General features: G+C 36.0%; 6 protein-coding genes and 2 pseudogenes across 9 annotated transcripts in view; 3 read left to right on the top strand and 5 right to left on the bottom strand.

Moving 5' to 3' along the window:
- Window positions 1-13818: 13818 nt before the first annotated feature.
- LOC137723059 (ethylene-responsive transcription factor 1A-like) lies at window positions 13819-15017 on the top strand. The gene has a single exon (XM_068462215.2). The coding sequence runs from the start codon at window positions 13987-13989 to the stop codon at window positions 14824-14826; it is 840 nt and encodes a 279-aa protein (XP_068318316.2). The 5' UTR covers window positions 13819-13986; the 3' UTR covers window positions 14827-15017.
- A 6714-nt stretch (window positions 15018-21731) lies between these two features.
- Window positions 21732-29119, bottom strand: LOC137723672 (COP9 signalosome complex subunit 7). Of its 2 annotated transcripts, none has more exons than XM_068462871.2 (9): window positions 28715-29119; window positions 27835-27910; window positions 26389-26477; window positions 24667-24756; window positions 24450-24494; window positions 24277-24347; window positions 23327-23465; window positions 22220-22311; window positions 21732-22003 (listed from the first exon to the last, which is right to left on the bottom strand). In XM_068462871.2, exons 1-9 carry the CDS (start codon window positions 28871-28873, stop codon window positions 21982-21984), a joined length of 783 nt encoding a protein of 260 aa, XP_068318972.2. In that variant the 5' UTR covers window positions 28874-29119; the 3' UTR covers window positions 21732-21981. The 2 variants fall into 2 exon arrangements, with proteins under 2 accessions (XP_068318972.2, XP_068318973.2); XM_068462872.2 differs by having other exon boundaries at window positions 22220-22262; window positions 28715-29087.
- Window positions 29120-33416: 4297 nt separating this feature from the next.
- LOC137723292 (oleosin 18.5 kDa) lies at window positions 33417-33773 on the top strand. Its single transcript, XM_068462446.2, has one exon. It carries the CDS (start codon window positions 33417-33419, stop codon window positions 33771-33773), a length of 357 nt encoding a protein of 118 aa, XP_068318547.2.
- A 269-nt stretch (window positions 33774-34042) lies between these two features.
- Window positions 34043-37791, bottom strand: LOC137722780 (ubiquitin carboxyl-terminal hydrolase 3-like). Its single transcript, XM_068461867.2, has 9 exons — window positions 37610-37791; window positions 36833-36964; window positions 36649-36687; window positions 36149-36254; window positions 35330-35388; window positions 35147-35221; window positions 34987-35035; window positions 34814-34890; window positions 34043-34445 (listed from the first exon to the last, which is right to left on the bottom strand). The coding sequence occupies exons 1-9, from the start codon at window positions 37682-37684 to the stop codon at window positions 34347-34349; spliced, it is 711 nt and encodes a 236-aa protein (XP_068317968.2). The 5' UTR covers window positions 37685-37791; the 3' UTR covers window positions 34043-34346.
- A 2962-nt stretch (window positions 37792-40753) lies between these two features.
- On the bottom strand, window positions 40754-41542 carry LOC148697333 (uncharacterized; annotated as a pseudogene).
- A 770-nt stretch (window positions 41543-42312) lies between these two features.
- Window positions 42313-43711, top strand: LOC148697332 (uncharacterized; annotated as a pseudogene).
- A 2358-nt stretch (window positions 43712-46069) lies between these two features.
- LOC137722977 (putative enoyl-CoA hydratase 2, mitochondrial) lies at window positions 46070-49075 on the bottom strand. 2 transcript variants are annotated; one of them, XM_068462117.2, is made up of 8 exons: window positions 48699-49075; window positions 48418-48587; window positions 48146-48220; window positions 47564-47654; window positions 47396-47447; window positions 46927-47030; window positions 46769-46845; window positions 46070-46453 (listed from the first exon to the last, which is right to left on the bottom strand). In XM_068462117.2, exons 1-8 carry the CDS (start codon window positions 48883-48885, stop codon window positions 46277-46279), a joined length of 933 nt encoding a protein of 310 aa, XP_068318218.2. In that variant the 5' UTR covers window positions 48886-49075; the 3' UTR covers window positions 46070-46276. The 2 variants fall into 2 exon arrangements, with proteins under 2 accessions (XP_068318218.2, XP_088548513.1); XM_088692387.1 differs by having other exon boundaries at window positions 46927-47066; window positions 48699-49006.
- Window positions 49076-68139: 19064 nt separating this feature from the next.
- Window positions 68140-71899, bottom strand: part of LOC137723510 (polycomb group protein VERNALIZATION 2) — an 8615-nt gene continuing 4855 nt past the window's right edge. For both annotated transcript variants that reach the window (XM_068462708.2, XM_068462707.2), the window contains exons 10-15: window positions 71518-71776; window positions 71215-71263; window positions 69632-69715; window positions 69008-69087; window positions 68721-68810; window positions 68140-68499 (exon numbers count right to left, since the gene is read on the bottom strand). In XM_068462708.2, coding sequence (XP_068318809.2) covers window positions 68367-68499; window positions 68721-68810; window positions 69008-69087; window positions 69632-69715; window positions 71215-71263; window positions 71518-71776 — 695 coding nt within the window. In that variant the 3' untranslated portion in view covers window positions 68140-68366. The remainder of the gene's footprint in view (window positions 68500-68720; window positions 68811-69007; window positions 69088-69631; window positions 69716-71214; window positions 71264-71517; window positions 71777-71899) is intronic.

Raw genomic sequence — 71899 nt, 5'->3', positions numbered from 1 at the left:
ATAGTGCTCGTCGCTTCAAGCACGTGGGCACAAGCGGAATCGAATTTGGAGCTACAAAAGAGATTTTATAGAATTTGAAACGTAAGGGCATTATGGTAATTTTACTTTGTTTGGTGTGCCATTGGAGCCCACCCTTGTTTTGGGTTGTCTCCCGGCCCACTCTTTTTCCCTCTTTTCTTTCTTCTTTTTCTTTTTTTTTCCCCGTGGACTTCTCTCTCTAGAACTCTTTCCATTTTTCTCTCCCTTTTCATCTCTACACCCTTTTCTCCACTCCGATCATAGACGCACACACACAAACAAATAACGATGGTACTGCATCCACCAACACTAGCCTCACCATTCTGGCAAGCACCATGACCATCTGTGGACCCTCCCTCCTCCCTTTCTCACCTCTCTTCAATCTCACTCCCTCTCTCTCTTGACAGTCACTATGCATCATCTTCCCCGACGAAACACGGTGAGTTCTTGCCATCCTCGACGCAAGTAAGCTCCCAAAATCTTCTATATCATGTTTTAGGTTAGATTAAGATAGTTGGTAAGTGTTAATTGAGTGTTGGATACCCGAAACATCTTGGGAAAACTTTTCCAGATTTCTGGAAGTTGAAACCATGGCCATTTGGCCACTTTCAAACCCCTTTTCCCGCCAACTCTGGCCATGTCACGACCTCCAATGGGTATGTATCGATTCCCTACATTCTTAACTTCATTTAAGTTCTTATATCACTGAAATTGTTTGAGAATCAAGCTCAGAATGAGCTTTGAAAGTCGGCCTGAAACCTGCAAAATCCCCGACCTCGTGAGGAAGGCAAGTACACCTATAATCGGAGGCATGTGGCGCTGCAATGCTATGCGTGTGGAGCGCACGAGCCTCAACCGGAAGCACTGTGCTCTACCACAAACCATGACAGCGCCAGCGATTTTTTCAGTGACCCATCTCGGTAAGTGGTGACTAGGGCCACCACCCCATGATGGCATGTGCGACAGCGTGTTAGGGAACCGGAGGTCCCTTCTTAAGTTTTTTGACATGCCGAATTCAAATCCGCTGTTCGTTTTCCCAAATTCGATTGTTTTAGTAGAGTTTTATTGAATGGTCTCTATTTGTGTTTAGGTGAGTCGGTTAGAAATGACTCTATCCTCTCTAGTTTAAACGGCTCCCTGATAGCAGAATATTTATGGGTTGACCCTCTCTCAAATTGCATGATTTTTTATTTTTTTTGAATGCTAGGCTTGCATTCACGAAAACCTTGATTTCATGATTTTACATTTTATGCATTATTTATGATTTATCGAATTATGTTTTACGAAACATTATGAATTATTGAATTTACGCGTATGATATATTACAAATTTATGAATATAATTTATTATGGTTAAATAATTAGTGCTTTGAGCTTTTGGGCTCTGGTGATTTAATTTGAGTTTCTAAGATACGTTTTTGATGCTTGTCTAGTGGGTTATCATACAACACATACACAAAACACAAGTATGTATACGTCTATGGCCATAGGACACAATTAAGGATATTTATGATATACTCCTAGCTTCACTGGCTAAACCAATGTCAGACAGCTTCACTAGCCACGGCTATTGTCGGTGTGTTATGTTATGCACATGTTTCTTCTATGGCGTGACCCAGAGTTGTACAACTTCACCTTCAGATGATGGGACCTACCATATTTCTTCACTGGCATAACACAGTGTCATACAACTTCACCTTCGGGTGATGGTTATGCCTTCGAGCAACTGTCATACCCTTAATTGAGTACATCATTGATGTGATTTAAGGATTTGCCTTTGGGCGACCATATTACCATTACTGAGCGCTGGTTTACACATAGGTGTTTTACGAATGTTTTTCATGGCATGCTAGAGTTTTCAGAAAACCTACTATGTAGTACTATATGAGTTTTCAAAACAGGGAGTTAGTATGTTCAGAAAGAAAACGTTTTTCTTATTATTAGTATTATTATAAACTTTGGTCCACTCACCCTTTTGTTTTGCGCCCCCTTCAGGATTTAAAATCAAGGCACGCGATCCCCGCATCAAGGCACTCCCATATCAGTAGCTTCGAGCTCCTCTCTCGGTGTAGGACCCATTTTATTTGTAACCTCATTTATTTTAAAATATTCCTTTCGTACTCTTCTTGATTAGTTGTATGCTCTAAACACGTTCTTACTATTGCATACTTCATTATGTTCAAATTTACATATTTTATTTACGTTCATTCTTTCTTTATAACTTGCATGCATGTTTAAATGGCTTCGTCGCCCTTGGGTGTCAGCCAGCATGTGCCTATCCTGGTATTTGGAGATATTGGGGTCGGGGCATATTAGAAGTTATGTTCGAAACAATGTAAATTTACCTAATATAAATTCAAATTCTAAAAATTGACCTCGTGCAGCATGCATCACTGCTTGGTCCTACCTAGGAAAAAATATCAGCCTTAAAAGAGGCTTAATGATGAGTGATGACCATGCAAGTTGCTTAAACAAATATTTTTATGGGCTTTGAAACACACACTTTTATGTCGTCATCCATCAGACATCATTTCTTTTCTTTTCTTTTTTTTCAATATATTTTCTTTGTCTCCCTCTATCTCATGTCTCTCTCTCTCTCTCTCTCTCTCTCTCTCTCACACGCCATATCCCATCACTTTTCCCTCACATATTTCCCTCACGGTCCTATTTTCCCTCATTTAAGCCGATTCTCTCTCTTTTTACCCACTCAACCTTCTCTCATATTTCAAACTCTCTCCCGTAGCTCCCTCTTTAATCTCTCCCTTTTAGTGAACATCACCACCACCACCACTCCAAAGCTTCATCAACACCTCCCAAATTCTCCCAAAAATTATCTAGGACCATATGCAACTCCTTAGTGGTGCCACACTAGGACTAAACAAGGTTCTTGTTTCAGTGTTCAATGAACTTTGGCGAATTCAAACTTCTCGATACACGGTAAGCTCGGGATTTCTACCATTAAAATTTCTTTTGAGTTCCAGTGCGTTTTTCTACCATGCATGCAGGTTTTTATTTGTTTAAAGGACAAATATCCAACCCACCATGTTTTCCGACAAGTTGTAGGATTTTCCATGCCAAACATTGTTGATTTGGTCGAGTTTGAAGGTGTAAGACGACTTCCCACAATCTACTAGGCTAGGGATTTGAACTTGCATTCTCGAATCCCCCTGTTCAGAAGGTTCCAAGTCAGGCAGTAGCTTTTAGGCCATATTTTGAGCAGCTTCGACCAACTTTTGGCCTTAAAATGGGTAGAACCTTATTCCTCTCGTCCTAAGCTTCGTTTTGGTACAAATAGACTTTCCGTACACTTTATGTTTCTAATATTATTTGTAAGCATAAACTTGTGGCATGACATCCTTGCGTTTTATCTGCTCATTATTACATGTTTGTACGGTGTCTCTTAGTTATTGTACTACCATGGGCCAAAGACCAGCTTCACGTATAGTTCACATGCACCGTTCACATTTGCTTTGGATCCAGAGTTAAGTGATAGCTTATCCTTTTGTGTGATGTTTTGGACTCGTATGTGATGCGACTAGCGTAGCTCACGTGATGTGGTACCAGAATTTAAAACCTGTAGCCAACATGTTCCATTGTCTGAATATCTCTACAATGGACTTGTGTGCCAACATAAATTAATGAGAATTGGTTTCTTGTAATAACATTTTGAGATTTAATGTTGAGATACCTTGTTGGTGTACCCAACATCTTTTCACTCACTTCTGCTATAGGGTACCATATTACATACTAGTATTATAATATTTTTAGGAAACCATATACTTGTTTTACAGCGAATGGTTACACTTTTCGAAACGGTTTTACAAACTTCATTTTTAGGACCACACACCCTTGTCTTTCACCCTTCCAGGATTTTAATGGCAGAGGTTTCATGACAATGAGGTTTGTCGGTAAAAGCTGTTATGTAAGAGACTCATCCTTTCGGTATATATGTCTTTACTCTTCTTTTACTGCAATTTATCCATGCTCTAACATCACTTGTGTGACATGGTTCAATCTTGTTCATATGCACACTCTAAATTAGTTACTTTTAGGTTTTAATTTAATCACATTTTTCCACATCACTACGCTTTATGGCTATGTCCCCTTCTGGGTGTCGGCCAACACATCGCGATTCAAGTGTCTATATGGACAATCTGGGTTGAGGTGTGTCAATTTGGTATCAGAGCATAGGTTAGGCAGTATCGAAATCATCACACGCGTGATGTAAGCCTTCTCGGTTCTTGAATTCTAACGTCATAATTATGCCACCTCGTCAAACACAAAATATGCCAACTTTTCATGAGTTTTGGGCAACTTGGAATGATAATCGCTGACACTTTTCTATGACTTACCGACCCTCTAGAAGAATGTTTTGGCGACTGCCATTAGATTTTTAAGCGAAGAACCTCATTGCCATAGATAGACCTGAAATGGAGACGTTTTGCTGACCCTGAAGCAAGGTAGTTATATTGATAATTATGTACCACCTATAATTTACCGATGAATCCCAACTATTATGCAGCCATCGTTACCAACCCTTCTTTGTTAGGAAACTACAAGCGCTTTCATCCGTGGAAATCTTTATTTTTTGTGCCACCTCCCAAAATTTCCTCGAGGTTTTGCTTCACCTCGAAGTCTCTAAAATGTCTCAAGTAACTATGGTAAGGCTGATGTGGATACAGTTAATGGAAGAACATCTGGGGGACAATCACATTTAGTCCCCGAAAATGTCAATCTTTCAAACATATCCGTTATGATTTCGAATCTTCAAGAGGAAGATCGAATTTTGATAATTCTCATTCTTGAGCTTAAGGCAGTTTCACAAATACTAGTTTCCATAATTACATACCAAAGGCAATAGTTAGTGTTCCCAAAAGTGAAAAAATCACCTCACATGAGCAACCTTCCTAGAAATCTTACATACTCTTCCGACCATGCCCTAGTTAGTAGCCAACTTTAGTGACACACCAGAACAAGATTGTCCTGTTTCTAGGAGTTGTCATCCATTATTCAGGCAATATGTTCTTTATATTGAAAATATAATGCGGTATATGGATATCATACCATTGCCAGGACACCGGTTCATTGTTCCATAGAGACATACATTACTAGAATACCATAGAAACGTTAGATAATGACACAACCGACATACACACATATCCAGACATGTAGGGACAACAGAACAACGATCGTGGAAACTTAGAAGCAAACCATGCAGGAGACCAGCTGAAATTTGGTTGAGACCAGCTGAAGATCAGAAATGATGATGTTCCTAGGTTTGCATTTAGGACTTGACATGTTCATTATGAGTTCCTTGTGATGCTATACAGGTTGGCGAATGCTCCAATATCGTTCATGAACCTGACGAACCGCGTATTCTGCCCATATCCCGAGAGATTTGTGATAACCTTATTGAGAACTTCCTTATTTACTCTCAATAATGAAGTCAAACTTTCTAAACCCCGATGATTTGATCTAAGCAATTTCAAAGCGAGTCAGCATTACACTAAATTCCCTAAATACTAATTTTGTTTAAATTATGTGCCTTTTTTTTTTGTAATCATGATCTCAGCAGACGACATTCTTGTCAATCCCCAAAAATGTTGCAGCTGTAGAAAACTGGAAACCCCCACAAGGTTTTGCGAAATACTAGGTATCTTTGGTCTTGTCTTTTACCATTGGTATGTGCTAAGTTTCTCCACCTTAGCCTTATTCCTTACAAAGTTGACCAAGGAAGAAGTTAGGTTTTTTTTAGACGTGAATGTGATTAAGTTTCTGACAACTGAGGTGTTGTCTCTTTTCGACTATTGTTCTTACACTTCTCAATGACACCAATAATTTCAAAATCTGCAGTGATACTTCATTGAATGATTTGGCTATGTGCTAATGCAGCATGATAGGGTAACCACTTATGCCTTCTGACAACTAGGACCACATGAAGTGAACTATCTTACCTACGACTTATAGTTGACAATTGCTACCTTTACACTAAAAATTTGATGGCGGTTTCTTTATGGAGAAACATGCCAAAATCTTCATCGACTCCCTTAAAACTCTGAAATACATCTTTACTTGGAAGAAGCTTAATTGTGGATAGCGGCGATGGAAAAAAAATCAATCAACGTCTATGATCTCACCATTGTGTACTACCTCGGTTGTACAAACGTAGTTGCTAAAGATCTCAACAGAAAAGCACATAGATGACTCGGTCGTCAAATCATATTTCAGTTACAACTCACAAGTATTCATGTGACGTTACTTACAGACCATCAGGAAACTTTGTTAGCTAATTTCTAAGTCCGACCCTTCTACTTTTGACCTAGGATGAAAAAGGAGATTGCTTAGGCATTAAGCAAGAACTTGATTTGTCAGCTAGTTAAAGCAGGAAGAAAGAAATCGTTCGAGTTGTTACAGTCACTCCTTATATCCGGATGGATATGGAAGAATATCACTGCGGACTTCATGTACGAACAGCCTCGTACACGTGGAGACTATGATGATATTTCGATGATTGTTGATTGACTTACTAGGGTGCCTATCTTCTGTTGGTCCATGAGGACACCCTCTAGACCACTTGGCAAAATCCCGTCCCACATTTATTCTTATTTTATTCCTTAATGTTGAAAATTTTTGAAACGCCCCAAGATTTATTATATTTTATTCTCAGTAGTAGTGAAATTATCAAAATACCCCTGAGATGCCATGTAGGCCTTCCACATGGACCTCAATTTTCCTTTCACTTTTTCAATCTTATTTTACTATTTTCGAATAGTACTCATTTTTACGAACACGTGGCCGCAAACGGAACTTAATTCGAAGTTATAACGAAGAAGTTACGTTTGAAACAGTAAAAATTTATCTGAGATAAATTCAAATTCTAAAAATTGACCTTGTGCAGTGTGCATCACTGCTTGGTTTGGCATGGGAAAATTTAAAGAAAAAAAAAAACTTAAAAGAGGTTTAATGATGAGGGATGGTCATGCGAGTTGCTTACACCAAATATTTTATGGGTTTTGAAACTGACACTTTTGTGCCATCATCTTAGACATCATTTCTTTTTCTTATCTTTTTTAAAATATATTTTCTTTCTCTCCCTCTCTTCCACACACACCATATCCCATCACTTTTCCCTCACAGTTCCATTTTCCCTCATTTCAACCAATTCTCTCTCTTTCGACCCACTCAACCGTCTCTCATCTTTCAAATTCTCTCCCGTAACTCCCTCTTTACTCTCTTCCTTTCGGTGAACATCACCACGACCACTCCAAACTAAAATCTTTTTGACACTCACTATTGTATACACAAAAAATAAACAAGTTGGTTGAAATATGAAGCTAAACTACAATAATTTCTTTAATTAAAACATGATTGGTTGCAAAAAATATTTATCAAATTATTTAGATTTTGAATTCAATTCAAGAACATCCAAAGATTTCATAAAAAAGCCAAATGAATGTACTAAATATTCATTCTATCGTGGGGGCTTCTTGCTCCAAGTGGATGCGTGGGACCTATACTTTTTTGTGACAAGAAGGTACCACGTAGGCTCCTAGTTTAGACACGTGCTTAATTTGATTTAGCTCATGCATGCTGTCATAGTTTTCAGTTTGTCGTGTCTAGTGATGTGAAATATTCTAACATTTAAATTAAAATCATATGATTGTAGTATGTGTAAGTAAGGATCGTTCTAGGCCGGGGATTAGAAGGGATGCTAATCTACTCAAATTAAACTCTAAAACACTAAACTAGACTAAAAAACAGAAAACTAGACTCTAACAACTCAAAACAAACTAAAAAGACTCAAAACAGTACAAAGTAATCAAATAGACTCAAACTAGACACTAAAGGATGATTTGGACGAAAATTACTTTTAACTTGACTCAAAACACTTAAAAACACAAGTTTGGACAAATTCTAACTAAAAGACACAACCAAGTAAAGGGGGATTGGATTTTGGACGAAATTAAGGTAAAAACAAACAAATTTAAAGACTTAAATAACTTTGGACGAAATTAGGGGAAAATATGGGTGATAAGCTAGCTAGAGGGTCCTTCTCCACACATGACACACTTGCATACAAATTAATTTCCAGTTGCTTTTCGAATAGACCATGAACCTCAACACCCCAGATTAACTGTGAACAGCACTAATTAACCCTCAGATTTTCCTTAAGTCATTGAATTGGATGGAATACGCATCGGCAGCCAAATTATTCTTCAATAGTTTCCTACATGAACAGCATAATAGAGATTCAATCAAAGATCATTAAGCTTTGCGAAAATCATAAGCATTGACAAGGCATTCGTAACTATGAAAAGCATGATGCTCTTGCCAGGAATTTACTTAACACAATCGTGACTAGCAACCTCCACTACTTATAAATATAAGTTCATAACGATTAGGTAAAACTCCCTTATATTTTAGCATCAAATTCAGGCATGCAAACTAAGCGGACCCTCTTAATCAACACACAAGAATAAGTTCTTAATCAAACAGTTAAGTAAATTGTATTAATGATTTATGAAATCACAACTGAAAGTAATCAATTCATATTGCAAATATAATCATGGTTTCAAAGTCTCATCTAGTTAAAACAAGTTTAGCTCCTCATGTTCGCAAAACAAAGATAATTAAACTTAAACATTAAAAACAAAGATAGAATACACCTAGAAACACTCCAGGTGGCTCCTCCTTCCTTCCTTGCTGCGCACAATGGGGATTTACGTGAATTTAAGCTCTTGAGGTGTGATGGATGGTGTGGTGTGAAATTGTGGGGTGGTGGTTTATGAGTGTTGCGGCATCATGTATTTATAGGGTGAAGGGAAGGCACAAAATTGATCTGAAAATGAGAGGAATTAGGACTCCAAATCACCAAAGAACAAGGACACTTTCAATCAGATTCCAATGAGGACAAGGAATGGTCTTTGTGGCAGATTCTAGAACTTCTAGAAGGGTTACATGTGGCATAAACTTAGGGCACGAAAATAGGGCTTCTAGAACTTGATATTTAGGTGATTTAATGTGAAAATGAGTCATCTTTGAAGCTGAAATTAAGGTAGGAAAAGATAAGATAAGGTTGGATAAGGTTTGGATAAGATAAGGTAATTTGGATAATATTCCTTCTTTGTAGCTGATTCCTTATCTTCCAAGTCTTCGATTTAATTCTTCTAGATGTTAATCACATTCCTAGCCTCTCTTGATCTTCAAATTCATCCATCCACCTTGCTCTATGCATGTGTAATCCATTACAAGCCCAAAACTGCTCTAAAATGCTCCAAATTGCACTTTCTTGCCAACTTTGTCAATTGAACCTAAAAACACATGAAAATAGCTTAAAACACTCTAACAAGTAGAAATTAGCTATGTAAATGCAAGAAAACAAGCTAACTAAGTCGCATAAATATGCTCCTATCATCTGGATAAAAGGGCAATGTGTGGGACCTGGCATGGACGGGTTGTTTTGTCAAGTAGTGAGAGATAAGAGGTGCAACTTGCTATATATGGAAAAGAGGGGAGAATTGTTCTTCTGCGGTTGCGGTCAGAGTCTTAATAAGACCATCACGGTTAATGGTCAACTAATCAAACGTCAAACATGACGTGTCAGGGCATGCCTTGTAGGATGTGCCATTCTTTGTAACCGACGGGGGAGATTATTGAGATAAGGGATAGAATTAAACAATAGGGTAAATTGGATAATTTTTAAAAATTTAGATTTTGAATTTTATCACATAAATTGTTTATAAGGTCCATGTTAACTACGACTTTAGTTCAGGAATTTTTTTTTTTTTTAACAAACGATATTATCTACACTAACAGATGAGACAGTGGACAAAGCTTCACAATGGATTCGCCTTTGGCGATAATCAAACCTAAAACTTCTTACTTAGAAGTAAAGAGAAATACCACTATACCGTAGTACTAAATATGGTAGTTCAAAAAATTAAACGACAGCTTATTCTCCATTTCACATACAGAGTTGTTGATTGTAGCCCAAAATGTCACCTTACTATACAAATTTCTAACACAAAGTAAAAAATATAGGATCTTTAGCTAAAATGATAATGAGATTCTCATAACTCTTCACTTTGGTCCTTGAGACTTAAAACCGATAGAACTAGTCATTGAGTTTGTCTGTCATCAATCATTTTAGTTATTCAGTGAAAAATCTTCATTAAATGATGAAAATTTGGCAAAAATACTCGCAATTTTTATTTTTGTCAAGTCATTTCGGGCCATTGTTTATGAAATTAAGGGTATTTTTGTCATTTTGATTCTTATTTAACAGAGATTTTTACGGTAAGACCAAAATGATTAATTGTGGACAAACTCAAAGATCATTTCTATCGATTTCAAATGTTAGAGACCAAAGTGAAGAATTATGCCAATATCATGACCATTTTAGTTAAAACGCCAAAAAAAATGTATAAAAAGGAGTGTTGAATGATGATTGGGTAGCGTAAATAACAACTCCATTTTTGTTTAGGACTGTCTTGATTGAAATTATACATTTTGTACAATACACCCTACTTAATATTTTCCTATTAATGTATTTGTATACCATAATACTAAAGTGCAAGGTAGGCACTAAAACCCTTTTTTTTTTTTTTTTTTTGAGAAAAAGAAAAAATATTTGAATACAACCCAAGGTATTTCTAACATTAAATAACCTACATCCTAAAATTCTTTTTCTTTAAGTTCTCAATTCGTCTTATTCTTTTTCTAACATTAAATAACCTACATCCTAGTAATATTCATCTTCACTTGTAAGTGAGAGGTCGTAGGTTTGATTCTTGCCAAAAGGGGAATTTGAACTACATTATTACCAACTCATTGTGAGGTTAAGCCCACCCTCATCCCCTTAGTGTAGATAATATCGTTTGTTCAAAATAAAAAAATAAAAAAAGTTGTCAATTCCACTTCCACCCTAAACGAGACCGTAACCATGAAGGGCACAATTTTTTACTGTGTAACGTGAAATCGCTTGCTTGGAGGCTCCACATGATGTTTGACTTCCTCTTTTTTTTTTTTTTTTTTTTTTTTTTTTTTTTTTTTTTTTTTTTTTTTTTTTTTTTTTTTTTTTTTTTTTTTTTTCACGTATTACTAAATGTGAAATCCTAAATCTCGATATAGGTTTATAGTTGGCCTCTACTAAAATTATGAAACATTGAAATGTTGAAACTACCAAATTTTTGGATGGAAATCGAAGCACTCCTTCATTAATTAGTTGAGTTGAGTACAATAAAAATGCATCATCTAATATGTAATTAAAGCACTAATGAATGTCTAGAGTATTAAGAGCAATGATTAGTTTAATAATTAAAAAACCCTTAAATTCATGGTAGGGAGAATGAGAAGAAAACATGACAAGTGGATCCATCACAATCCAATCCAGTGAAGGTACAACTCAACTCCAAAACCCTAAAAAGCAATAACGAAAAGATCAAATAAGTTGGGGCCATTTAGATCTTAGATAATCCAAGTGTTTGGATAATCTCATCTTTAACAAAAATTAAACTAAAAGTTATAAGACAAAACTCACCTTCGTCGAACAGGAACCGAATCCCCTCCATACCTAAAGGAATTGAGCATACTCATCAAATGATTCAGACCATTGAAATTTGATCTAATAGCTACAAATATGAGTCCCTCTAAAATTTATAATAATTGTAGTTATTTAATCAAATTTCAATGACCCAAATCATTTGACCCTTGAGCTCATTTCCTTTTAAGTCCGGAGAGAATCCGGTTCCCCTCGAACAGACGTTAAAGTGTGAAAGCAAATTGAGAGAGAGGTGGGTCCTCTCTTCCTATTTCCTATTGACTTTGTGGAGCCACTTCCAAAGGTAGACATTTGCATATTTTTGTGTCTTAGAGCCGATGAATCTGCCCGCAGTACACCAAGAGAGAAAAATGTCATTTTCAGCTCCTTTACAATTCGTAGCGTACCATATATTACAAGAAAATAATTTCTTATAATGACCAACTTTCATCTTACATCAAATCTTCATAACGAGTTCAAAAGTATGTTGTCACGTCATGTGGTAATGAAATTGTCAAATGAATCGTGTATATCATATTTATGCTCTCAAAAGTTGGGGTTAAAGACTAAAACTCTAGACTTAGGTTAGAGTGGAACCACATGCTTTTCTATATGTATTTATTACATACTAATCCATAATAATTATATTAATAAACATATATAACCGGGCCGAGTTCGAGTTGAGGATGGAAATACCATCAACTGCTACATATCGGACTTTGATTTTTTAAAACAGCCCCGAACCCACCCCAAACACATGTACTATATATCCTCCATAGGACCATAACCATTCCATTAGGATTGTGTACCCAAGAACACACAAACCCGTGGTCCGACCAAGCCTGAGAAGCACAACTTACGAAGGTGGACATGGGTCGAAGCTTTGTCACTCAAAGCCTAACATATCACAACCTGAAATATTGTGACAGGTCTGAAATAGCCTGGCCTAGCACATTTTCGATCTTTACAAGTAGTTAACTATCATAATGTATTAGGCGCACGTAATTTGCTTTTATTTTGGCATGAGAATAAACAATCCTGGCCTCACATTTTTTGACATTGCAAGGCACAACCTCATAAAACGACTTCAAGTAATATCAACGAATTGTCAATACTCTTGGCTACTTTCTTGAGCAACACGCAGATTAAAATCGAAGGAAACACACACAAGAGGTCGGAGAAGCTGCACTCGAGTTTGAATCACCCATCACAGTTTAGATTAGTCTAATGTGAAATAAGAGGATTAGCTACCATTCTTACGTACATGTAAATCTGGTAGTAAAATTCGTGAAGTATGACTTGAATTAAAATTTAAAAGTGGCCCTCAATTCGCAATAGGGGTGAAAAAGTTGCTCAGTCAAAAGGCGTGGTTAAAGTCAGACTCACTATAACCTCACAATTTATTATCAATTTGCTTGTCAATATTATTAAATATTATGCCAAAATACAAGGTGTCAGAGATTTCTACATTTGAGAATCTCTTTAACATTCTCATTGTAAAAACGTGCTAGTTGAATTTGCATTTTATCTCGAGCTGTTGTACGTAGTTGTAAAAATGGGTGGTAATTTCCTAGATTCTTAAAAAAATACTGAGAAGGAAGATGAAGGGATAAACTAATCAAAGACCTTCTATTTTAATAGTTACCAAAATAGAAAATTAACAAACAAAAAATTATTATTAATCATTATTATTATTTTATAAAACTCGAGCCAAGCTGAAAAATGAGCGGCCGAATGTTATTAACGTGTCGATTGTCGACATAGCAAAGAGACAAAAAACATGTGTGGAAGCAAAGCGACGGATAAGGATCCTAATGCGTAAGAGGTTTAGTTTCCTGAGTTTAACAGGTTGAGTTTTTTGAGTAAATTATACGAGCTGTTAATTTTTTATTCAAAAGACATAAATAAAAAATTTCTCTAAAAAATATAATAATTATAATTATTAAATTAAAAATTAACGATCTGTTTGATTTGCTTATAAGACTGACTCTCCTAGGTTCAGGAGAGAGGAAGCTGATCCCCAAAGCGACAGGCAACAACAAGTAGCAGTTTGCTGCTGTAAGATGGTGACGTCAGCCCTCTCTCAGGTGATTAATTGAAATCTGGCCCCACAACACAATTTGCACACCAAAGAAATTTCGAAGAAGACGAGTACAACATCGACCTCAACAAAATTAATTAAAAATTCAGCCACTTAAAATACTATAAATTAATAAATAATAATATTTAAATTAGGAAATATCCATCCAGTTGAAATGTGCATGAACCTTCTCGCCTATTTAAGCCCCTCCCTCTCCTCAAATCCCAGAAGATTATCCAAAATCTCAACGAACAACTCTCTCTCTCTCTCTCCTCTCCTTCTGTCTCTACACCTCAACAAAGTTTTCGGTTCAAACCCGGACCCGAAATTTTTGGTTTTACAGCTGCGAAATGTACGGACAGAGTGGAACCGACTCGGATTACGCACTCCTGGACTCGATTCGACGCCACTTACTTGGCGAGACGGATTTCCGAATCGGGAACCCGATGACCAACTCGGGTTCGGGTCCCCTTTTTTCTCGGAGTTCCAGCTTCAGTAGCCTGTACCCGTGTTTGACCCAAAATTGGGGCGATTTGCCTCTCAAGGAGGACGATTCAGAGGACATGGTGCTCTATGGTGTTTTGAGGGACGCCGTTAGCGTCGGGTGGGTCCCATCCGGTTCTGCCGATACGCTTCCCTACGATTTTTCGGTAAAATCGGAACCGGAGGTTCTGCCACCGGTGAACAAGGTGCAGGAGAAAAAAGCGGCACCGGTTCAACCGGTTCGGCCGGTTCAGCAGTCGGCTCAAGCCGTTCCGGCTGTGGTGCCAGCCAAGGGGAAGCATTACAGGGGCGTACGGCAACGGCCGTGGGGCAAGTTCGCAGCCGAAATTCGGGACCCGGCTAAGAATGGCGCGAGGGTTTGGCTCGGAACTTTCGAAACGGCTGAGGACGCGGCTCTGGCTTACGACAGAGCCGCTTACAGAATGCGCGGCTCAAGGGCTTTGTTGAATTTCCCGCTTCGGATCAACTCGGGTGAGCCCGACCCAGTGCGGTTGACGTCTAAGCGGTCATCACCCGAACCGTCGTCTTCGTCTTCAGAGAGCGGATCTCCGAAGCGGAGAAAGAAGGCGAACGGCTCGACCCCGGCTCAAGCCGGGCTGGAAATGGGAGCAGGGATTGGGCAGCAGCAAGTGGAAGTCCAAGTGGCGGTGTCGGTTACACATGGCGAGCAGTTATTGGTTAGCTGAAGATGAGGTGGTGGGGAAAGTGGGGGAAGGGAAAAGCACTAGTAGATAACCACTACTCAAATTGTGGAGGACACACTGTAATTATCTGAGATATATAAAAAAAAAAAAGGAGATGTTTGAGAGATGATAAGAGAGGCTGATCTGATGCTTTTGTGGGTGTTTTATGAATGCAAGATTTCGTTATTGTTTGATGACTCGATTTTTGGAATGGAATGTTTCTCTTTCACACAAATAAATTGTCACCAAGGTTGCAATTGTAAATTTTGTACCCCTCATGGAATTCATGAGCAATGTACTAAAAATTTCAAAATAATTTTTTTGTTTCAAGTGATATTCTACTACTTTTAAGTCTGTAAATATATACAATTCTGAAATTTCTCGAATCTAGTCATTCTTTAAATTCTGTAAAGAGTATTTACCTGAACATGATCTCCTAGAAAAAACCTGTTCTACATTTCATGCCACCAATATTGTTATGCAAAAACAATATAAGGCACAAAAGAATCTCTATCTTCCACTTGCTGAAAAACTAGACCAACTTTTGATGAAGAACCATAAAGCTAGACCATTGGCTCGAATACCATGCTAGGGTAGACACCCTAGCTCTTAAAGCGTCAAACTTGAAGAATAAAAGAAAAAGCCCGAACCAATCAAGCTTCCACTGAACTTGATATGAGTTATTGCTATGGCTCAAAGAACATAGATCTGCATTTGTCGAGCTTCCACTCAAGCTGTTACTAAGGATCATTCACATTGCAAGAAGATAAAAGACAAACTTTGCTCAAGTGGCTGAAGATAATACCATGAAGATTTTACATTTTCAAGAGGCATCTACACCTAAAGGCGACTAGATTTTAGACAGGGCCCCACATGTTGGCCGAATTCCCTCCAGTGGCCGAATAAGAGGAAAGACTAATTTTATGCAACTAGTCACGCATGTGCTTAATATATGCATTAGAGGAGGATTACCAAGTGAAATCCTAAAGTGACAGTTTTGAACATCAGTGTGAATATATAAAACATAATTAATTGGAATGTTGAACAATAACCCAACTTTGAATACTAGCTACTAGCTAGCTAGATCACTTCTATTTTAACCAATTCCGCAAATAAGAACTTTTGAATGTACAATTCAAATGCATACCCTCGCCTGATCTCCTTTACGTGAATCCTCGGAATCAATTAATACCCGACCGTTCATACAAGATGTGCGGCCAGAATTGGATTTTAATTTCTTTAACATTTTCACATAAACGAGGCAGTCGACCTCTCCCTCTTCGCTCATCTCTCTGTTTTGTTGAAGGCTTGTACTGGATAAGGATTTTGGCTTCAAAACTAAGTCCAATTCTAGCCGCACGATCTTGTATCAACGGCCAATATTAGCTGACTCCGCAGGTCAGCACAAAAGAAATCCGGATATTCAAAGTTAGTAGAGTTGGTCGGGTAATAGAAGAAAAAGGGGGTCACGTCAACCCCGTAAAATTCAAACGCACGAGAGGAGAATAGGGGGGACGAGAAGGGGGGCGCCGCCAAACAGTAGGGGTAGAGTTGTACGGTCCATGCAAGCAACAGGCGCTGCATGCGTACCCATGCAGTTTATTGCATCCTTTGACTTTCAAATTTGTTGCTTGCAGTTTATTGCTACGACTATTCTTTCTTCGAATATTATTATTTATATTTTTTTCTTCTTCCAACATTTCAACCATTCAAAGATCTCCAATTTACTCACACTTTTTTATATCTTTAATTAGTCCTCAAGCAAGCAACAAATATCTTCTCTACTTGTTAACAGTGAAGCTCCCAGAAATTTATAATGATGGGGTTGTAAATTATGTTTCTCAAAATTCATCATACTTTCATTTATAATTGTTCACGTCTACTATTTTGAAAAGGTCGTATCACGACATTGTTTAATATAATCAAATACATATTTCTCAATGTATACAACTAAGCTAGCATTTAACCATTGATCTCTCATTCTATTATGATGTGAATTCTTCACAATATTCATCACTAAAGAAACTCTTTTTATACTTGTATGTCAGGTTTTATATGCAGTATGCGTTGTAATACTATTTGAGACAAATGGGAGCGAGAGGAAGGAAGATGAAACTGCACTGATCAGAGCGAAGCTTCACCATGAGAAGAAAAATCTCCCTATTTTCATATTTTCATCGTGTCTTCTTCTTTCGAAGAGTTCAAATGCAATGTCTGCACTCAACTGAGCAAAAGCTTCACCGCTAAGATAACATATCACAACAACTCCAAAAAAACGCACGTACTGAAAACTTGGCACGAGGCACCTGTGGTCCTCTTTGAGGCTAATTGGGTCACGAGTGAGTGCATGGCAAGAGGCTAATTGTAAATGAAACTAAAACAGGGTGAGCTCCTATAATGTTTGTGGCTCGAGTACCATATACAAAAAATAATTTTAAGACTATACAAAGTGAGAGCAACAAAATGGCGAAACATTTGAAATACCAAAAAATGTTGTTCATTAAGAGGAAAGACTCTAATTTTTATGTAAGTAGTCACGCAATGTGCTTAATATATGCATTAGAGGAGGATTACCAACTGCAATCCTAAAATGACAGTTTTGAACATCAGTGTGAATATATAAAACATAATTAATTGGAATGTTGAACAATAACCCAACTTTGAATACTAGCTACTAGCTAGCTAGATCACTTCTATTTTAACCAATTCCGCAAATAAGAACTTTTGAATGTACAATTCAAATGCATACCCTCCCCTTTGTTCATAAAAAAAAAATGCATACCGTCCCTTTCTCAAAAAATTAGAAGGATACAACGACCTCTTGCAGTTCTGTTTTTAATCTGTAAATTAAATAAAAGCAAACAGATTTTGAAAAAAGAAAAAAAAGAAGCAAGTACAGAAATGATATGCGAACAACTCAAATTCGTTGCATAAACTACGAAATCTAGTCTTCGTATTCATTCTCATTATTCACATCTCGTATTTTTGTTTCATTATTCTTATTTGAGATAATAATAAGGGAGACTTTGGATGCGGTTCTTAGTTATGAATATTCTTTGATTGAAACTTTGTTGGATTTTAATTTTTTATCGAGGTCCCTGAAATCAATGTGATAATTTATTTCCATGTACGTTACTCTATTTTTTAAATTAAAAATTAAAAATTTTAGTTGTTTATATAAATGAGATTTTAAATAAAAAAAATCATAATTTGTGGGATTAAAAATTTTAAAATATAAATATACTATTGTGTGTGTGTGTGTACATATATATATAAACATATGTACATTCATCAAAATTAACCAAAAAAATTATTGTATCAAAACATGGGTACATTCTTCAAAATCACCAAAAAAAAAAAAAAAAAAAAAGATATTTGTCTTAATAACATTAGTAAATTTCTTCGATTAAACTTGACATGGATACATTTTAAAATCAAAGAAAAAAGAATGTACCCATATAAGTTTAAAAATGAATTAAAAAATGAATAGATTTTATATATAAAAAAAAGGGTACATTTTACATATGACAAATTGGTATATTTAAGAATGAGTACATTTTAAGATTAAAAAGTTTTACATGAATGGGTACATATAATTAGCATGGGTACATTTAGCAAAAAAAAAAAACAAATAAAATATGGGCACAAAAAGAAATTAATATATGAGTACAAATTAAAACTGAAAAGAAAAATGGTACAAATTAAAAAAGAATTATAAATTGAAAATGGGTGCAAACTAAAACTAAAAATATATGATAAAAAATTTAGTGATAAATATAAATATACTAATTGTAACATTTTTAACATTAAATGAATATATTTAGAAATACAAAAAAAAAATTTATTGAAATAATTAATGATGTTATTAATACTCAAGGACCTTGATCAAAAATTAAAAATAAATAGGATTTTAATCAATGGAATATTAAAAAAGGATGAGAACCTAATTTCTCTATAGATTAAAAAAAAGGTGTTATGCATTGAATATTTCTTTTTTTGAGGTTAGATGTTTAAAGGATTGACATCTGCCTGATCTCCTTTATGCAAATCCTTAGAATCAACTAATACCGGCCGTTCATACAAGATGTGCGGCCAGAATTGGATTTTAACTTTTTTAACATTTTCACATAAACGAGGCGGTCGACCTCTCCCTCTGTGCTCATCTCTCTGTTTTGTTGAAGGCTTGTACTGGATAGGGATTTCGGCTTCAAAACTAAGTCCAATTCTAGCCGCATGATCATGTATTAACGGCCAATATTAGCTCATTCCGAAGGTCAGCACAAAAGAAATTCGGAGGTACATAGTCAAAGTTAGTAGGGTTTGTCGGATAATAGAAGAAAAAGGAGAGGGGGCGGGGGCGGGGGTGGGTGTCACTTGAACCCCATAAAATTCAAACGCACACTTGGGTGGTGGTGGGGGGGTCCAAACAGGTAGGATAGAGTTGTACGGTCCATGCATTCCCATGCAGTTTATTGCATCCTTTGACTTTTACATTTTTTTTTTTACCTTGACTTTCTCTAAATTCAGTTTGAATTTCAACCATGTTCATCACATATTCAAACCCAAAACGGGACAGCAGCTAATTAACTCCTGCCAGTTGCAACTGCTAGATACAAAACCATCGACGACGACTATTCTTTTTTCGAATATTATATATATGTTTTATTCATCCAACATTTCAACCATTCAACTATCTCCAATTTGGTCACATGTTTGTATCTTTAGTTTTCTATCGCCATGACCGTCTAAACAAATACTACTCCTTCATTCACTGGATGAAGCCTCTGCGAGTGCATGCAGTATCTGCTCTATTAAAATAAATAAGTTGTTTTCCTTTCTTTTATTATAGTCTTTAAATTATTAAGAACATTTTAGTATTTTTGGCTTGTAATAGTTAAAGTACATTAGTAATATTTAATTTTGTATTAATTATTTGTGTTTGTTTTATAACTTTTTGAGAATTATGACAACAAAATGTAACATCCTAAGTTTGGGTCCATCTTCTTGTAGTTTAGATTAGTCTAAAATAGAATATGGCTTGAATTTACAAAAAAAAAAAATGAAAAAAGAAAAAGAAAAGCAATACTGCATTTCACAGTAGGGTTGGAGAGGTTGATCGGCCAAATATCATGCATCGTGGATTCTGTTAGGGTTGTAGAAATGCACTTGTAGCTTTTGCCTTTCGTCTCGAGCCATTTTATGACAAAGTATTAGAGTGCGAGACAAACAAGATTATAAAATAATAAGAATATTAATAAATAAACAAGAACGCCGAAACGGCTACAAAACTCAAAGAGACTACATTGTGATTAACTTACTTTTCAAACTAAATTACAAGCAATATTTATAGAGAACTAAACTTAAAAAATCCTAACTCGATGAGCTAGGCCCAAAAATCCTAACTAACAAGTAAAACCTAAATACTAATATTTCCCAAAAATTAACAGGTAGCTATACTTGTATGTAAGGTTTTATATGCAGTAAGCGTTGTAATACTATTTGAGACAAATGGGAGCGAGAGGAAGGAAGATGAAACCGCACTGATCTGAGCAAAGCTTCACCATGAGAAGAAAATCTCCCTATTTCCATATTTCCATCATGTCTTCTTCTGTCGAAGAGTTCAAATGCAATGTCTGCACTCATCTGAGCAAAAGCTTCACCACTAAGATAACATATCACAACAACTTTAAAAAACGTACGTACTGAAAACTTGGCACGAGGCACCTATGGTCCTCTTTGAGGCTAATTGGGTCACGCGTGAATGCATGCCAAGTGGTTAATTGTAAATGAAACTAAAACGGGGTGAGCTCCTATAATGTTTGTGGCTCGAGTACCCATATACAAAAAATAATTTTAAGACTATACAAAGTGAGAACAGCAAAATGGCGAAACATTTGAAATACCAAAAAATGATGTTCATTAATTAGAAATTCAAAACACTATCATTTAATTAGTGAGGGATGAAATAATAAGTTCAGAATATTTTGAATGCATTTATTTTTACACGGGTTGCTTCATTTCCTAAATCAAAGTTTTAAATTAAAAACCTCAAAATATAATTTAACATAAAAAGACTAATTGTTAAAAGCATAAGCGTGACAAAAAACTAGTTACATATAAATTTTTAGGCTGAGCCCGGCCTGACCTACAATGTGCTTCTACAATGTTAGCCCAATATCTCTTAAAACTAACTTTGACCCAGCCAGAGCACATAGGTATTGTCGTACTTAAAAAAAGCTTTCATGTTTCATAAGGCCTTTCACAATAGTGTATGTGAGTTTGATAATTTGATTCGTATTATAAAAATTGTAACACTGGTGTGATTTTAAAAAGGATGAGTTTATATATTAAATGTAAGAACCCTCTACTTTTTATTTTTTCCAATTGTATGATTGGTCAATTCTTTTCTCGAGTGTTTTTCCAAGTCTCCCGACACACTAAAAAATATCTCCGCATCCATGAGTTAATATGATAAACTAAAAAATAAAGAAGTACTCTCATTACACTCAATTTTTTTTTGCTATTGTAATAGTTTGATCCTTATATTATTGGTATCGCACTCAACTTTCCAACCCACTGTAAAAGGCTTTAAGTAAATGTTGGGGACGTTAAATGTTCATGCAAAAGAATGGGAGAAAGAGAGACGTCGAAGGCTGTTAGATCCACGTTTGCCTAGTTTGCATTGGATTCAAAGATTGAACAGTTGTAAATCTCAACCGTTCTTAACTTACCATAAGAGAATGACCAAAAAAGCAATTTGACTGCATTTGACAGAAAAATGCAAGAGTTCTTTTGGTTTCTAAAAGTGCTTCTTATTAGTGCTTTCTGCTTCATGAAGCACTCCAAGTGCTTTTTCAATAAGCACTGGAATTTTAATAAATTTTTTGACATACAACTAACAAAAGCACTTACGAGATAAAAGTGCTTCGCTGCAAAAGCACTTCTTAAAACGTTTTTAACCGAAGAACCAATAAGGAACATTCCATATTTCCATGTATATAGACTTTCTAAATACACACGAAGCTTCGAAATGTCGCATAATCATGCTATACCACCATCCTTAAGAAATTGAGCATAAAACAATTAAGCACTATGGATAAATTTTGGCAGTGCTCCAGACATCACCCCCCACCCCCCACCCAGGCGCGGCCGCACTTGTTAATGTACCGGTGATCTTCTCCTGCGATATTTGAGTTTCATGAGATTAAATGGGAATGATTTCGGATGCAATACATACATTATACGGTAGACTGCCAAGTAGAGATGCTCATATTGTCAACCAGGCGATGGTAATTAACACACATGACTTTAGTTCACCGCAATTAATACAAAAATTTATTTTTGAAGGGGTGAAGGTATAATAACAACACATGATTAAGATGTCTGAATTTAATACCTCTTGGATCGGGTTCGATCTTCTTCATAGTCCATTAGTCCAGCTGTTTCACCAAACAGAATGTCATCAAAGGCTTGGAAGTCTCGCCCACCCTGCTTAAAGTGCACCCTATGCCAAGTAAGTAAAACAAGTTGACCAATCTATATTACAAGAAAATTTGTCTGTCTGCCTCTCTCTCTCTCTCTCTCTCTCTCTCTGATGCACACAGCTGTTTGAGTGAATTATTAACACACGTTTCAAATAACTTTGAAAATGTGAGTAGAATTGGCAAAACTAGTTCTAAAATTGTTAACCTAAGGGCTATCTGCCCAATGATGCAAACCCTATGGCCTTATAGAAGTTCATGAAAAAGAATCCTTTATATTTGAGTTAACAGAGCTTCCGAGGCTCATCCAAGTAGGAAACCCTGTTTCTCACAGTTTTTGATACAGAGAAAACACAGAAACTGGGATTTGTGAAGGTAAACATTTTATGGTTTTGAAAATAAAAAGGTTTTAATTGCTTGCCCTCTTATTTGGAATATTTTCTGAATTTTGACATGCTGAAGCTGTATGAGTTTAACGTATCTCGGTCCTAGGCCCCTAGCATACTGGCAAGTTTGATAAAAGCTCTTCTATTCAAAACAAAAAGTAAATGTCTCCTTGATATAAAAAGGATAGTGGTAGTCCACAATCTGGAAACCAAAAACTTAACCAATACATACCCAGAGTCCAAAGGCATCTCATCTACCTTTTTTTTCTTTTGGAAAAAGGAACAAAACAAACAACAAAAAGCCAAACAACCGAAAACTCCCAGACAAGCCAAATAATAGAAAAGGTAGTGTGACTAAACTCAGTAACCAAAGCCCAAATAGCTGACAAAACTGCACTTTGTCCCGTAACTCCTTAACCCCCACTCCCACATAATGTTCAAAAGTCCTTCATGTATCTTTCCAACCATACCACCCAAAGCACGGCCAGACCCAAGCACTCCCACATAAGCCTGGCATTTTTCCCTTTACAGAACATCTTATGACCACAGCAAAGAAAAGTGAAGCAATCCCTAGATGGTGCATCACAACTAAAAACAAAATTATGATTACATAGGTTGATGATGGATTCAACTTACCTTGTTATTGACAGACTTCTTGACTTCTTCCACCCTGTCATTGACTGCCTTTTTGTGTATTGCATCCAACTCACACTTTTTATCTGCCCATTTGATCTTCTCTTCAATTGTGAGAAGCGCATTGTTTGTAGTGTCTAACCTGATAGTTTCAAATAATTGCTGTAAACATCCTACTAAAGTTTTACAGTACTCTTTTCTACATTAGGATAACTAAAAAGAACATAATTTGGAACAGAAAAGGTCCAGGTAACAATTTGTTTATCATGATGTAAGCTTTGGAAAGGTTACAGGCATTTTGATAACCATTTTGTTTTTAGTTTACAGTTTTCAAAAAAATGAAAATGGAAAAGTACTATTGAGTTTTCAAAACTTGGCCTTCAATTTTTTTTTTTTTTTTTTTTTTTTTTGAAAACTGCAAGTAGTTACCAAACAAGTTCTCGGTCCAGTTTGAAAAAATGAGAATAAAAACTAATCTGAAAATGAAATGGCTATCAAACAGCCCCTTAGTAATGCATGGATCAACTAACATTATAATGACGCCTTGATGTATAACTTCTCTTCAAGAGAGGGGGAGACATGCAGGTAAGGGTGCATATAGGATGGTTAGTAAAATTACTTGTACCACCATCCTGGTGCACAAATTTTAAAAACAAAACCCTACTAGATCAAGATTGATTTCTGTTTAACTTCCATTAGGCAATGCATAGGTAAGAAGGTGCCTAACATGACAAATAGGACTCGTCTTGGAGAGGGAATTATAAGAAGAATAGCGTTTCCACACTCCCATTTTATCCATTTGCGCTCCTCTCTCTTATTTCTATGCTTTATTTGAATAAATCCAACAAGAATGAATACATAAAATTAAGGGGAGAGTGCAAATACACAAAATGAGAGTGGGAAAGAAAGACCTCAGACATAAAGTGACCAACTAAATACAGAAACATGCATACCAATCATCTAAAGTCTGTATAAGATTCCCTAGTTGTCCAGGTCTCAAATCCCTCCCAGCTGCAAATTGAACCTGGAAATTAAATGATGGTCAAGATAAAACACTGAAATCAAAACATACATCCAGGAAATCATCAAAAGAGTCAAATGTAATAGTCAAGGCAGCATATCCAACCTCAAAAGATCTTCTCAAATGATCCAACTTCCCTTTGACTATGCCCTATACATAAGACAATGAAAGATTAGCCTTTTCAGCTTGCAACCTTTTCAGTATTTCCTTATTACAGGCTTGAAAGAAATCATCCCATAAATGAGAACACATATATTCCAAATCTTTTAAAAGTGACGGAATTTATGACATTTTTTCTCATTAACGAATAGGGGGCACATACCGCATACATGCAATCATTGATAAGAAAGTCTTCGAGTTCACGCACATTTGAAAGATCAAGCTGTTCAAGAAGTTGATCATATGATAAAACCTGGTAAAAACAGAAAAATTTAGAAACTGCAGTTGCATTCATACCTAACAAGTACCAACTCAGAAGGCCCATATCTCCACGCTATATATACTATGATCAGGAATTTAGGGGTAGGGAAAGGGTATTCTTTGGATATTCAAGATGAAAAGACAGGATACTCATCATGGTATTTGTTTGGATAAGACAATTTTGTTAATTAGTAAGAACGAAAGGCTACAACTGCAAGCATCATGTTAACAAGTTTATCACAATTAGTCTAACTATCAAGTATCAACAAAAAAAAAAAACCCACTTCACTCAATTCAAACACCAACCCCCCTTCCCTTTAATAAGCAAAATGGAAATAGAGAAGCTGGAAACTAATTCTATCCCAAAAAGAATTAAACAACCTATTTCTTTCTGACCAAATACAAAAAGAAGCCCACACCAACTACAAACATCATGGTAATAAGTTCATCACAATTAGTCTAACTATCAAGTATCATAATACTAAGGATTCGACGTAAGATAGGAGTGCCGGCTGTCAACTACCTGACGCCCTCCCCCTCTTCCTTTATCGGGGCTTGGGACCGGCAATGTGAGATAAACTTACACAGGCGGAGTTCTAACCATCAAATATCAACAAAAAAAAAAAAAAAAAATCCCACTTCACTCAATTCAAACACCAACCCCCCTCCCCTTTAAAATCAAAATGGAAATAGAGAAGCTGGAAACTAATTTTATCCCAAAAAGAATTAAACAACCTACTTCTTTCTGACCAAATACAAAAGAAGCCCACACCACCAAAGGATAAAGTGATTTTCCTAATGCCAACCTAGTCTCCACCAGCAAGAAGCAGCAGTTCCTATGTCAAATCAAACCCACACCAGTCTAAAAGAATTTAAAGATAATTGAATAAATGTGAAGCTAAATATATATGTCTTACTCCTTTCTCCAATTTTAGGCAACAAACACCCAGATGTTTTGGCAAACTGTGTTTGCTTTTATAACCTAATCCACCCAATTTTCTCCAGGAAATAAACAGGGGGAAATAAAAAATTTCCAAATCTCTTCCCTTTTCTTTAAAGAAGTCTAGTAACCTTTACAAGTGTTCATTTTTAGTTTAGTGTCTAGTTTGCTTTCATACTTATTGTGTGAGTAATTTTTGGGATGCAAAAAATATGTTCATAAGTAGCCACAATTTCTTCTGAGCCTCCTTCCTCCCCTTTTTATCCCCAATCTCTAAATCTTTTGCTATTTTCATCTAATGTAAATTCTAAACTTCATTAATATAAAAATTCTAGCCTTAATTAGGTCTCAAAATTTCAAAAGCAAGCTTTTTACCACCTAGGCAAAACAAGACCTTGAGAATCTCATATGAATATTGATTTGAGAAGTACACGAACTCAAGCACTATCACCCACCAAAACCCCTATATTCTATGCATGGAAAAATGAAGTGGCTTTCTTTCCTGGCACAAAGGTGAAATAATTTGACCAAAGTAGGAACTTTAAGAGATATATTAAACTGCATTACTGTAAGTACCATACTCCAATAAGGGACTAACCGGAAATTTCAAGTAAGGTATACCAGACTACAACAATAAAAAAAAGGTCAAACTATTAGAGTATGATATCAAGCTAATCGTTATACCCGGTTCATCTCAGCTAGAGAAAGCACAGTAAGTTGCTTCAGCTTGGTGATTTGATCTGGGACTAGTGGTGGAAGAAGGCTAGCATTACCTGCCACTCATTCAGTCATTAAATTGCACTCATACATATGTTAAACAAGGAGTATAAAATTTCAAGTGCCACTGCCAATGTCATAATCCAATGAAACAACCAACAAAATGACTATGAGTGATCAAAGATCTTATGGCTCCTTAAACAACTTCTTGTCCAATACAGATAGATACTTTATGAAGTAGTAGTAACATAAGTAGACCTGACAATTTCACATTATTAGATCCCGAACGGTAAATGTTAAGCTTCCTTACACATTGAGCAATAATGCAAGGCAGCAATGGCTTGACATAATACTGTTGATTTTCCATACACTGTTGTACAAGAAGTACACAATGAACAAGAGGAAAACTTCCAGTTTTTGCAGGGAACATTTGTCAATATATGTATACCAAGAAGGCTCCTAGAACAAGCAGGTATTTTACTTATTACGATGTTGTATAACCTATTGCAAGTAACTTTGCTATTAACTGAAAGAATTTCATCATTGCCTTCCCACACTATTAAAGACGATTGATTCAAAGTTCAGAAACTCTGCCTTTTGAAACTTGATAGCCGTAAAATCTTTTGTCTTCAAGTCATATGAAAGAAGGCATGCTATTTTGGAACAGAATGCTAGGTAGTTAAAGGAAAAAAGATATTCATACAATGACTGTGGCTTAAATAAGAATGTTGAGATAGATGTGTGGTTCTACAGAAAGTGATAGATTCCAAAATTACCACACACACACAATTCACTCAAATTGGAGAAAAATGAAATAAAACAGGCTTTGAGGGTTTGGACAGTTCAACTAAGGTTAAATGTTTTACCTGTTCAAATTACTGGTTAATCAGCATTGACGGTAGTATTAGCATTGACGGTAGTATTACAGTAAGAGGACAGAAAATAAAATGGATAGGGATAATTAGGAAATATATAACAGCATGTGACTCAAAATAAAAATAAGCCCTGGTGGGATAAAATGGAGGAGCATGATTAGTTGGGACAAGGCCCTATAACCATTGAGGTTTATATCAGACCTGCCATAGGGAAAATGTATCAATGTTACCCCTTTCATTTCCAAAACTGTGACGCTTTTGACAGCATATGCAAGCATACCAAAACATGTCTATCAATCACTGATCACCTTTTATTTTAAACTAATACTGGAGAATCCTTGATAGATCAGAGAATCTGGAAAACTGTAAAACCTTTGGTATCTAGTCCCAACATCTAACTTTTTCAAACAACAAAAAACATCCTAATGTATCTAGTTGGTAAAATGAAAAAAAGTTACTATAACTGAAGGACCAATAGAAGTACAGAATGTCTCCCCTTATAGGTAGTGCAAAGGAGTTTGTGCAGAACGTTTCTTACTCTTATAGTCACTCCATGTTCCATGAGCAAAGAGACGAAGTAGATCAATGTATACAGCATATCCCGTTCCTTGAAGCTGCATTGAAACACATTATGAGAATCGAAACATAATATACGTCAAGAATCTAACAATACCATGTTAGGGAATAAAGGAAAGGTGATTGTTAGGAATCATGAACCCATCATTAAACTTCACTGCACTAATAAATAAAGAAAATAAATTGGGATGGAATGCTTTGCCCCTCATTTCACCTTTTGGAGTTCCAGTAGACAAAATTTATCAATTAACCCAAATCATTATAAAGAATATAATGGCTTGGGTACTCCATATCCACTAATTAATACTTAAGTCATGATCAGGATACAGTAGAAGCAAGTTTTCATACTAGGGTCTGTAAGCAGTAAGCACAAAGTCACTTTAGCTCATCAAAGACAAAATGTACAAGAATCCAATTTCAACGCGGGATTAATAGTTAATAAGTGATCTCTTTGGGCTCTGATGGGTATCCATATTTTCCATATTTAACCAAGCATACATCGTACCGATCAGATATACAATTAACATTCCTTTTGTTTTAAATCTTTCATAACCCCTTCTACTTTTTATATCAACATAAAACACAAATTGTAATGGAAATATTCTAAATTGGTACTAAAACCCACATTCTTCTATTGGGATCATACACTAAAAACCAAACACAAATTTAGAACTTGGCATAAAACCCAAATGAGAACACTAATTTCCTACAAAAATACAGAATCTGAAGAATACGCAGAAGCTCTAAATCATGGGGCTAACAGAATAAAAAATCACATAACCCAAAAGAAAAATTTTTATCCCAAATTGCATCAGGCAAGCAAAGAACACGAAAGGACTGACCTCGAGCACATTGGGGACAGCCAAAATCTCGGAGAAAACGAAGAGAGAAGAATGAGAGGTGAGTTGGACTATGAGGCTGACGAGAGAGGACCCCTGGAGACTAGAGGCTTGCTTCACGAAGTGCTCGATCACCTGGGCTTGCTTCTGCTCTACCTCCATTGAAAACCCTCTTTGAGAACACAGGAAAAACCCAGATTTTGGTGGAAAGGGAGAACTAAAATTAGTAGAGAGATAGAGAGAGAGAGAGAGAGAGAGAGAGAGAGGTTGAAAGACGAATTAAGGGATGAATTTTGGTGGGTTTTGGCGGTGGGAATTTTGGTTTCTGCAAATTTGATATTTATGTTCTTTTGTTTTGGGCGAAATTTATAGTAACGATTCTAACTTTCTATCAGGTATGTGTGTTTTAGGAAAATACATCATCTCCGGATATTTTCCTTCGTTAATTAAGTAATTCAGACCTTTAAAATTTGATCTAACAGTTAAAAATTATTATAGTTTTTAAAAGTTTTTACTAACTTTTCTGTTTTTAGTCGTCGGATTAAATTTCAAAGGTCCGGATCATTTGATCTTTGGGCTTTGAAGGAAGAGATATGGAGATGATATCTTTCCGTGTTTTAGCGGGTCTACCTATCCATATGAGTCGGGTTGGGTTAGGTTGAGCTATAAGCATTCATATGGTTCGGGTCACCGAATGATAATATTTTTTTTTTTTTTAACAAACGATATTATTTATACTAAATGAAAGAGGGTGAGTTTAACTTCACAATAAGTTGGCAATAATATGATTCAAATTCAATAATTTTTTTTTTTTTTTTGAGCAAAAATTCAATAGTTCTTAAACATTTATGTTTATAATACATAATTTTTAATAACTTTTAAATGTGCATGTTTATTAATACTTAATTTGAATAATGAAATTCATATATTAAGTAACATGTTCAAAAGGGGAAAAATCATAATTGCACGTTAGGAAAGTTTTGAGTGGGTTAAGAGCATTTCTAATGCGAGTCTCAAAACAAAAACGCTTATCACCACATTTGAGGACTCATTTAGGGACTTCAAGAGAATATTCAGGTCACTAAAGGATTATTGCAAGAGAATATTCAGGTCACTAAAGGATTATTGCCTTCAATAGAGAGGTCCTTATAATATAATCCCTAAATGTATGGACTAAAATATCAAAAAATGATTGTTCATTTCATTAGAGTATTGTGGTCGTTGATAAAAATCAAAAGGCTAACGGTTAAAAAAAAGGGGAAGCTACAGGAATGGTTATTAGCATTCACATAGTGGGTTCAAAAAACAAGAAAAAAAAACAAAATGAGAAGTTGTACAACATTCACTCGTGGGTGGCGTTTGTTTCACACTCAAATCAACAATGGAGCCCATTCTTTGAGTCTCATATTGTCCTCACATTTGAGGATTTGTTTGAGATATCCAGCTAGTCTCTTTTAAGGACTTTTATTTTGGCCCATTGGAAGGCCTTTGTCCCAATATTTTAGACTATAGTCAAAAACCCAAGTATCAAATCATGTTGTGCATGTTGTTGTTGAGTTGAAATCGAAGATTTTAACCCCCGGTTTATTCTCTGTGTTTGGTTTCCAGTTTTCAGCAAAAGAATTTGGCCATTTTCCCACGAGTTCGAAGTTAATCTAGAAGTAAAACATTTTGGTTTAGGGTTTGGTAAGCGTTTTACAACTTTTTATGAAGATTTGGTTGAGAAATACGTGAAAATGATCTAATTTGGAGCTTTGAAACAATTTCTGGAAATTCTACAGAATCTGGTGAAGATTCTGGTGACGAAGCATGGCGGCCATTAGCATACTTAGTGGTTGCAGCGGCACAATCCTTTAATTCTAATGGTTGCGCTTGCCTCACCAATAAGTAAGCGCAGCACTGCTTAACATATGACAGCACCAGACGATGACTGTCGTTGCAGTTGCATAGTTGGCCAGTGACAACAGCAACAATATACTGACGGTGATGGACGCATGTACGATGGTGTGTTCGCTGGCTACAACAGCGTGTACACTGATAACTAGGTGGTGTGAGACCGTCTGTATGGTGCCACGTGAACCCGAGACCTAACCTAAGATTTTTCGACGTCCTGAATCACATGGTGCACTACGATTTCACTAATAGAGGCATTTGACACATATAACACTTTATTTCCGTATTTCAATTTAAAGATACCTTTTGGGACCAAATTGGAGTTGATTTGGTCGGTCAAAAGTTTGATTTTCTGAGAAGTTCGTATTTCAATTTAAATAGGAAACCTTTTATTTCCTAATTATCTTATTCTATTATGTTTCCTAGTTTTTAGAAGACCTTTTCAAGGTAGGATTTTATTTTATAATCATATAAATAAGGCTTTTTAGCAATTAGGAACGGGGCATCAATTTAGAGAACTTAGCACGTTTTGTAGTTCAAGGTGTCTTCTATCCTTTTTCTATTTCAATAAAATTCTTTTCGTTTTATGGTTGTTCGTAACTAATTCCATTTGTTAGGGCGATGCCTTGAGCCTTAGTATGAATATGTAGTTTTTATTTAATTGCTTATGATATTATGCATGCATACTTTGAATTATTAATCATTGTGTTTAAAATGTCTCTATATCTTAATGTTTAGCTAACATTAAAATGTTTAGATAAGTAATTGGATGCAATTCGGTAGGAATACCACCAGAGGATTAAGTATGGCTTCTTGTGATTGATAGTTGTAATTTCACCTAGGGGTCTTAGGAGTTGCATGGTTTTTCAAAGGGTTTTCACAAATCGTAATGAGTCATGCATGTTTATATTTGATCAGAATACCCCAGACGGATTGCATATTTGATATATGTTCTAGCTTGAATACCATGAGTAGAATATGCATTAGGAAAACCAACATTCAAAGTTGCATGGGTAATTCATAAGTAATTGGTAAATATACATAGGATTATTAAAGGGATGACGGAACCCTATGCTTTTACAATTTGGTTTTCGAAATGTTTTCCTTTGTTTTCTCTACTTTGCTAATTTCTTTAATCATTTTAATTAAATTCGTTTTTATTATTTTTAAATTCAAAATCAACTTTTTCCAATCTCTGTTTCAAATAATTAACTAAGATTTTGGTTTTGCATAAATTGTTTTAAATAATCCATGCAGAGAACGATCTTGCTTGAACTGCTATACTACGATAACTCTGTACTCTTGCAAGTATTTTGAAGTGTTTTTATCCCTATATTTGCAGGTGGTAAAAATCCCTAGCATGAGCATGCCTTGATATTGGTCTTAGATGAGACTAAATTTTAGATTGCGATGATTAGATGACATTTAAATGATGTGTGTTTATATTGTGATTTATTTTCACCACATTGTGTATTATACATAGAGGATAGTTTAGCTTCAGCCATTGGATGTTTGCATGTGTTATATTTTCTAAAAGATGCTAGATTCACTAGTAGACGCTAGTGTGACAGATAGCTAGTAGATACTAGCATTACACAAGCACACGCCCATGTACACACACGTGTATGTATTCTCACTAGTAGATATTAGAAATGTATTGCAGTTCCTCATGTATGATTTTTTATTGTGACTGGCATGTATTTTTCAACTATATATATATATATATATATGTAAATGTAGTAGATACTAGTATATAGGTCTTTCTAAAACAGGGATTAGTATGTTATGAAAGGATTTCGACTTGATAATTGATATGATATGTTCACACTTTGTTTTACGCCCATAAGGACCTAGTAGGATGAAAGTAGCAGCTTGTGACGGCGAGTGAGCTTGGCAATAGTACATCTCTCCTACGTAGTGTTCTCTATCTTTTTTATTAGTTGCATTAATAAATAACCAAATTTACGGTTATACTTGCACATCACATGATTACTTGCTTATATCGTTGGTTGACTAATTCTGAACTTATGTGACATGGAATAAAAGAGTTGAACCCTTGGTATGACCGTCGGGGAAGTTGAGTTTTAATTGCGTTTACTTGCAAGATTTATTTTGAATTATTGTATTTGTAGGGGAGATTCTGCAAATTTTTAGTAAAATTGAACCAAAACATTTTAATTGTCACGTACCGGTTACCTTATTTATGGCTTCGTCACCACACAGTATCGGCTAACGAAGTCTAACTCATAGTCAACATGGGGTCGGAGTGTGTCGATAAGATTTCACATTTATGCGATTATCAAGCTTGTTTACGAGTCTTCAAAGGCCATTATCATCAACTCTAAACAAATCACAATTTTACGCGTGCATAATCAACTTGTTTATGCATGTCAAGACTTTGTGATTTACAGATAAGGATGAATTTTTATTTTTTTTTACAAGGAAGGAGCCAAGCAATGTTCTTCCGACGACAACGATCTAATCTACTAACGCTTGCATCGTGGAGCTCGGTGGGTCCACGGATCATGGCAAGTGCTGCCATAGAAAATGCAGATGTAACCAGCCAACTTGCGCTGCCTTCCAAAACAGAGAGACACATCTTCTCCCAGAAACCGGATAAACATAACAATGGAATTGTAGGGTAGTATAGGTGTCGAGCAAACGCATACTTCTTCACATGCAAATGTTCTGAAGATAAACACGAAACACGTGACATACGCCTCTCCTCACGTGACTCACCACCCCTTCATATACGCCCTTCCCTCCCAACCAGCAAGCTCCTCAAAGAAACGACAGAGTATCATCAAATTCAATGGCTCGAAATCCAGAAAACCTCTCCTATCAATTGGCCAAGGCCTCCACTGCCATAACCTTTTCCGGGTCCCTCTCCGTCCTCTCCAGTTTGACACTCACTGCTGTTGTTATGGGTTTGGTGGCAGCAACACCGTTGCTGGTGATCTTCAGCCCGGTGTTGGTACCAGCAGGAGTTGCAATGCTTCTGCTGAATACCGGGCTTGTTATGTCGGGAGGGTTTGGGGCAACAGCAGCGATGGTGTTTTACTGGGTTTACAACTATGTGACAGGACAGCACCCTGTTGGTGCTGACAAACTGGATCAGCTGGCTTCAACATTGGCGAGCGGGTTTAGAAGCATCAAGAACCGACATTAAGAGCGGCCTAGGAAGCACATCAGCAACGATACACAGGGTGCACAATGATATCATCAAACAGATATTAACACGGCAATGGTTGCTTCATGGCCAAGAAACAACTACCATGTAATCTTTGTTCACTGTCAGCTCTTATTTGTGTTAGTTCCATACCAATCTGTGAGGATCAGTTTTCAATGCGGTTTTCTATGCGGTAATACATTCGAAATATGCTGAGCACGCCGTGCAAATGATCATAAAACCTAATAATCTAGCATGCCATCACACCGTTGCAAAAGACACATTTCACGCCTAACAATCAAACATACTCAGTTTGGTTTTGGTTTCAAAATTCCAATCCATCTATCATACACACTCATTTCTTTTTCCGGGATCATCAGCACTACATGAATAAAGCAAAAACAGAACTCTATTCATATTCCCAACAGGCTTGTTCAGTGCAAACCAACGTTATAATCAGAAAAGTTTACGACCAGTTTAACGCAAGTTGAGTAAGCTTATGCTAAAGATGCGTACATCAAGTGCTACCACTGCACTTTTGACCGCTTATGAAGGACATGGATGCATTCCAACTTAAGAAAACCCACCAGATTTCTTCGAAATTGCAATCACATTGAAGTTGAGGGAGTCGGGATTTTTCTGGATCATGCCCTGTATGACTTTAGCTGCATCCTGTTATGCAATCAAAAGGTCATCAGATGGGCGATGCACATAAAGACTCGGGTAAAGGCCAACACGTTCCCACTTGAAATGAGCCAAAATAAACATGAGAATAGCTAATCGAACTATTATGATTGAATTTTCCAAAACACACACACGTTAACTTTAAATCAGTTCAAAACAGTTTTAGTTATAGTTTCCTCTCTCCCTTGAAACTTCATCCATTTAATCTTTGGGATATTATGCCTCTTCCCTCTCTTTACTTAACCAAAAAAAGAAAAGGTTACTAAATGGACAGTTAAACTTTTGATATGTTTAGGCATTGATTGTGTGTTGTTCCTCTAATTTTGAATCAGAAGGCACAATGACATCTTAAATACCTGCAAAAGACTGTTTGGTGAAGATGGACCATGAGAGATTGGACCTGACTTCCTCCCATCAAGCTCATAAAGTTCCCCTACATATTAAACAAAAGATAGAAATCACAAACCGTGCAGTAGGGTAAGGAAATCTTCAAGAACCATCTCTGAACAGATATAGAAGAAGCACTTACCCTCCACGCATGCAAAGCAAATAAAGTGAGTGTCTGCATTGTCGGACGCCTACAAAGAAACAGAGTAAGACATGTGAAGCACAAACCATTTGAACCAAACAGAGAAAAGTGGAGAGATTGGTACTTTACATAATATTCTATGCTACTTAAAATATATCACCTCTGTATCACCACCATTGGCTGCTACAGAATGAGCAACTTCCACTTCTGTGTCACTTTCAAGGAATGCTGCACGCTACATTTGTATGACAAATAGATGACATAAGAGGCAAGAAGAATAATATGAATCTATATGAATTGGTCAAGCTGAAAGGACAAAATATGAGGGAAAAGAAAATAGAACCTGCATTGGATCCATGCTTGCAGTTTTTTTGAAAAACCTATCCAAGAACGAATCCTCAACTGAAAAGAGAAAGAGGATAACATGGAAAAAATAACTGTGATAAACATTTATTAATAAATAGTAAGCAATTGTCAGAAAGAAAATAAATCATTAATTTTGGCTTCTACAGGGAAGCATGTTTTCCAAGGTTGCGTACTTGAACAAAATCAAGCTTCAATTCCTCCAAAGGAGTTACTTAAGGGAACAGTTTTGGTATCTAGAACTCTCTAGTTTCGCAATTCTGTATCCCTAATTTCCACAGCTAGGTGTTCCACAAACATGCACTGTCCTAGTTAGAAACTAGAATGGCATACACTTTGGTAGTAATAACCAAGAAACTCCTTTCCGATGGTATGCTATTTTCCCCAGGTATTCTATATTCTTAATTATCATTTTACTTCTATTGATCCGATTGTTCCTGCAATTGTTTGGCATTTTCAAAAGCAAGGTGATCAAACGTTGTTAGGTAAGAGAAAGAGGAATACGAGAGAAAAAAGAGTTAAAGGAACCATTGGCCCCAAAGAATTTTCGACAAACCCCTCTCTCTCTCTCTCTCTCACACACACACACACACACACACTCTTTTCCTGGTCAAGGGGGGAGAATCCAAAAGAGACCAAGATTTGCTAGCAGCCACTCAAAAAACACGGCACTCTAAATCACTAGCAGTTATTAATACTTGTGTGTAATACATACACCCGCAAGTATGGAGAACGCAAGGCTGCCATGAATAACTCTAACCATAACTCACCCATAACAGGAAAACAGTAAACAACTTACCAAGTTTGATCTCTGAATTGATGTTTCCAACAGCATGAAGAAGCCCAATTGTTCCACAAGCATTGCCCACAGTTTGTTTCATAAAATAAACATTACCTTTGGGTTCCTACAGCCAGGATATGCATTCCAAATCATTCTAATTAAATCATACCACTTCAAATCAAATCAAGTCATAATGTATTTGAATACAAAATTCTCTTTTGATCAGTAAATTAGAAACACCAAGCAAAAAAAACAGGTATGCAAGAAGTAAATAAAACGAATTAACACAATCGAAAATAAGTGAGCAAGGTATGAAAACATAAAACACAAAACATGGTTGAATGTGAACATAAATTTCAATACAGAACTGATCTCTCAAAAGTTACTATCATTGCATGAATATGCACATGCGCACCATCCACATATATGCACAGAGAGATCACAAGTCCAATAACCCACTCAAAAGTAAAAGGCTTTCATTTTATACAGAGCATCCAATCAAATTTCCTATCACTCACCTGTTTTTCATTTGCCTGCATCATTCTCTCTTCTTCAGTCTGAAAAGTACAGAAACATCGCTCAAATCAGGAGACAACCAAATTTCATATTGTCCAAAAGAAAGACAGATGCAGAGAACTTAAGTTCCACACCAACCACAAAGTTCGGAATTATTAATTTGTATTTCATGGAAATAGACAAAACCTTAGCGGTTATAGGATAAAGAAACAGGACAGCAAGTACAGGCTTCGGAACCATATCTAAGAGTTCTCCATCCAATCCGTAAACATCATAGCATTCTGCCTCATCCTCTTGAAGACCCAGGCCCCAAAGGAACTGCAATGACCAAATATGTTTCTTTCATTTGATTTGGTATTTTGCACAATGAGGTAAAACCATTATAAGGGTCAATGGTACAAATGGTGCTCTTCTTGAATATATCACCTTTGTGAAAATTATAAATCTAATTTGCAACATAACATACAAACAAGAGTACATGTAATCAAAATGACGAAAGAATAGGCTAAACATTTTTCCGCTTCTCTTCAGTGCAAAATGATTTTCGCTACTCATTACGTTTTAATTTCGAAATCCAAATTCTTGTTTAGCTTTCTATGAAAAGCAAATGTTTAGTTTTTATTCACTAATTGGGTCTCCCTAACGCTAAAAATTTTGGTATAAACGAAACCGATGCGTACTTTATCATCTATTTGCCAACTGCTTTCCCCTACAGCAACTAAGCAGATTCTCCGTGAGTGGTTTACATTCATTTCTAATTATTACCCAGATCCAAACAAGCTTAATCACATACTCGAACCCAATTTCCAGAAGAATCAAAACGTTCCATTTTCCACATCAAATTCGCACCAAACCCTAGCTCTGCGTTTTCTCGGAAAACAAACAGAGCATAATCCGAAGAATACAAAATAAGTACGGGTAATTTAATTTTTTCTTGAAAAGGATGGCGATTGATTGAAGTACCTGATTCATAACATCAGGGTTAGCTTCGAGAGGAAGCCATCTCTTAGCCGACGGGGTTTCGTCCGCAGCAGCCATGGCTTTTGCTCTCTCTCTCTCTCTCTCTCTTTGTACGACTCGATTTTAGATTCTTTGTGCCTTTTCGTTTGGTGAGGTTTCTAGCTGGAAAATCTGGGATTTTGTGAAATGCTCTTCCGGGTTTTATATATAGGTTTTGGGCGGTGGGTTTTCCACTTGACAATGTGTTTTGAAATAATTGAAAGTATTTTTGGTGAAATTAATTTTGGATTTCAAAGTAATTTAAGTATTTTTTTAGAAGAAGTACCATATATTTGTCTGTTACAGGAAATACTTAAAGGGTTTTTTCAAGATCTCGTTCGATTTTTCCTAAGGACTGATGTCAAAAAGATTTTCTTCAAAAGCGTTTTTAGTCATTTTAAAAGCACTTCCAAACGAGTCATTGATCAACTCACCTCAAACCTTACTCTGAGCAAGTTCCCATTTCATGGCCCATAGATGCCACTTATTGTTCGTTTATGTAACCGTAATCAAAATAAGATGAATTGAATTGGGGAAGAGTTTAAATGAAGAGGAATCAGAATTGGATTTATGTTGAAGCTGTTTATTTAAATATTCTAAAATTGAAGTATGAATGAAATTAAATTCATATAAGTTGTTTACTAATTCTCCTAAATCGGAATAAAAATTAATATAATTACTGAAATGCCCTTATTCTTTTTTGTTTTATTTCATCTTATATTAAAATGCCCTACCTCCTCAGCACCGCCATGTCTTATTATTTTTAACCTCAATCCTCCAATTACCACTCTCCAAGTTTTGAAATCATAATCAAATTTTCTTTGAACCAAAAAAAACAAAAAAAATACAAAAATACAAAATCAGAAGCTCTGGTTTGAATATAACCTCATCAATCGTGTTATACTGTTATTGTGAAAGGAAGAAAAATAGAAGGAAATGACTTCTAGCAACAGCGGAGAAGGGAAAATACAACACCATTCAAACAGCCAGCGCTTAGTGTTAAATGACAGATTGAAATTTTAAAAATAATAAAGAGGGCATAATAGGAAGAAAACTTGCATTCCCGATTCCCTCACTCTCATGGAATTCAAATACCTCATCAATATAGAGTCCAATTCCACCACCTTTAGGAATTGAATCCCTTATTTCATGTGGGCTCCACCACTTTTTTTATTCTTTCAAAGTTAGTAAACGTTTGAATACTCCGTAATCGGAATCATATTCCTTATATTTATTCTTATTACGGATACCTAAACACGTCATTAATATATTTGTGTATGGATTTATGCTTTAACCCCAATGGTAGGAAGAAGGCCAGTTCAAATCTAGTAAATTGAAAGTTCAAAACCAATTTATTTCTTTATCTATCTGTATAAATATCTCGTTATATAAAAAAATAAAAATTGAATATGACCTTTAGTTCAAGTGGTTAAGACCATTTGTCTTTACATCCAGTATTATAGGCTCGATTCTTCTCCCTCCCCCATTTGCTTGAATAAAAATGATTATAAATTGTTCTTTTTTGAATTTTAGACTTGTAATGGGTTGGGCGTTGCTCATGTGGTCTTGAGGGCTATTGGAACAATGGTTGAGGAGTGTCGTGTTGAAGGCGCCTCGAAAGAATATTCTTGAATAAAGAGGTTAAAGGTCCTTACGAAGTTTTCTCTAGTGCACATTTAAGTACACATCTGAACAAAAGTCATTAGTTTTCGACTAAAATAGAACAAGACTCGTTAGATCATTTAACTTAACAAGATCTAATGACTCTTGTTCAAATATGTAACTTAAAATTTTATTTTTAATGTGCACTGAAGAAAATTCAAGGTCGTTAATGTGTTAACAAAATGGTAGTTTTAAGTGCTATCGCATGAGATTAAAAAAAAAAAAAAACAGTTCTATTTTTAGAGAGGACTAAGGTAAAACCCGTTTCACGCCTAGTCAATCAATCTGCTCCTTTTTTTGGTCGAAAGCAAACAATTTCATTGAAAGGCAGTGGCACAAAACTAAGACCCAGTTTGGGGTTGAGGCTGGTTTGGTATTGTTGTGCTTTGAAAAAAAACTGTTTTTGCTGTGTTGTGAGAATAAGCGACTGTGAAATAAAGCAGCAGAGTCTTTGGTAAACTTTTTTGTAAAAGTGCTTTTGGGAAAAAAAAAAAAAAAAAAAACAGTATGATAGTGTTTGGTAAACTTTTATGTAAAACATATGTGATTGTGTGAAATGACCAAAAATGGTATAATACTAGATGTGCTATTAATTTAATTTTCTTAACAAATAAAGGTGAATTACTAAATATACTTTATTTTTAAAAGAAAAATATTTATCTTAAATATTAATTAGTACAAACTACATCAATTGAAATATTTTAGACTGAATAGCTAGGATTCATTAGTACAATATTGTTAATGTACTTGAAGGTAGTCTAATTAGATACATTCATCAAACTTGCCACTATTCTATTTCTTAATGTCTCTATCTCATGTGATTCTTCAACTTCATAATTTTGGTATTCTTCATCATCATCACTACTATCACTCTCTTCACAAAAGTCCCTGAGGTCATCAAAATGACGATCACGTTCAGAATACCTCCGTATGTAGTTATGAAGAGTCATTGTAGCAATGACAATCTTCACTTGCTTATTGAACGGGTAATTAGGCATATCCCTTAAAATTGCCCATCTTTTCTTCCATATCCCCAATGTTCGTTCAATGATGCTCCTAAGAGAAGAATGCATGTGGTTGAATACCTCTTTATGACCCGTTGGTTTGGCACCCCTATGAAAGTCCAGGAGATGATATCTTTCACCTTTATATGGTCCCAAATAATCTCTCATTTGTGGATACCCCGCATCTACCAAGTAATATTTTCCTGACAATTGAAAATTTTGTTTTGTATTGTAATAATTATACAAAGCAAGTACGTAAAATGTTATAATAATACAAAGCAAGTATGAAGATTGCTATTTGGAGGCTTAGAAAAGTTTAAATTTGGATTCCGTAGCACGGATAGAAAAACCCTTGTATCATGTGCAATGCATTCCCATCCGGCACAAGTAAATGTGAATTGCATGTCAAAATTACATGCAACCATAACATTTTGAGTCAGTATTCATTTCCTACCAATGTATGGAACTTGATCCGGAGGTGGTATTGAAGCCTCAACATGTACTCCATCTATAGCACCAATACAATCCTAAACATAATAACATAGAAGAAAACCGTCAGCCTACACTTCTAGTTGCAAATAAGTTAGAAGACGAGTCAAACTTTACCTTAAAACAAGGCACGTATTTTGTATCTCTCCTTATTTCTTGGGGAATGCCACGAAACTCCGAATCTATCGGTTTGATAATATCTATTGCCATCTTATATACGATATCCAACATAGCATCAAAATATCTACTAACAATTTCACTAGAATGTTGAAATCTCTCTTGCGCTAATCTATTTTTCACACCATGTCCCAACATATGCAAGAACATTCCTAATATTTCAATTGCACTCATTCTCCTTGAACCTTTCAATCCATAATTAGTTTGCACGTCATTGGATAATCTATAAAAGACATATTTGTTCATCCTAAACATTCTATAGCATCGCACATGATTTCCTTGTAGTACTTCCATCAACCAAATATTAGCTGTTTGGGAAGAATTCATTCACGAAGTTTTGTGGACATATTTTAAATAGTATGTTTCAACATCTTTCGCTACAACGCATATAATTAGACCATCCTCCAAATCCTCAACATCATCATCATAGGTGTTCATATTGAATATACATCTGTAACATAACACATAATTCAACATTCCACAAGTCATAATCCAACAATCACTAAGAAGTCATAATCCGAAATTCAAGAATAATCCAATGTTTAATAAGAAATCATAATCCAACATTCAACATATAATCCAACATTCAATAAACACAAAGTACAAGCAACATTCAATAAACACAAAGTACAAGCAACATTCAACACATAATCTTAATGCAAAGTACAAACCACACAATCCTAATTCATAGTTTTAGCTCCTTATTGTTCTTTGTTGAACATATATTTTAACCAAGTTAGCTGCACTTCAGGATCTTTCATAGTGGCAAACACCTCTCGCTTCTCTGCACTACAAAAATAAACATGTAGCAAACAACCATAACTCGCTAGTGGCTCATCAATGAGTTGAATTGCGGAAGTGATAGCGTCTGTTGCACAATTGTCGGGTTATGAGCCACCTAGTGAGTTATGGTTGTTTGCTACATGTTTATTTTGTAGTGCGGAGAAGCGAGAGGTGTTTGCCACTATGAAGGATTCTGAAGTGCAGCTAACTTGGTTGAAATATATGTTCAACAAAGAACAATAAGGAGCTAAAACTATGAATTAGGACTGTGTGGTTTGTACTTTGCATTAATATTATGTGTTGAATGTTGCTTGTACTTTGTGTTTATTGAATGTTGGATTATATGTTGAATGTTGGATTATGATTTCTTATTAAACGTTGGATTATTCTTGAATGTCGGATTATGACTTCTTAGTGATTGTTGGATTATGACTTGTGGAATGTTGAATTATGTGTTATGTTACAAGTGTATATTCAATATGAACACCTATGATGATGATGATGTTGAGGATTTGGAGGATGGTCTAATTATATGCGCTGTAGCAAAAGCTGTTGAAACATATTATTTAAAATATGTCCACAAAACTCCGTGTATGAATTCTTCCCAAACAACTAATATTTGGTTGATGGAAGTACTACAAGGAAATCATGTGCGATGCTATAGAATGTTTAGGATGAACAAAGATGTCTTTTATAGATTATCCAATGACTTGCAAACTAATTATGGATTGAAAGGTTCAAGGATAATGTGTGCAATTGAAATATTAGGAATGTTCTTGCATATGTTAGGACATGGTGTGAAAAATAGATTAGTGCAAGAGAGATTTTAACATTCTGGTGAAACTATTAGTAGATATTTTAGTGTTATGTTGGATATCGTATGTAAGATGGCAATAGATATTATCAAACCGATGGATTCGAAGTTTCATGGCATTCCCCAAGAAATAAGGAGAGATACAAGATACATGCCTTATTTTAAGGTAAAGTTTGACTCGTCTTCTAACTTATTCGCAAACTAGAAGTGTAGGCTGGCGGTTTTCTTCTATGTTATTATTTTTAGGATTGTATTGGTGCTATAGATGAAGTACATGTTGAGGTTTCAATACCACATCCGGATCAAGTTCCATACATTGGTAGGAAAGAAATACCGACTCAAAATGTTATGGTTGCATGTAATTTTGACATGCAATTCACATTTGCTTGTGCTGGATGGAAAGGCACTGCACATGATACAAGGGTTTTTCTATCCGTGCTACAGAATCCAAATTTAAACTTTTCTAAGCCTCCAAATGGTAATCTTCATACTTGTTTTGTATTATTATAACATTTTACGTACTTGCTTTGTATAATTATTACACTACAAAACAAAAGTTTCAATTGTCAGGAAAATATTACTTGGTAGATGCGAGGTACCCACGAATGAGAGGTTATTTGGGACCATATAAAGGTGAAAGATATCATCTCTCGGACTTTCATAGGAGTGCCGAACCAACGGGTCATAAAGAGGTATTCAACCACATGCATTCTTCTCTTAGGAGCATCATTGAACGAACTTTTGGGGTATGGAAGAAAAGATGAGCAATTTTAAGGGATATGTCTAATTACCCGTTCAATAAGCAAGTGAAGATTGTCATTGTTACAATGGCTCTTCATAACTACATACAGAGGTATTCTGAACGTGATCGTCATTTTGATGACCCCAAGAACTTTTGTGAAGAGAGCGATAGTAGTGATGATGATAATGAAGAATACCAAAATTATGAAGTTGAAGGATCACATGAGATAGAGACATGAAAAATAAAATAACGGCAAGTTTGATGAATGAATCTAATTAGACTACCTTCAAGTACATTAACAATATTGTACTAATGAATCCTAGCTATTCAGTCTAAAATATTTCAATTGAAGTAGTTTGTCATACTAATTAATATTTAAGATAAAGTTTATAAATATTTTTCTTTTAAAAATAAAGTATATTTAGTAATTCACCTTTATTTGTTAAGAAAATTAATTAATAGCACATTTAGTATTATACCCTTTTTGGTTATTTCACACAATCACAATTGTTTTACATAAAAGTTTACCAAACAATATCATACTGCTTTTTTTTTTTTTTTTTTTTTTCCAAAAGCACTTTCACAAAAAATGTTTACCAAACACTATGCTGCTTTATTTCACAGCTGCTTATTCTCACAGCACAGTAGAAGTAGTTTTTTTTCAAAGCACAATAATACCAAACTAGCCTTAAGGACAACAAATAAGCCCAATACAATTGGGGAAAGCCAAAAGCCCAAACAACAAAAGGGCAGAATAGCAAAAATAAAAAAATCCTAAATCATGTCATGCACAAGCAGGAATCTGCCGCAGCTGTCGACGCAACCACCTCGCCAGCAACCACAAGGGTAGCCGCCGAAAGAAAACCAACTCCGCATTGAATTCGACAAAGGTATCGCATCACAAAGTTTTCCAACATGCAACAGAGAAAAATCCCTAACCAAATTTCACCACCAAAAGTACCACACCGGAGAAGAAACACCAGATCTGAACCTCCAACACAAGCACTAACAAGGAGAACCAAAAACCAAAACAAATGGAAAGGGATTAGGGCTAAGGGGGCATCTAAAACACCCTCGCTTTGGTCTAAGCCGCAACACACTTGGCCCCGTTTTTCCAGCATGCCGGTCGGGGGTGGAGCTGTGAAAGGAAGGTTTAGATTTGATGGCAAAAATGGGTGAGCTGCTCCTACTTTTGAGCAAAGGTTGTGGCAAAGGTTGTGGAAGGAAAGACATGTGAGGGGGAGAAAATGAAGAAGATGGAAAAGTGTGAGTGTTTGGGGTTGAAAAAGGAGGCCCGCAAGACAAGGATTAGCAGTGAAGAAGCCAAAACGGCGAAGAACGCTGGTAAACAGCAATGAACGCTGGGAAGTGGCGCAGGACGCCGAGAAAACAGGCCATGACCTTAGAAACCAACGACCATAGACATCGGAAGAAAAGGTTAGAGGCATCACTACTAGAAATAGACGACAAAATAAGAGAAGCAATAACAATGGGTTGCCGCCAACCCCAGCCTAAGGAAGGAGTCAGCGGCGTGGAGAAGGAATTGGGTTTGAGAGAGAGAGAGAGAGAGAGAGAGAGAGAGAGAGAGAGAGAAGGGGGGAGAAGCTGCTAGGGTTTTATTAGTTGGAGTCCAAGGAGGATTTTTTTTTTCCAGTCTACGCCTCCCTACACTGGCGGAGCTTTATGACAACAGGTCGATTAAGAGTAGAACCATTTCATAATATTACAACAATTTACTTTATCAATTTTTCAACGTGAAATTTTTGTATTCTTGTAACAACAATGCTATAATCACATTTTGTATTAGTGACGAAATAAGTGTTTTTTCTTAAGCATTGCCAAGTTGACCACATTTCATATGACAATACGTCCATTACAAGCTGATCACTCTAAGAACCATCTTTGTGTTTTGTATCATCTTTAGGACCATCTTTTTGTTTTGTATGATCATTTCTAATATCATACATGAGTTCAACAAGTTCAGCATGTTTGGTTCTAAAGATGATACAAAACACAAACATGGTTCTTACAGTTTCAGTATATCCCTTGAATCACTCCCTTTTTGCCACTGTCAGAAGAATCTATACTAAACTCATTGAAGAAAGTTGAGGTTCGGTCATAAAATTAACTGGCATTATGGATTATGGAGAGTGGCATAACCACTTAAAAGCACATGCAAGGTCCCTTTTTTTCGAGTTTTGAGATTACTCTCAAGTTCTCAACACTCATCTAAACTACAGGGAGGAAGATTCAAATTTGGGTGAGAGAAGAGAGCACATTGTACTAACCAACCAACTTGACTAAGCCCAAGTATACACTCATTTTATTTTATTTCACTTTCCTATGTTGTGTTTGCTAGCCCAAAGTACATTCTATAGACGCTCTTGGACTAGATGCAATGTAGGCATTGTTTTATCAACATTATCAACATTAGCAATGTTTTGTGGGGAATGATGTTAGTGTCATACGCTGGTAACTCCAATTCTACGTCTACGGATCCTACTAGGAATGGCAGAGTATTGGTCCACTAGAATGCAATGTTTATACAAAATAAGAGTTGAGGTTTTGGCAACACTAAAATAAATTTATCCTATTTCATCACCAACATTAATTTCAAGCATCAGATCCCGAATACATCAAACTAAATGGAGCGAAATCAAGAACAAGCTTTTCTTAGTAAAGATACTTTCCTAAGAAACGAGCCTTTATTCAGCGAAGACCATTTGATTGTTAAAGTGTAAAAAGGAACGATATTGATGAGTACAATTATTAGATTCACTAAGGAACACATTCAATCCACAGACACCCAAACAAAACATTTAATCAGCTATTCATAAAATAGTAAATTATGATCAAATAAAATTAAGACCGCTACTGACCTGTCAATTTGTCATTGCTGACAAGTTTATTTCTGCCCAACCAAGAAACTTATCCAGACAAATTATAGCAAGTTTATCATCTTAATCTCCAGTATACTTTGGCTTTCGCTTCTCAGCAAATGCTGATAGGGCTTCCAAGCGATCATTTGTGTTCAACGTCTTTTCATAGCAATGTTCTTCAAGAGCCAAAGCTGAGGTCTTATCTACCTCCAGTCCCTCATCAATAGCTTTTTTTGCCATCCTTATTGCTATTGGACCCTGCTAACACTCTATTTCATAAGTTTGATTGCAACAATTACTTGTAACTTTTTGTTCTTTGCCTAGTATGACTATTTCAAGTTATGCTTTAGTTTACTGTCTTTTTGCCCCTTTTAAGTGCATGTAGTAAACATTGTCATTACAGCAAATTGTATGTATAGAGAAGTTTCAGCTATAGACATCCACCTTGATTGAGATGTTAGAATGTAGTTATCATCGGAAGGCGAAAATTCAGTTCATAGAATACTCTCAACAATAACATTCCCCATGAAATAGTATAAAATGAACGCAATAGTGGATAAAATAACTCTGTACCTTCTCATTTATATTGCGAGCAACTTCAAGTGCCTTTAGATGAGCTTCACCAGCAGGAACACAGTAATTTACCAAACCTGTAGTGAAGTACAATTGCATCAAAAGAAAAAAAAAAGGACAAAAAGAAAGCAGCTACTGAGTAGACATACATCACATACCCATTGTCACTGCTTCCCTGCCACCAATCTTCCTACCAGTGAATATGAGTTCCTTTGATATTGCTTTTCCAACCAATCTAGGAAGCCGCTGTGTTCCACCTGCCCTGTCAATGGACGCAATCAAGAGAGTTGATCTGTCACTGGATGAATAATTTCAAAAAAAATGGAGATAAAGAAAAATAAATAAAAGAAGAGAGTAAAATAAGAAGTAATCATCAAAAAGAAGTTCTTCCAGAAAATGTAGACAATATGGACGACACAATTCCATAAACTAAATATCAGTTGGAATGGGAATTAAAATCCCACCCATCTCTTATGTTATAAGAAATCGTTTGCTATGAAACCCGCTTAGAAAAAGTTGAAACAGTACAGAATGTTGGGTTCGTCAAACAAGATGCAGGTGATATGCAATTCTTGGGGAGAAAATCATAGGTGGTAATGTGAACTCATTCTGAAATTTAGCACCTACCCAGGAATGATAGCAAGTCCTGTTTCTGGCAAGCCCATCACTGCATCTTCTCCTAAGCCATTAATGGTGGAAAACAATAAGAGACTTGGCATTATAAAAGTTTAAAAGGATTGATAGTTTAATGACCATAACTGGGTTCGGTATAAATAATTAAAGAAATGGAATTACCACATATCCGAAGATCGCATGATAAAGCCATTTCAAGTCCACCACCCAATGCTGCTCCTTCAATGACAGCAATTGTCGGAATAGAAAGTACCTAAATATTATGAACAGAAGTAAGTGTCAAGAAGAAGAAAATAATGTATGGAGTACTAATGTATAAACAGCAAACAAGGAAGCCTGCATACAAGCATTAAATGATCATACCATGCTAATTAAAAACAGCGTTATGAAATCAAATTAGTAAATATAATTCTGAACATATCCTGGACACTCACGTTTATGTATGAGTGTCTGCTCGTTTACATATTGATATCATATGTCCACCATTATACAACACTCACGTATGTGCATCCAATATCCATCGTTATAGAACACTCACATATACATACCCATACCCACTGTTATACTATGTACCAAACAACAAAAAAGCATTTTAAGAGTGTTGTACAGAATCTGAAACATTTGTGGCAATAAAGATTAACCTCTAAAAATCACCGAGTGTCAAAACCAACTCCTCAATTTCTATCATCTTTCAGGCCTTTTTAATAACAAAACAACTATAGAAAATTAACAACGAAGATTAACCTCCAAAAACGAGAATGTGGCACGCAGCGTGTTGACAAAATCTCGAACTTCAGATGCACTCATCATTTTCCGTTCCTGCCAATCAAATTAAGAGGCAAGAACAATTTGACTAGTGAGCACTATCTTCTCTTGTACATATCACAACTCTTATATGCAAATAATTCATTCAAGCCAATCAAAGTGAATATAAATTTGAAGAATTCTTTGCTAATCCACTGTAAACTCCTTCCAAAACAAAACATCGATTCAATGAATAAATTAAAAATTCCTACCTTTAAATCTGCTCCAGCACAGAACACCTTGGGAACTTTGCTGCGGATCAACAAAACATTAGCAGAAGAATCCTTACTGACAGCTTCAAAGGTGTTCTGTAAACCTCTCAGCATATCTTTCCCAATTGCATTTCTCACCTCCGGCCTCTCCAACCTAACCTCAATAATCCCTGTTATCAAATAAACAAAACCCAATTCGGTTAATGCTTTCTGGGTCATAGAAAATTGGCATAAACAGAGATAACCCACTTTTTTAAACGTATTTCAGAACCAAAACTTACCGGAATCAAAGCCAGGGAGTCGGTGGAGGGTGACGGTGCGTGACGGTGCTGATTCTAAAATCAGAGTCCGGCGAGCTTGGTAAATCCATTCGTTGGATTGAGGATAGAGTGAATTCTCTGAAAATATAGAGGTTGTGGGTTTGTAATGTTTCAGTGACCTACTTAGGACTCTTAAACCGCCCGCCATTTTTCCTTCAGAAGCTCAAGCTCAAACTCCAGAGCAGCTCTTCTTGCCAATTGATGGGCTGAGAGAAACGAGGGAGTCGGGAGAAATCCTGTCTAACAAGACGACATTGCACAATAACTCATGCCACCTGTCCAACTTGAACACAACTAGCCTTCATGCACGCCTAAGCGAGTGCGGAAGACATTTTTTAGCTGACTTCTACGTTTGAAATGTATTTATATGCATAAATTAACAAAAAAAAAGTTAAATATTTGAAGTAAATAGATCATGCTAGAAGAAATCCCTGATAAACCAATTAAAACAGATGAATTCACATAATAAAATCGATCTATATAGAATTTACAATAAGAATAAAGAAAATAATATTTAATGAACAATTGATTGAATCACATTATTGTTAGCTCATTGTGAGGTTAAGCTCACCCCATCTCTCCTAGTGTAGATAACATCATTTGTTAAAAAAAAAAGAAAAAAAACAATTATTTGACAACTAATTTAATCATATTATTATCTGCGTGCGAAAGACCTTTTTTATCACCGGCATTACACATCTCTTAAGATGTTTTGAACGTTTTTAAAAATAGAGAAAATAATTTTGAATGAACAGCTAATTGAATCACATTATTGCTATCCCATCTCCTCCTCCTTAGTATAGATAATGTCGTTTGTTAAAATAATAATAATAATAATAATCATTTAACAACTAATTTAATAACATTATTATCAGGCGAAAGACATTTTTTTTTATAATGAGAGAGAAAGGAAGGCGGGCGGAAAAACAATGAAAATGAGGAGAGAGGGAGAGACGTGAGGGATGAGAGATTAGAGCAACTCCAGTGTTGGAGCCCTCCCCCCAGGCTATGCACTATTCAATCCACCTTATGAATAGTAACTGCCCTTAATGAACAGTAATAGCCCTGGCAATAACATTTGCATCTCCACCGCTACACTTCAATAGCCCTGGTAATAAGCAATAAAATATTAGTATTTTTTTAATTTATAAAATAATACAAAATAATTTTAATTGTAATATCGAATAAGATTTTTAATCGTTCTCGTTGAGTCACGTGTCATTATCCGAAGTATTATTAAATAATACAAAATAATTTTATTTGTAATTTCGGATAAGATTTTTAATCGTTGTCGTTGCGCCACTTGTCATAAAATCCAAAAAGACAATTATTGGGATGGATTTCCGATAAATTTTTTAATCGTACTCGTTATGTCACGTGTCATTATCCGAAAATACAATTATTGGTGATGGATTTCTGATAAGATTATTAACCAATCACGTCGCGCCACGTGTCATAATCTGTTTACAATCTTTGAGGATAAATTTCCATCAGATTTTTAACGAATGACAGCATGCCACGTGGCATTATGTACAACCTAATCATTTCTGAATCCTCCACATAATCCAACATCCATCCTCACAAATCTCACACCAATTTTCTCAAGATCTATATCATTATTCATAGTTTCTGCTTCCTTCTTCACAAAAATCTGTATCATTATTTATAGTTTCTGCTTCTTTCTTACAATGTCTTCTTCTTCCTCAAGGATGATGTGGGAACTCGATCAGGAAGAGGAAGAATTGTTTAACCAATCAGAAGCAATGTTTAATCACCAGGGGCAAAAAATGAGAGGGAAGAGGATAAGGAGCGTAGAAGGAGAGATGACGAAGTAAGAATGGGTAGAGCCTCACATTCCCATTGAGTCATCCAAGCTATGGCTTAGATCTGCAGGCCCAGCCGTTCCGGAAATCTTGATAGAAGCAGGCAACGACGAGGTATGGAACTCTTGGATGATTATTTTGTCCCTAATAGTGCATTCCCTGATACGTACTTTAGACGTCGTTTTAGAATGGAACGACATTTGTTCAACAAAATCATGATTACTGTTTGCAACCATGATTCTTACTTTGTGCAAAAGAATAATGTTTTTGGTGCTATGGGTCTCCTGCCTGAGCAAAAAATTAATGTTGCCTTGCGGATGCTTGCATATAGAGCATCTGCAGACCAAGTGGATGAGATAACGAGGATGGGGAAATCAACCATTCTTGAGTCCTTGATGAGGTTTTGCGGAGCAATCGAATCTATCTACACCGCTGAGAACCTCCGCAAACCTACAAACATGAACTTGGAACTGCTGTTGAAGAAGGCCGAGATGCGTGGTTTTCCTGGGATGATTGGAAGCATTGATTGTATGCACTGGATGTGGAAAAACTGTCCAAGTGCAAGGCGCTTATAGGGACAGAAAAGGAGCAAAAATTATCATTTTGGAGGCAGTGGCATCTTTTGATACATGGATTTGGCACGCCTTTTTCGGGGTCCAGGGAGCTCAAAATGACATCAACGTCCTTGCCCAATCCCCAGTGTTCAACGATGTCCTGCAAGGAAATGCACCCAAAGTCACGTATGAGGTCAACGGACGTATGTACGACGGGCCATACTACCTAGCTAACGGCATTTACCCGCGATGGTCAACATTTGTCAAAACAGTGCCACGTCCGCGAAGTGCAAAGGAAAAACACTTTGCAAGCTGTCAAGAAGGGTGCAGGAATGATGTGGAGCGTTGTTTCGGTATCCTCCAAGCTCGCTGGGCGATCGTCAGGGGTGTTGCCAGATTGTTTGATGTAGAGTCGCTTCAATCCATCATGATGACGTGCATCATTCTTCACAACATGATTGTGGAAGATGAGTACGATTATGAAGCCGTTGATGAATATGAGCCAGACACGATGAACAATTCAAGAACACGTATATATTATGCTCATGACGCCACCGATGAGCCCGTGCAACATGAGCCATTACAAAGGGATGGACGTTACAATGAAAGGCTCATTCAACGATATACTGCATTTTAAATGCCAGACATGCACAATGCCCGGCAAATTGACTTGATAGAGCACCAGTGGGCATTGAAACAAGCTGAAGATAATTATGTTCATTTAGTGTGTTTTTTTTTAATTTGGTATGTTTATGTTATTTTATTTGGTGTGTTTTATTATTTGGTATGTTTATGTAATTTTTTTAGTGAGTTTTTTATTATTCGGTATGCTTATGTAATTTTATTTGGTGTGTTTTTGTCATTTCAATAAATATTCTCTTAGTATAAATAACTTACCAAATTAATTTGAATAAATATTGACACATCCCGAATCGGAATGTCCACTAGGACCCCAAATTGAGCTGTGTTGGCTGACACCTAGAAGGTCACAAAGCCATAAAGTGTGATAGTGTATAAAATGTGAATAAATTTGAACCTAACAATGTCTAAATACCAGAGTGTGCTACGAGTGGGAGCGAACCCATTTCACATGCGATGTCAGAGCATAAGTAAAGTAAAGTAATGTGGGTAAGAATCATACCCTTAAAAGTAGCCACCAATACTAAGATTAGCCATATATCCTCGTCGATACGAACTTAACAGTTAAAACCTGAAGGGGGTACAAAACAAAAAGTGTGAGTAAACAGTAAAACCAAGCTTCCCAAAACTATTACCTTTCTATCAGTAATAACCCCTCACTGTAATTCCCTTATCGTTTTCTATATGACAGTACAACACACACACACACATATATATATATATATATATATATATATATCCATCTATGCTCAAAAATGGTCAAAACCACGAGTATGCCATGTCCATAGACTCTACAATGCATTAACAAGTAGGCCAAATGAACTTAATCAATATAAAATGATACATCAGCCAGAATCACCTAACATGACCCGTACGACTGTATTCATCTCATCAATCAATATTAACATATAAGTCGGGAGTCATCTCTAGTGACCTGTACGACTTATCCATATCTTATCAAGTATCTCTGCACACGAGTCGGAACCACCTCTGGTGGTCTGTACAACAGGACTGGGTGTAAATAAGTACGCTTAAGTGCTACGATCACGTGAAGACTGGGCGAATAATCGCGGATCACCTACGAGTCGGAACCATCTATAGTGGTCTGTACGACAGGCATGTGCACCTACCTTGAGTCCAAGGTGAGCGTAAGGTGCGGGAGGTGAACATCACGTGAATGACTGTGCCCTGACCACGGGCGAGAGCACTAACACTGGGGTGCAGGTATCCATATCTCATCAATCAATACCAGCATACAAGTCGGGAGTCACCTATAGTAACCTGTACGACTTAATCTATAACGCATCAAACATCCCTGCACACGAGTCGGAACCACCTCTGGTGGTCTGTACGACAGGACTGGGTGTAAATAAGCACGCTCAAGTGTTACGATCACGTGAAGACTGGGCGAATAATCGCGGGTCACCTACGAGTCGGAACCACCTATAGTGGTCTGTACAACAAGTCTGTGCACCTACCTTGAGTCCAAGGTGAGCGTAAGGTGCGGGAGGTGAACATCACGTGAAGGATTGTGCCTTGCCCACGGGCGGGAGCACTAACACCAGGGTGCAAGTTTATGAGCTGTCAATGCATCTCAATATAACATGTGCAACTCATGGCAACCAGTACGACAATATCGGAGTTGCCTAACACATAAATGTAGTCATGCTATAACGCAATCGATTCAACTGATACCATAAACTCACTTGAACTTACCTGGGTGTCCTGCGTTCACCTTTGCACTTGAAAGCATTCCCAATAATTATATGCAAGTAATACGTATAGATATACCATGATGCAATCTAATACTCAACCATGTCGTAGCATTTTCAATTATAAACAATACGGTGTGAAGTGTACAATCAATAACGCCCTACTCCCGAACTACTTATTTTCAGGGATAATTATCCATGACAACCCAATTAACACTAATTTAACTAACTAATTCACAAAACTAAAACTTGCCTTTACCAATTTCCTTCGCATTACTCAATTTCCCAAATAAGGCTTTTGTCTCAAATATATTATGGCTGCATCTAATGTCTCGTTAGACTGCCTACGTACCCTAAACAGGGATCAAGCCATTCTTAGTTCATATAATACTTCAAGCATTCACAATAATTATATATGAAGGTAATATACCTAATCAATTTAAAAGTGTCGATAGAACTCTCAATAATATGTACGATAAAAAGGAAAATATCCACTCACCTGGAGTCCACGCTATTATTCTCTAGCGCACGCATCGAGGCGTCCTGAATGATTGGTCCCTGTGACCAATTATCAAATCACATCTCAGAACTCTTATCTGTAGAATACGTAATTCACATAAAATACAACCTCAACGGCATTCTAAAATAGTTGGAGACCTATTGACCACAAGTCAATAGTCGATCAAAGATCGACGGTAGGGTCTACAACCCTAAATAACTTGACCCGGAAGATCCGCATATCAGATTTCCAATCCGCAACTCCCAACGATCCACAATATGTTTCTAGAATAACATAATAAAATTTCATTACGATCCAACGGTTAGATCTCCGCCAATTGCCTAAAACAAGTGGCCGTGAACATTTATTTTACTAACTTACAAATCCAATTCAGGAAGATCCGTAAGTTGGATTCCCGATCCATAAATTCCTATGATCTTTAAATATTACGTATTATAATGTATCCAATTTTGGTGACGATCCAACGGTCGGATCGTCAATTCACATTTTTATCAAGTGACGTATCGTAACGAATTTAGGTTCCAACGATCAACCTACGTCATTCAAATGACAAAACTGAATTCAATACATTCGACATAGCCTAAATGAAGATCTCAGTGACGTATCGTAACGAATTTAGGTTCCAACGATCAAGTGGTGGTCGGCCGCCCCGACTCGCCGGAAAATCCAACTATTTCCAAAAATTCTCAAACTTCACATAAATGAAGATCTCAGTGAGTGGAGCAACTTTCATACCTGCCACGAAGTCCAAAAGTGGACGGAAGATGGTCAATTTTGCCCACAAAGCCGGCGGGTGCCTAAAACTTCCCGGTGTCGATTCATCTTCTACAGTAGTCCAATTGGGTCAAGGTTGGTTGGGTTTTACTCCTGGGATGATGGGCTACAAAGGCCACGTGGTGGCATCGGCCATCACTTTGCCGATTTTTCGGAAAATCAAAAAGGGTGCCCGAAGCAACGTGAGAACCGCCAACTTTCGTGGCCTCAAACCGCCACATACCGTGGTTAATCAAGGTGGTTTTTGGGTGGGTTTTGTAAAGGGGAATGAGAGCTTCAAGATGGTGGTGGTGGCGTCGAAAAATTCCATCGGAGTTGGCCGGAATCGGCCTTGAAAAATGGGTGGTCACACAGGTCGGGCACGGGTGCACGGGAAGCTTTCCCATATTTTTTTTTTCTTCTTTCTTTCTGATTGGCTGCAGGCTTTCCTCCTCTCTTCTAATTGGTTCCTTGTCCCTTTAATTCAATTGGTCCACTAATCCCACAAGGTGGGAATTCAAATATTTAAATAACCAATTTCAAATTTCCATAACTATACCGTTATAATCCGGACTCGCAAACGGCTTTCGTCTATGCGTTCACACCAACAAGTACTACGAGAATATGTTAAAAGAATAAGTCATACGTCTCTCTAGACGATGGTCAACATAAATCAAAATCTTTGTCTCTATGGCATTTTCGTAAATTCACGCTTTTAAAATAAAATAAAAACGTAAAATTTGGAACGGGTTATCACAAATATTCAATAAATTGGAAACAACATAAATAATACAAACAATAAATAATAAATTACAACCCAAAGTGATTGAAAAATTATGGGCTCCGATTACAAAAACTACTCTATTCATCATCACTTAACCAATTTGTGGTGCTAGGATGATCTTCTCTTGTGGTGCTAGGACCATCTTGGCTTGCTCTCGCTTCTCTTGCACGCCTCCTTTGCACCATGTCCGCTTTCTCTGACTTCCAAAAAAATTTAGAATTTGGAGACTTCCCTTCTAAAGGCGTGTTCATAATCTCATGATCTCGTTGAGCCCGTCTTTCTTCTCAAACATGTTCCCTTTCTTGCCTAAGTAGCTCTCTTTCTCTCTCATTAGCCTGAAATTCTATCTCAATAGCTGCAGCTTTTGCGTCCTCTCTAACCTTATCAGCCTCATATTTCGCCAGTTCCTCGCCAAAGTCAATTCACCTTGGTGAGTAAGTTCTTCCATGAACTTTGCATAATCATTCTTGGAAGCACTCCCTTTTCTCTTTGAAGCCTTCTTACCTTGAGGCCTAATTGGATAACGGGTCGAACCCGACGCTTGTTTAGGGAGGGGCGTTTCGGGCACTTCTTCTGCATCATCTTCATGAACATGCGAGACATGATCGGGTGTAGAGTGTAGAGGGGTGCTGTTCATGTGCACTTCTGGACCGACTGGCACAACTCTAAATTTAGGACAATTTTTGACAATATTCCAACATTCCCACCGGTTGAATGATTTATTTTTGCTTTTGGTTTTGACAGCGTACCAAGCTTGTGCTTGAAGTTCCTACACAATGCGGGAGAAGAAATAATTATAATGAAAATAAGTAACAAATAAATAATACAAAAAACATAATTATAATGTAAGTAGGTAACAAATAAATAATACAAACAAATAATTATAATGTAAGTACGTAACAAATAAATAATACAAACAAATAATTATAATGTAAGTACGTAACAAATAAATAATACAAACAAATAATTATAATGTAAATTTGGGTATCATGTAAATAATATATTGTTACCTGATCCGAGTAATTTTCCCCATTTCGAATATTACTACTAGTTTGTGCCAAGGCGTCTCTCCACGTACTAAACGATTGGCTAAGTAATTTCCAACCACTGGACATCGATTATTTGGTTCTTTTCCCATCAATTTTCTCAAGATAATTGGTATGAATAAGACTCCACATTTCTCGCAACTGTATCTCTTTACCCGTAAGCGAACTATGAGTAACTTCAACCCAGTTAGTACACAATGCAACATCTTCAAGAAGCGACTAATTCGTACCTGCACCAGTGGTCATTTTGTTGAAAAAAAATGGATTGAAACTTTGAGACAAAGAAAGGAATGTGATTGAAAGTAGTTGAGAAAATATGAAATTGTTGTGTAATGTAGATGATAATAAGAAGGTATTTATAGAAAAGTAAAAACAATTTTTTTAAAAAAAATTTCAGTTTTTTTTTGAATTTTTTACAATTTTTTTAAAATTTTTATTCAACTAATTAATATCTCTTGTTGGATATAAAAAAATTTGAATTCCAACACTCCAGATTGTGCCACATGTCACAACGGTAACTTTTCTTAATTTTAAAACTATTTTTTCTTTTATTTTTTTATTTATAAAGCATATTAATATACATTGTTAATCTCAGATCGAATGGTGGATATTAAATAAGACTTTTTTTTTTTACCGTTGAGATCAAATGGTCCAAATTAAAGATCCGTTGAGATCGAACGAACCGTGGGAAGCCACGTGGCTTCCCAACGGTAACTGAAAAAGTAATTTTTTTCTTATTTTTTGTCGGCGACGCGCCCCCACGCGCGAGTGAGGTGCATGCGCCTGACAGAAAAAAAAAAATTAAAAAAGGCCTGACGCCAGGCTGACGTCAGCGCTGGCGTCACAGGACCTCAGGCTCTCGGGTTGACAATTCTCCACGAGCCCGGAGCTCAGGCCTCCACCTCCACTCGGGCTCTCCAACGCTGGAGCTAGTCCACAGAGCCTCAGGCCCCTTTTCTCTCGCCCGTCCCCCGAGTAACCAACAACGCTGGACTTGCTCTTAGGGAGTTGGGGGGGGGGGGACAAATGGAATCCCTTACATTATTGTAATCTTTTTTTTTGTCCAACAACCCATTACTTTTTATTTTATTATGACCAAATTACCAAAATACTCTTGCATGATTTGATATATTATTTTGGGCAGGTTTTGAATTTTTTTGGTTGAGGGGCAGTTTGGTCCAATTATTTTGGATAAATTACCTCAACTATGGGTCGAATGACACTTTCATACCTCATCTTTTAAAATTGACAATGTCATACCTCATCTTACTAATTTGTGCCAATGTCAGACCTTCGTCAGTTTTTCTGTTAATTTCTCTGTTAAATGCTGATGTGGCCAAAGATAGGACCCACTCACTAATCCACCTGGATTAAAAAATAATTCAATATATTTTTAATAATTAAATATTAAAAAATTAAAAATAAAATTATTTTTTTATATAAAATTGTGGGATCCACCCTCTCTCTCCTCTTTTTCTTGCCTATCTTTCTTCTCTCTCTTTTTGGACACCTACATCCCCAAAACCCTTCCCACCCGTCCCCCCCTCAACCTTCCTCCCCCTCACCCTTTCTTCCCCCCACTCCCGTCTTCTCTGCACAACCTCTCCCTCCAAACGCTGCCATATATCTTTTCCATCCAGAAAATCTCCCCTCTAGACCCCCTCGACCTCTCCATCTCCCACCTCTACTTCGCCACTCTCCCGCCCCACCGCCCCTCCCTCTCAATCACCTGCCTCGCCATCAACCACAACCTTCTCTACGCCGCATCAGGCTACGAGAAATGCCTCTGGATTCAACACATCGACGTTATCATCGACATCACCATTAATAGCACCCTGAAGATTTGGCGGGACTCAAATCTCTATTGCATCAAACGAGGATGCCATGAACGCTTTAGCGGTGTCGAACAACGGGATGATGTATACCGGGTCAACGGATTGTTTGATATGGGTGTGGTCCAAACCGTTCGGGGAAAACGGAGAAGACGAGAGTGGGGTGGGATCTGGGTTAGGTGATTCTGGTTTTGAGTTTGGGGAAGCAGGGAGCAGGGGGAAGAAAGGGTAAGGCGGAGGAAGGTTGGGGATGGGGGACGGGTGAGAAGGGTTTTGGGGATCCAGGTGTCCAGAGAGAGAAATAAGAGAGAGAGAAAGAGGGTGGATGTTGCGCCGAGTTGGTCAAGGTGCACGAGGACGCCCTGAACGCGTTGGCGGTGTCAAACGACGGGACGGTGTACACCGGGTCGACGAATTATCGGATCTGGGTGTGGTCTAAAACATTCGGGGAAGACGGAGAAGACGGGAGTGGGGTGGGATCTAGGTTGGGTGGTTCTGGTTTTGAATTTGGGGAAGATGGGGAGCGGAAGGAAAAAAGGGTGAAGGGAGGAAGGTTGGGGATGGAGGACGGGTAGGAAGGGTTTTGGGGATACAGATGTCCAGAGAGAGAAGCAAGAGAGAGAGGGTGGATCCCACAATTTTATATAAAAAAATAATTTTATTTTAATTTTTTAATATTTAATTATTAAAAATATATTTAATTATTTTTTAATCCAATTGGATTAGTAAGTGGGTCTTATCTTTGGCCACGTCAGCATTTAACAAAGAAATTAACAGAAAAACAGACGGAGGTCTGACATTGGCACAAATTTGTAAGATGAGGTATGACATTGTCAATTTTAAAAGATGAGGTATGAAAGTGTCGTGACACCAATAGTTGAGGTAGATTTTTGTCATTTACCCAATTCTTTTTGTCGAATGAGGTGACCCCAAAATTTTGTCGCCATCCGTGAGCCTCTCACTTAATATATAATAGATTTATCCGGGGCAGTGCTATTCACACGTCCTTTAAACCTTCCACGAATATTTGTTAATTTTTTTTCAATTTATTCGATTCAATGACCTTTAATTGAGAGGGGTGTGTGAGAGGTTAAAAAGAGTAAGGATAGCATCACCCTGTATCTAGCATGTTCGTCTGTTATATCTGAGTTTGAATTTTATCGAAGATAAATTTTTCTTATTCAAGTGTTATTCTACTTAGGTTAATTCAAAACACGTCAATGAAGATTCGAACTTAAATGTGTAGTTAAAAGCATAATTGTTTTAACCAATATCATCTCTCTAGGACCAGCCCTAGCCTAGGGCGAGTTGGCCTAAAAACTCGGGGGCACCAAAATTATCAGGGTAGTATGTTCATATATGTTTCTATAAGAGTATAAATTTATAAAATTTGGTTAAAAGATCAAACAGTTAAACCAAAAGTGGTGATTCCTAAAATTTATAATTATAACGATGAGGTCCTATGTTCAAAATGCTAGGTGTGTTATTTACTTTACAATTTTTACGAATTTCTTTTGATAACGTATAAATATTTAAAATTTGGTCAAATAATTAAAAATTTTAACTAGAAGCGGTGGGTTCTCCATTTAAAATTAACAAGAGGTGCTAGGTTCAAAATGTTATGTGCGTTTTTTTTTTTACTTTCCAATTTTTATTGATTTCCTTTCATAAGAGTATAAACTTATAAGATTTGGTCCAACTATCAAGAAGTTTAACCATACATGGTGGTTTTTATTGTTCAAATTAACATAGGGTCCTGAGTTTGAAATGCTATATGCATTTTTATTCTTTTCAATTTTTATGAATTTCTATTTGGTTAATTTTGTTTTACCTCTTGTTGTATTATAATTACTAGCTAGTAATTATGTGGATTCCAGTTTTTAGACATTCATTTCAATTCAAGCCTTCAACAAAGAGTAATGCTAGGTAGATCAAATTATAAACCAAATTTGTAAATCATTTGACGTGTCACCAATAGCTGGGTTGTTCGCCCATTAAAGCGGTACGTGGGCTGGGTTCAGAACGTCATGAGATAGTTCACGTTAATTAACACTTAAATAATAATCTAATCATCAACAGTCACATCATATAGTTTACAAATTTGGTTTAAAATTTTGGTCTGGTCTCCCTAGCACTGGTTTTCAAGAAATTGAAGAATCTATGTCCTTACTCATACTAGGTTTGATTTGATGCTCATTCATTGCTTATGCATATTAATTAAAGATTCAAAAATATGATTATTTTTTTAGTGGCATATTGACAACGTTAGTAAACAAGAAAAAAACACGTCATGGTTTATATTAAAACACTTTAAAAGTTCAGATAGTGGGGAAACAAAACTTATCATCTCTACTTGTAAGCTCAGGGTTTTTGGTTCTCTCTCAATAAAAAATAAATTAGTTATCCCGTGTTTCTAAATCATAGAGTTTGAAGGGTTTTTCTCAGTTAAATTTTATCAAAGTCTTACGTGTGAAACAAAAAAAAAAAAATCTTATATGAGGTTAGGGCATATTTTTGCCATTGCTGTCAGCCTCAAAAATTCTCAAAATTGGCTTTGATTCTCTCCTAATAAATGAAAATAATTTAAAGTATCACTCATATGAAAATGAAAAAGTAATGAGAAAAATTAAAATACAAAAAGCAAAAAAAAAATCACAAAAAGGAAAACAAAAACTATAATGCAAGGTAAATTGTTAATTTCCTCAAATTCCCTACCTCTTTGACTCAATGTTCTAAAAATTCCCGCCTAGCGCCGCCTAGGAGCTAGGCGGCTGGTCACTACCCAATTAATGTCCAGGTTTTGAAAATTAAGAAAGGGCGCCGAGACCTGCTGAAGCACCTGCCTAGACCGCCTAGGAACCCACCTAGCCCGCCCAAACCCACCAAGGCACCCGCCTAGGTTGTGACTCACTTAGAAGAAAATAGATAACTTTCATTTGAAAACTTGTGGAATACTTAAATAAACACACATTATACGCTTGTTCCCCATATTTTCATTATGTTCCAATACTTCATAATATATATGTCATTCTATTTTGTAGTTTTTTTAAAAAATTACATATATTTTAAGTATAAACAAACACTTATTTACATGAAATATAATAGATTTACTTAAATTCCCCTAGGCACTAGGCCCCAGCTCGGCGCTCGACTACCGCCTAGCGTCTTTTAGAACCTTGCTTTGACTCAATATGCCATTGTATTAAAAAGAAAAAAAAAACTATAAAAACCAATAATCTAAAACTACATTAATGAAACCCTCTTTGTCAACTAAAGAGGGTGAAAATATATTTTTGTCTTCTATCATAACAAAAAAAGTTAAGGACAGTAACGTAATTTCACAAAACAAAATTTTGCTGTTGTTTTTAAACATCACCTATATGTAAGTTTATCATCTATAATTTTAAAAAAATAAAAATAAAATAAAAAACAACCTCTTCCTCTCTCCTTCAATTTTAACAACCAAAGTAAAAAAATTTCACACACTTTGTGTGTATATACTAGTATTTGATGAAAAAAAAATATAGTGAACATGCATAATACATATATCTTGGGAGATGATAAACTAGGAGATGGATTGTCTGCCCTCCCCTCCCCATGCCCTCCTGTTTTGTGCGGTTATGGTTAAACCATGTCAACATTTATTTTTTGTCTTATTATTTTTATAAAAAAAATTAATATAAAATGTTGACGTGGCTTAATCGTGACCGCACAAAACAGGAGGGCATGGGGAGGGTACGGGGAGAGGAGGGCAGACAATCCATCTCCGATAAACTACATCTTTTTTCTTCTTTTACATATCTTTGTTTAATCATATTCATTGTTTTTACTAGATTTATTGATTTCAATAAAATATTTAAAAAATGTTTATACAGAACTATAAAAAAAGGTTCGTGAAATTCAACTACATATGAAATACTCTATACACAGTGGAGAGATTCCCGTTTTGCTGGGCATCTTGGATCCAGTACCGCAACATAGCTTCCACCAATCCTTTATCAAAAAGGGAGTGCGGGTCAGTCAGATTTAAACGACTCATAAAGTCGTTGATAAATGAAAGAGCTTCGGTCCGATGACCAACGTGAGTTGCAGAATAAAACCAAATCAGATCCTGCAGTCTAAGGAAACTTCAACCCAAGATGCATGAATATATTGTATAAAACACAATGTCACTAAGGTACGGTGAACGGTATTCTATCTTTTCCATTTTATCAAATTAACTATACTTCCCTTACACCCCATATTTTCCATAAAACGTATAATATTAATGATAAGCGACTTGGATACTAACCAAGATGAATAAACAATTACAAATTTAACGCCATAATAATTCTTTCCATGTTCTTAGTTTTACCTTATATTTTTCATACGAAAATCCATATATATATGGTCAGTGGTAGGTAAGATAAATTATATCATTTTTGCCTAAATATCGTCCATTTAAATTCAAGAGTAAACCAATTTAGATTTTGCAAGCTAGGTATAAGAATTCATAAGCCGCAATGTTATTAAAGATTAATATTTCCTTTCTGTTTTACCTAACACTTTCCATATACATCCTAAATTATATCAATTTGAAATGCATGCTCATGAGTATTTCATAAACTGAAAAAAAAGATCTTCGACTTTAGGAAAAGAGCACTATTAACTATTTGGTGGAATTTGAAATCTTGATGGATCAAAATGTAAAAAGAAAAAGTCTTACCGTTTAGATAATAACTAATACGTGACTTTGGTCCTTGTTCCAATTTCATCTCACTTATTTTTAAGTCACTCATCAATTTATAATAAATAAGATATTGTCATATCAATAATTGGTTTGCAGTGCAAATACTTAAGAAGGCTATTCAATTTACTTTCATAGCTACTATACATGTATACAGATTACAGGAAATCTTCACTTTCTCGTAAGTTTTCATTGAAACGTTATCCTATATAAACTCTGCTTCTATCATTTTACGTAGAAATATATAAGAAAATAATAAAGTTTACATGCATACAAGTTGAAGAAACGATAGGAAAATGACTTCTACTGTCGTTTGAAAAAGTGACTAAGATCGAATGTCATATGATTATCCATTATTTTTATAGAGGGTACGTACGCGGTAAAAATGAATCCACAACCATATTTACTCAAGGTTATGGCATTAGATTTTGTTGGTCCCTTTTGACACATAAGCCGAATCGAGAGTGCTTAAATTGCAAACATTACTTGAGACCTATATATATGCATTCCAGCCCTGTAGAAACTCATGCCTATTCCCACATTCATAAAAAAATCCTCTGTCTGATATGTATGTGCTTTTTAGATCAGAAGCACAAAGTCATATCCTTTGTATTTCATTGTCCCATGGAGGGGAGGCCAATACACAGATGCACCACCTGCAACATGAACGGAAGGAAGTCCAAGGAGAAATTTTTGGTCCAATATCAAGCTTCATTTAGTTGTTATCGGATTCATGATTTACCAGAAAAGGTAAAAACCTTGTTTATCGAATTAGCGTTAACAAGTTATAATATATTTAAATATTACATATTAATTTGATATTTCTGTCATTTCTTTCTGCCAGATGAGAGCAAGAATATATGGACAATTGAAAAAAACCGATAACGACAACATTTCATGGATCAGGTAAATCTTCCTTCCCAGCTGTTACAATTTGCGGTATAAAAACTGAGAAGAACTTTGATGAATAAGTCTGAATTGACAATCAAACAAAAAGGAAGAGCGTTTTTTTTTTTTGTTTTTTTTTTTTTTTGCCGTTCTTGGTATATATGCAAGTATGCAGAGTTTAGCATATATACATATAAATCTACAAGAACACATTTGACAGTTACTTAATGTATACCAGTTAAAAGTTAGCTGTTGAGTTTTGTGCTAATTTAATTACATGTGTGAAATATTAACAAAAACAAATGGAAAAATAACGTCGAAAAATTCAAGAATAGAATGCAATTAAAATTTTGATAAACTTCTATAGCACGGCAGTTCGCGTATTCAAGCAAGTTTCTCAGGATGAGTTACTCAGACGACAATGTTTCCAAGTACCTTCCTGAAGAAATCCTGGTCAACATCCTTGTAAGAATACATGTATCATTCAGTTTGTTTATGTCTGCAATTTTTGGAGTAATTTGATCGGAAGCTCAAGGTTATTGCCTATTGGCAAGCATCTTATAAGAATGTAATTGACAAACTACGCCCATATGGTTTTCTAGTTGCCCTCCATGAAAGCAGTTGCAACCCAAAATTTGTTCGACCTTTTCTGTTATGAAACAATAATAAAATCGATAAACATGGTTTAAATAAGGCCTTAGTTTGATTTTCTCTTTTCCCTCCCAATAAATGATTTTGATTTTTAAGTCTTAAGACCATATAGAAAACAAATATAAAGATAAAAATATACTGAATCTATAAAATAAAATAAAAACTATAAATTTTAGTTTGTTAAAAGAACAAAATTAAATAAACTTTGTTTAAAAATAATTTGGTATCATTGAGTGATAGGAAAACCAAATCTATATATACATCAAAGAAAATTTGTTAACAATCTTACCATTAAAACTTATCTAAAATCATGTTAAAAATAAATTCGAAACTTTTATTTATGTCATGCTTTTGCTTTAATCAAGAAAATCTAAATTAAAATACAAGAAGGTGAACTTTGAAAATCAATCTCAAATCTTCTTAGATCTATGAAATATCAAAGTGTATAAGTAAGAAACAAATAGCTAGCTTTAGAGAATAACGTTACTCAAGATCCTATAATGCTCTTGCTTACGTCTCAAATGTCAAGCAATGAATACAACAAAAAAATCTTGAAAATCTCAATTTCAAACTTTCAGATTTGAGAAAGGGATAGAAGATTCCTAAAGTAAAGGGCGAAGTTGTTTTTCAACGGTAAAAATGGTATTTGATAAGTAGAAATGGTTGGAGACTTGTTTTAGGGAATAGTGAAATGTTGGGCGCAAATACGAAATTTCATGCAACTAAACGCTGCTAAGTGTATGTTATTTTAAAGACTTAGAAAATGCAAATTTTGAGGACTAAAAAAATTCAAAACTAGTATAGGGACCAAGGTGAGATTTAGAAAAAAATTCAGGAACCATTGATGCAATTAATTTAAAGAAGAAAAAAAAAACACGAAACACATTGTCTTCGCAAACTTACTTTAGGTAGTAGAATGTGTTTCGTCTTCTTTTTTTTTTTTTTTTTTTTTGAACAATGCATCAATGGTTCTTAAACTTTTATTGAATTTCATTTTAGTCCTTAAATTTATTTATCTTTTTAGTCCTTATACTTTGCATTTTTCTAAGTCTTTAATGCGAGACACTAAGCAAGGTCTAGTTGCAATTTCTTACTCCTGCCAAGTGTTTCACTATTCCCTAAAACAAGTTTTTGACCGTTTTTACTTATCAGATATCATTTCTACCTACCACTATTGAAGCGCAACTTCATCTTTTTTAAAAATAAAAAATAAAAATCTTCAACCAAATCTTTAGAACTCAAGGTTTGAAATTGAGATTTCTAAAAAAAAAATTTATTGTATTATTTTAATTATCGTTGCTGGGCATTTGAGACGCCGGAAAGCAAGAGCATTAGAGGATCTTGAAAAACGTTCTTCTAAGCTAGTATAGGTAATTCTTTCTTACCTTTTATTTTTTTGATATGTCATATATTCTAAGAAGATTCAAGATTGATTTACTTCATAGTTCGGCTTCTTATTTTGGAATTTAGATTTTCATGATAAAGCAAAAAATTATATAAATAAAAGTTTTGAATTTATTTTTAACATGATTTAATTCAAGTTATGTGATAAAATCATTATGAAATTTTTCTTGATTTCTATAAGTATATATATAGGAGGCCTTTAAAGGAAGGGGTTCCCATTTTTTTTTAAATGGGGATTAGTTGTGGAGCCAACACCACAACGAACTTCAATGATCTGAACAATCTATTTTTTAAGTTGGACCTCATAGATCATCTTTGCAAAATATTAGCCAAATCAGAAATATTTGAGACATCTAATTGAGTTCAAAGGAATTGACAAACACTTTATTTTATAAGAAACAATGAAATTTCATCGTGATAACTAAATAGGCAAATGATTTCCGATTAAATTAAATTTTTGCAAGGATGATCTATGAATCGAGACTTACAAAATAGACGGTTCATGTCATTGAAGTTCGACGTGAAGTGGGCCATACAACTAGTCTCCGTTTTTACCCAAAAACGAGGATCCCTTTGGATAAAAGGCATGTATATATTTATATACATTACTTTATTTTTCTACCGTTCAATGATACAAAATTATCTTTAAAAAATGTATATCAATTTTTTTTTTATTCTTTAACAAATTTAATTTCATAGTTTTTTTTTGTAGTTGCAAGCTCAAATGGGAATTTGTAGTTGCAAAGGCCAAAACGAAATCGTCCTTGGAAGGGTAGCATATCTAGTAAAAAAAACACGAGCTCGACCTTCATATAGACATCGTTGATGGGAACCATAACAAGGGCTGGCATTTTGTGCACTTGCTGCGACAAAATTATTACGGTGTGGGATTTTGAGGTACATGCTAAAAGTGACTTGAGAAGGCCTTACAAACACATGTTGGTCAAGAGCAACAGAAACTCTCTCCTGCATTGCTTGAAGGAGGCATGGCTAGAACACATTGAATTTGCACCACAATTTGGATTCAACTACATCAAAGCCCCGAACAACAGCAGCAGACCAAAACGACGATTCATGTACTATAGGATGCATGGAACGAGGATGGCAGAGATGACCTTCGTTGCAACCCAAGAGAGCTACAGGAAAAAAGGGGTGTTCCCTAAGTTACTCGTCGCCACTGAATCTGTAGGTTGTTACACAAGTCGATCTATAAAAAGAGATATCTTTACATGCTATTGCTTAATAGTTTACAACACTTTTGATACTCTTCTTCACTTAAATAACTCTCCTTCGTGATTGTGATAGAGCGGTATTGTGAAGAAAATCCTCATACTGATCTATTTTTCAGGCTCTGCGCATTCTGAGGGTGAAAGATCTTGTCATTCCATCGGCTGCAGAAGCGGTTGAAATGTCGACTGGTAAATTCGGATTTTCCTCTACGGGTTGGGACATTTGGAAGGAATTAATCTCGGCTGCAAAACAGTGATGTTTCCTGGGGCTACCAGCAGCCTACAGAAAAGATTGCATTCAAATGAATTGGGTGTTTCAACTTTGTTGGTACACAGTACACAGTTAAGGTTCAAGAAAATGGCACTGGAAGAACAAAGCAAGGAGTCGGTTTTGTGTACACATATACACCTGTTTGTTGAAGATCATTTGAGCTTCACCCGCTACTTGCACGTTGGCTCAAGGCATTTTCTGTACCGCTCTTACTGTGATTAAACAGTTTTTGCCGCTTAATACTATGGTCTAGTGGTATTCCTCTTCACTTATAAGTAAGATTTATCATGTTCGAATATTGGAAATAGCGAGTTCGATATTAATTTATTTTCCTTCATTTAGTGTAAATATATTGTTGCATGGAAAAAAAAGTAAAATGACATAAAATAAAAACATTTTAACAGTCTTTACTCTCTTTGCTCCTGCATTTTCTCCCCTACAGCAAATTTCTGTAATGTCATTCTTTGTAATTAGTTACAACATTCAATTAGTACAACAACAGTCGTCACAAATACTAAAATTAATCAAGACAAAACAAAAAGGTCGAGGAGAAAGACAGGGAAGACGATATCACATGTAACAAGATCTTAATAACTAATTTAAAACAATGTATTCTACATCAAGAAGGTAACGGAGCCTCCTATGAAGAAATGTGATTAGTTACGTTTCTGGTCCAAACGTCGTTACAAAAATTTAAAAATAAAAAGAAAACAATGGGAGAAAGAACATTAAATGTAGCATGATTAGCATCCTCCATCTCACTATGTACCATCTAGAGCCGAGTCATCGCCTTTCCTTTAACTTGTCATGGCATCTGATGATTCTGATCCCTTGTGTTTGTAATCGTCAAGAATGATATTGCAACCATTCATTACGCATGCATCAAGAAGACCGTGATTCCAAAGTTTGATCATGAATAACCTCCAACACCTGAGTTAGTGAGCATTTGATAAATTTCGCGCAATTATCCAACGAATGACATCAATTAGTACCACAAAGATAAAAGTTACATGCACAAATCCTTCCAAATATTACTCAACCCCTTTGATTCTGTGCTTCTACCTTTGAAAAGTTCGATTATCTTGGGAATTATGTTTTATTAACTGTACCATTAATTATGGAATTAGGGAAAACTAATGCAATAGCGGTACCAGAAAAGATCTGGAGAGGAGTTTAGCTCCGGTGCATGAAGTCTTGAGAATGCCTCGCATGCCCAGGCAACATGACCATCTGCTAGCACACTGCCACATTGAAAATGCATCTTCGTCATTACAGGAAATCCCAACAAACTTATGTGAAGTTAAAGATGCCACCATTTTTTCACATCAACTTGACATACAATACAGAAGGAGAAGTAACAGGATAGTAGAACAAGAATAAGAGAGAACTATAAAGTTTGAACAATATCAGAAAGCCGAAAGCAGCAAGAGATGACTACCTTTGCTTTCGGACGAATGAGTTCCAGAGATGCATAAGATGCTTTTCATCTTTGGTAACATCTACAAAATCATCAAGCATCTGCAACATAACAATGTGCTATTAGATTTTCAGTTCTCACAATAATATCGTTGGACCCAAAACCAATTAGATGTGAGTAGAGAGACCCTAATCTTATGTTTGTAATGCTAGCTTTATTAGTGCATCCGATGCGTGATTATTATTTCCTTAACAGGCCCCTTCAAGTGTAGAGCACAAGACGTAGAGCACGTGTTGTAAAATTGAACCAAGCACACAGATTATTACTGTATTTTCAGCAATGTTATTGTTGGAGCATCCAACCCAAAACCAATTGACTATGGGAGGAAAGGCCTAAGTTTTCAGATAATGTGATCAAACGGTTAGAATACTTGAGGACGGATCTTTCTATTCTTAGCAAGTCGGGTAATTAAAACACCTAGTTTCAAACAAAAACTAGGGATATCCAAACAAACTAGATTCAATTATTTATAATTGAGCCAAGAAAGAACTAAACAGCAATCATCACAAGTAGAATTTTTTATCTTGTGCAACATGAATCAATGTACAATAAGCAAACCCAATCTAGAAGAATCGTTAAGCATACCCTCCGATCATCAAGGTCTGCAATGTCATCATCAACCTCATCTTCGCTATCCCGTTCTGATAATACTTGCTCTAACTCCATGGGCTTCATATAGAAAGAAAAATTCATACAGAATAACCTTACAATAATATAGATTTCTTGCACAGCATAAATTTCTAATTGCAACTAGAACTGTACATCAATGTAGAAAAGTATATATTGTAGTTGTAGTTGATGAATTAGCTCTAAGGAATCTATTCAAGATAACTGCATATAAGAAGTAATCACATCTTCATTTAAATATTCAAATATTTATTTCTGAAACACAATTAGTTACTTAGTTAGGCAAAAGCATAAAATGAAATGTAATGAAGCTGTCAGAAACATTGGGTATTTCACTTTTCCAAGAAGCTACCTTAGAAACACCAGCGGTTACAATAAACTGTGTTTTTAAAAAACTATGGCAGAATGTGCAAGACAATAAAAATTCACAACCAGAGCATATAAAGTAATCCATGTTTGCTATCTAAAGGCTCAATCACTAACGTTATATTGAAGAGGTCTGATGTAGGACAGTAGAAATAGATAGGAATATTGAAGAGAACCGGACTCACTCCGGCCTTTGGCTTCACAACAAAGGTGTATTAGAATCAGTCGAATAGAGAATTTAAAAAAATTCCAGCAACACACCGGCCTTCAGCCTCACACTGAAGGTGACTTGGAATCACTCCAAGGTTGTTATGCCTCACACACAAGCAGGAATCCAGAATTTATTTTCACTTAACACTTCAGTAAAGCATACAAAGTAGCCCTTTTATAGGCTAACTGGTACATGAATCTGGAAAGATCCACATTAATATACTCAGGAATTCTTAAGACTAATCTATGACACCTAATACGTTAAAATTGTAACGTAGAGAGACTCGAACATAAAGAACTTGCAGACTAATCTGCATTTATTACATAAGAAAGTAGAAAGACTACTGAATTTTTAACTTGGCTCCTCCATCAAGGTCCCTTGCACATAATTCTCTATCCAAAAGCCTTCACCATAATTTAACAATGGGTCCCTCTCAGTTACACCGTAACTACAACTCAGTTTGGTCACTTATTATAGAAAATACAACCACTTTTGCATAACTGCACTACGACAGTAGTGCTACTTCCCGGGGGCTAAAAAAAGCTGCAAATTCAGTCTTTGCAAGCACAAAACCCACAAAAACCACTTCTCAACACCAAAAAAGAAATACATGCAAGGGGTACATGCTAATTACTGAATAGAATGCATTTATAAATAAAGATGGAAATTCATCAGCTCACAAACCATAAGCAAACTAAGTATATAAACAAAAACAGGAAAGATAATGACAAAAATACTCTCCAATTGTTTAAAAGAAGGATTATTACAGCTCACGTATATCTAAGTTTCGCAATGGATAAAGAAACATATAGTTTAAGTTTCAAACTGTTGCGAAATAAAAGATTTGAGTTGACAGCAGATTGTGGTGTGAAAGAAATAAAAGCAGAATTAAGCCTACAAAAAATGCAAACTGATGGAGAAACAAAATTTGGAACTGCTATCGGGTTTAAAAATCAATAACTACCTGAACTCTATGAGAGTGAAAGAACTGTCGTTTCTGCAGGAGCATACGGCTGACAAACAAAAATTAAAGAACTGTGAGAATTGTCAAAATAAATTCACAGCCTCAATTATGGACACTTCAAATAAGGATACCAAAAGCAGACACAAGTCTCTGCTTTTGATACTCAAAATGCGTCCTAAAGTGAAGTCCACAGACTGATAGTAATAACAATGAGAAGAACATAAATCAAGTAATGCTTATAAGGAAAATCAACAGAAGCTTCTGGAAAACAATGGAGAGAAACCATAACACAGGTTTACGTACTTTCTTGGCTCTGAACGCTCTGCAGCTAACTTCCTCATTTTAGTTGGTGGTGCATAATCACTTCCAGATAGCAATTTAACACAATCAATGTCCGGAGATGATTGAGCAATGGAAATTGTAGCACCATGACCATTAGAACTTGAGGTAGCACATTCTATACATTCTACAGAATTAGGATGATCATGACCACAGTTTTCATGTCTACACCTTCCATTTTGGAAATCTTTTCCACCGGGGAGCAGATTGGGAGCCTTCACACCTTCACAGGATAGAATATCCAAGAAATACAGTTAAATTTTGGTCTTCCCAACAAAGGCATATAAGAAGAGAGATAATTGAGTAAGTAAAATCATTCAATCTTCCGTTGAATCCCCAAGACAAA

Source organism: Pyrus communis, chromosome 4, assembly GCF_041283825.1.
Source record: "Pyrus communis isolate YQ-2024b chromosome 4, ASM4128382v1, whole genome shotgun sequence".
In the NCBI taxonomy this organism is placed as follows: domain Eukaryota; kingdom Viridiplantae; phylum Streptophyta; class Magnoliopsida; order Rosales; family Rosaceae; genus Pyrus; species Pyrus communis.
The sequence above is the reverse complement of the archived record's forward strand: the minus strand, read 5'-3'. Positions and strand labels throughout refer to the sequence as shown.

Coding starts and splice junctions, on each gene's coding strand:
- LOC137723059 (XM_068462215.2), top strand. CDS start 13,987: ATGTACGGACAGAGTGGAACCGACTCGGATTACGCACTCCTGGACTCG.
- LOC137723672 (XM_068462871.2), bottom strand. CDS start 28,873: ATGGAGGTAGAGCAGAAGCAAGCCCAGGTGATCGAGCACTTCGTGAAG. Junction 24,757..26,388: donor CTCTAGCTGAGATGAACCGG/GTATAACGATTA, acceptor TGTTTTTACCAG/GTTTTATCATATGATCAACT. Junction 22,004..22,219: donor GATCGAACCCGATCCAAGAG/GTATTAAATTCA, acceptor CAAATATCGCAG/GAGAAGATCACCGGTACATT.
- LOC137723292 (XM_068462446.2), top strand. CDS start 33,417: ATGGCTCGAAATCCAGAAAACCTCTCCTATCAATTGGCCAAGGCCTCC.
- LOC137722780 (XM_068461867.2), bottom strand. CDS start 37,684: ATGGCTGCTGCGGACGAAACCCCGTCGGCTAAGAGATGGCTTCCTCTC. Junction 35,389..36,148: donor CAATTCAGAGATCAAACTTG/GTAAGTTGTTTA, acceptor TTCTCTTTTCAG/TTGAGGATTCGTTCTTGGAT. Junction 34,891..34,986: donor TTGCTTTGCATGCGTGGAGG/GTAAGTGCTTCT, acceptor TTTAATATGTAG/GGGAACTTTATGAGCTTGAT.
- LOC137722977 (XM_088692387.1), bottom strand. CDS start 48,885: ATGGCGGGCGGTTTAAGAGTCCTAAGTAGGTCACTGAAACATTACAAA. Junction 47,067..47,395: donor GGACTTGCTATCATTCCTGG/GTAGGTGCTAAA, acceptor TTATTCATCCAG/TGACAGATCAACTCTCTTGA. Junction 46,846..46,926: donor CAGGGAAGCAGTGACAATGG/GTATGTGATGTA, acceptor ACTTCACTACAG/GTTTGGTAAATTACTGTGTT.